This window comes from Lissotriton vulgaris, chromosome 6, assembly GCF_964263255.1.
Source record: "Lissotriton vulgaris chromosome 6, aLisVul1.2, whole genome shotgun sequence".
Classification (NCBI taxonomy): domain Eukaryota; kingdom Metazoa; phylum Chordata; class Amphibia; order Caudata; family Salamandridae; genus Lissotriton; species Lissotriton vulgaris.
Window position 1 is genome coordinate 1,878,784,441 of NC_141694.1, and position 72,089 is coordinate 1,878,856,529.

Here is a 72,089-nt window from a genome sequence, read left to right on the forward strand (position 1 = left end):
TACTCCGACTCCCCCCAAAAATACATTATTAATGCCAAAATAGCTGAGACCCTCAAGCTTCTACGTACAGAGAAAGCCTATGTCTAGGACTGCTTTGCCATCAATTTTTCAAGATAATGGCCTGCAAGTCATTTCTCTGCCAGGGAAGGTCTTCAAACAAATGCTAAATACCCAGTAAGCATGCCCAGAATTCAATAGAGCCCTACGTATGCTTATCCAGAAGCCAGGCAGGGGCCTACTTCTCTGCTCCAACTACAGACCAAATTTACATCTAAACAATGACATTACAATCCTTCCAAAGATCCTTTCTCAAAATCTTAAGAGGGTTAAAACCACCTTGAAATCCAACATTATCTGTTAGAAATAGGGGGTCTCTAGTTGGCAATGGTTTGCACCTTTGTCTAAGTATGGACCCTTTTCCCCGGTCAGGATGAGGGGGATACACTCATAAAATAACCCATGCTTACCGCCATGGTAGTGTGGCACAGCAGTCCAGCCTATCTCAGTAAGACAGTGAAAACCCTACGAAAGGACACCACACTAGTTTCAGAAAAATAATCAGTATTTATTTGTGTAAACAAGACCAAAAACCATAAAAGACCACCATACAATATTTACAAATATGCACTTTAAACAAATTACTTTAAAATGCAGTTCTTGGGAGTCGAGAGCTCTGTCCAGGGCTACTGCTGTCCTGAAAAATAACAGAATCCAACAGTTCCAACCAACCGCATTGGTATGGATTAGCTGTAGTGGTATGGTGTGCGGTAACTTCAAGTTTTGTTGCAGGCAGCAACTCGTTGACGTTCATCCAGTGGCTCAGTGAGACCAGGGATGCAGTGTGTTTGCTTTGTTTGCTTTGTTCGCCATGAGTATGCAGGGTATGCCCAGACGTGGATCCCTTGCTCGCTTTGCCACTGGTTTTAAGCTAGCCTGGCTGATGAAGGGATTTACCCAGGAACCGGTCCCAAGATGATCGTTTTTGGTTCAGGGAAGACCAGGCTTGGCAGTTCAGGCTGGACTGTTCCCATGAGGCACAGGGTCAAGACTGATTTGCATATAACTGGGTCTGAATTGAGGTGGCGAAGTGAGCTAAAGAATGATGATGGATTCAACCCAGATCTGTGACTGGGGCTGAGTGTCTCAAAGTTTCGGCGCTCCATAAATCATCTCCTTGTGTTTGCTTTGTTCGCCCTAAGTGGGCAGGGAATGCCCAGATGTGGGTTTCTTGCTAGCTTTGCCACTGGATTCAAGCTAGCCTCATTGATGAAGGGATATACCCAGTAACCGCTCCCAGGATGCTTGTTTCTGGTTCAGGGAAGACCTGGCTTGGTAGTACGGTCTGGACTGTTCCCATGAGGCACAAGGTCAAGACTGATATGCATATAGCTGGGTCTGAACTGAGGAGGCAAAGTGAGCCGAAGAATGATGATGGATTCATCCCAGATCTGTGATGGTGGGTGAGTGTCTGAAAAGTTTCAACCCTCTGTTCATCATCTCCTTGTGTTGGCTTTGTTCGCCCTAAGTGGGCAGGGTATGACCAGATGTTGGTTCCTTGATTGCTTTGCCAATGGATTCAAACTAGCCTCGCTGATGAAGGGATATACCCAGAAACCTGTCCCAGGATGCTTGTTTCTGGTTCAGGGAAAACCTGGCTTGGTTGTTCGGTCTGGACTGTTCCCATGAGGCACAGGGTCAAGACTGATTTGCATATAACTGGGTCTAAATTGAGGTGATGAAGTGAGCTAAAGAAGGATGATGTTTCAACCCAGATCTGTTACTGGGGCTGAGTGTCTCAAAAGTGTCAGTGCTCCATCAATCATCTCATTGTGTTTGCTTTGTTCACCTTAAGATGGCAGTGTATGGCCAGACATGGGTCCCTTGCTCGCTTTGTCACTAGTTTCAAGCTAGCCTGGCTGATGAAGGGTGTTACCTAGAAACTTTTCCCAGGATGCTTGTTTCCGCCTCAGGGAATACCAGGCTTGGCAGTTCTGGCTGGACTGTTCCCATGAGACACAGGGTCAAGACTTATTTGGATATAGCTGGGTCTGAACTGAGGTGGTGATTTCAGCTAAAGAATGAGGATGGATTCAACCCAGATTTGTTACTGGGGGCGAGTGTCTGAAAAGTTTCAGCGCTCCAGCAATCAATCTATGTGGAGTGGTGTGGCTCACTGGTTAGAGGCGGCAGACCCGTAAGCAGAGAATGGCCCGGGACCAGGGTTCAATTCCCGGCACGGCAGGGTCGTGGACCAGGGTCAAACAGATTTGATAATTCTCGCCTCGGTGCCTACTCTAACCAGGGAACACACTTTGCAACTCTGGGAATTAAGCTTGCCTCATCTCTACAACAGCCCCCCACAGACGCCAGGGATGCCTGGTTTCACCTTGGAGATACCCAGAAAGGGACCATCTCACAGGGAAAACCAGGACGGGTTCCCCAGCGGTCTTCAGCGCCCGGATACTCCTTGGAGTCACAGTGCGCTTTTACAAGTACACCCACATTTACATTTACATCTCCTTGTGTTTGCGTTGTTCACCCTAAGTTGTCAGTGGATGCCCAACGTGGGTCCCTTGCTTCCTTTGCGACTGGATTCAAGATTGTCTGGCTGATGTAGGGATTTACCCAGAAACTGGTCCCAGGATGCTTCTTTACGGTTCAGGGAAGACCTGCCTTATCAGTTCGGGCTAAACTGTTCCCATGAGGCACAGGGTCAAGACGGATTTGCATATAGCTGGGTCTGAACTGAGGTGCCAAAGTGAGCTAAAGAATGATGATGGATTCAACCCAGATCTGTGTCCATCATCTCCTTGTGTTTGCTTTGGCGGTGTGGAGTGAGGCAATGCTTGTTGCAGTGTTTACAGTTCACAGTGCAATCAACTGAGCTGTTTGATGGGAGCTGGTGTTGGATCGGCTCAGCTTGTGGTGTGGGATGGGGCAGGGTATCGTTAGACTTATGAGTGGTACCTCCAAGCCACTGTGCTGTCACAGGTGTCACGGACAGCGGACAGCGGACAGCAACGTCGTTGGTGCAACCAGGGCAGCAGAGTGGAGAGCTGCAATGCAGATTGCAGTGCCTGCAGGTCATGGTGTAATTAGCGGCTTGGTAGCAATGTTGGTCATCGTTGTCAGTTAGCACAGAATTGCAGTGCAAAGTATGGCAGTGCCTTCAGATTCGGTGACAGAGTCTGCAGCTCTGCTCCTCTGTGGCAACTGAAAACCACGCTTCCCGAGGTGGTACACAGAAGTAAGTGAAGTCTTTGCTGTCCGTAAGACTTAGTGAACGGAAGGCAAGCTTTATTTCGATCCCTTGGGGATACTCAACACAACTGGAGAAAGTTCAGTCCAGTCCTATCGCTTCCCAAGGCAGAAGCAGCAACTGCAGGCCAACCTGACAAAGCAAAACAACTAAAAAAGGGCAGTACTTGTCCTGGAAGCTCCTCCAGCTCTTCTTTTTTGCAGGCTCCTTTATTCCAGCGAGTTCTAAGGTTCTGAGTTCTGGGCCCCAATTTTTACACTGCATTTCTCTTTGTTCTCTTTAGCAGAGAGTGTCTGTGCATAGTTCAAACTTGTTCAGTCATCTCTGGCCCAGCTTATTGGCAGGAGTTACATATACCATTGTCCAAAGAAGACTAGGCCCATTTAGATGCAAAGAAATCTCCTCCCACTACTCTAAACGCAGCCCGGGTCTTTTCAGCCCATCCCTGACTCATGCAGGAAAGGCAGGACACACCTCGACCCGCCCAGGCTGTCTGAAGAGAATGCCCATCTGAGCCCCTGTCACTCCAAAGCCAGACAGTCCACAACCCAGCAGAGGCACACAGGATGGTAAAACAAGAAAATACCTACTTTCTAAAAGTGGTATTTATAAACCCATAATATAAAAATCATCTTCACTAAAAGATACATCTTTACATTCTGAGTTCAGGCATTATAAACACCATTTCCCTGTCTTCTCCACATGGATAGATATACTCATACAATTTTGCAGAGTATCCCCTATTATATCCTATGGGACAGATAGCTTTTCAACAGTGAAAAACTAATTTAAGTGCAGTTCAATTTCAGGACATGCCACAAACACCAGGACATGCCTTACCTCTCACATATACTTCTCTCTGCCAGAGGAGTTCCTTGGGCTTACCTTTGGAGTGACTTACATGTAATAAAAAGGTATGTTAAGGCTTAACAAGTGAGTGCACTTGCCAAGTCGATATGGCAGCAAAAACTGCACACAGACAGTGCAGTGGCAGGTCTGAGAACCTTTTAAAAGTCTGCTCGTGTGGGTGGCACAATCAGGGGTAAAGGCCAACTTGCAGCATTTGATTTACAGGCCCTGGGCACACACAGTACACTATACTAGGGACTTATCAGTGAATCAAATATGACAATCATCAAAACATCAATCCATAATACCATTTACAATAGGAGCACTTGCACTTTAACAATGAACAGAAGTAAAAAACGGAGGGCAGAAGGAAAAAAGGCAGGAGAAGTATGCCAAAAGATGCAAATCTCACAGTATCTATTCTAGCTGTTGGAGATCAATGAAAAGAAAGAGTGGCCCTCTCCCTGGACGCTGAGAAGGCTTTCTAGAGGGTATATTGGGACTACCTATTCTGCCTGATGGAGCGGATGAGCATTTGGCAGATGCCTGTATAGTAGCCCTACAGCAGGCAGTAGTGAGGCGTAACAGTTTTCTCCCAGATATAATCCATTATTTACAGTGAAACTATGCGAGGATGCCAGCTTTCCAATTACTGTCTTTGCTGGAGCTATAGCTGCTAGTGATTGTAAACAGTGAAGCCCCTGGCATTTCTGGCCTCAAAATATTGTCATGCAAAAGATCCTTCTGTAATCAGACAACATTATTCTTACCCTTTCAATACCACCCTGCTCAGTACATCTTATAATTGACACTATCACAGCCTTCTCAAATTTCTGTAGCTATAAAAGCAAATGGTCAAGGCTATGTTCAATAGTGCCTCAACCACCATACATTTGATCAGTGAATCCCATTCAAATGGGTCCCTCACAAGGTAAACACTCATCTCATTACAGACAACCTTACGTTCCTGATTGAATAAATGAATAATGCCTTCCAATGTTGGGAGCAGCTCCAGCTTGGCATCTGGGGCAGATTGCAAATGCTTAAGTTTGTGGTTGTACCCAGGTTTAACTATGCCTTTGGCATGATTTCCCTGACAAAATCCTCTGATAAATGGGTCATGTGCTGATGCTATCTATTTGAGAATGAAAGCACACATCTATACCAGTAGCCAAGCTTCATGCTACAACACCTTGAGGAAAGTAGCTTCCAAAGAAAGAACTTTTTTGTACAGCACACTGCAGATCACAATTGCCCACTCCTTTGCAAGGGTCCTAAGTTAAAACTCCTCATTGGCTGACAATAGAGTGGCATTCACACAATGTTTCAGTCAGAGCATGTATATTATATAGAAAACAAAAGGATGTCTGTGACCTGCACAACTTTATCCTTCACAGCTCTATAAGTAGATGGAGGTGAATTTATAGTAAACTTAGCCTGAATGACTTTCTGCATTCACAAGATCCTATTTTGAATATGTTTGCTAAAGAAAAAGTGTTCAGAGGGTTGGTGGATGTCAGAGGAGGAGCCTTTGATGAATGCCGGTCGGAGTCGCATTGGAGCAGCATTTGCGACCGTGCCAGCAGTACCCACGTTCAATGAGGAGCTAACCCCGTGGGGGTCTGCACTTACTTCTGAGGTCCTGAGAGGTTGGTCTGCTCCCTCCAATGCCCGCATTCATTTGGGGAATTGAGCTTGGTCAGTTGACCTCCACCTATCAGCCTTCCACAGGCCCTGCCCCCCTCTCTACAGTAAATGAGTGCAGGAGCTGTAGTCAGCCCCAACGGAGTGTGAGCAGCAGGTGGCCAGAGGAGGTGGCCTGACTAGGCCCTGGTGCAGCCTGTGGCCTACCTGGTGGGCCCCACTCGTGCAGAGGGCATGAGAGGAAGGGAGACAGGACTTGTAGAAGAGATCTAGAGCGGCAATCATCTGCACTTGATGTTAAATGGTGCCCCCCACCCACGGGTCTGCTGGTCCTCTGTCACCCTGTAGCATCGTTTATTAGGCTGATTGCTGTTGTTTTTGGTTCAACCAGGATCGGAGAACCCAGATTTTCCAGTATTTTAATGGCTTAGTGGGGCCGGGAGGAGAGTTGGATGATTCCTCCCCCTTTGTCATTCATAAGTCAGTATAGGCAAATGAGATGGGGGAAGAGTGAACTTGTGCTGGTACAGACCAGCGCAGTAGGATGTGTGCAACAAGTTGTATTGCAGTGGAAGTATGGAACGAAGGTAAGGCCCCTGGTGGGTCACAAATTATGGCTGTAGGAGGCTGGCTTAGTATATGGTGACCACTTTGGTAAGTGTAGCACTCTGCACTAATCCAGACAAGCCTTATGGTGATTGTAGTGGTCTTAGACCACCTTAGAAAGCTATCTAAGTGGTAGCTTTTGAGAGCAGCCTTCAGGCTTAGTCCAGAAAGAATGAAAAGCAGCTTGGTTTAACAGATTTTAATCTTATTGGTGAAAAAGAGCCACACATTGTATTCATTATCATTTATTAGAAGGCACCCTCTGACACACAACAACCTCCTACCCGGAGATATGGCACAATGCACACAATACTTTGCAATAAAACCAGGGAAGTAGAACTAATACACAGTGGTCGCCAGAGGGGAGACCAAACCATATCTTGAAATAGAGTGATGCGAATCTCGACTTGAGTGAAGACTGTACCCAGAAGATGTAGAAATTATGGGGACCCAAGGAACAACCCGAGGTAACTACCCAGGAATCCCACGGAGGTCATTTGCAGAGTGCGAACACAACAGCATCCTCAATTCAAGTCAATGGGTAAGTTGTGGTTGGAGTTTTAAAGAAGAAGGACACTTTCCATTAGACCCTGAAGATATCCCATGAAAGACAGAAGGTTGGAGAGCCACCCTACCCGTGGTTACGCTAGGAACCAGGATACCTACACCAGGGAAGCCGGGTGCATAGGTGTGAATGGGCATCAGAAACCGCTGTTGAACGCAGTGGAGAAGTTCAGGAAGATGCCACTGCTGGAGAAGGTGAAAGAGTCTGGTGGAACCCAAAGGTGGATTCAAGTTGAGAAGTAACTGCAAGCATAGGGGACAAAGTCTATGCCACTCAGGAGTGGCCAAGAGGCATGGAAGACGAATGCCCACCGATGTTTGGAGATGCAGGAGAGTTGACGATGACGTTGAACCTGCAGCTGTGTGGACTAGGTGATGCTGTGGAAGACCAGGAGCTGTTCACAAACTTTTCCACAGCGGATGAATAGTGCTGGGGGGTCGTTGTCTGTCAGGAGCACCAACAAGCCTTGACAACCACAAACAACGTGGCAAGCAAAAATGATGCAGAGTTAGGACAAGTAAGGTCCGAGGGACTCACCACAAGCACAAGTTGGAGCAGGCCTGAGCAATCAGGGGACCTCACTGGAGTTGAAGAAGACCCTCAAGAGGACCCACAGGCCATAGGCACAGGAGTCACAAGAGGGTATTGAGAAGCTCACCAAAGATGCAAGTATATGGTGCAAGGGATGCAGTGAGGATACATATATTGGCTGTAAGAGATGATTTACGCTGGACCTTGTTGGAGCCTAAAGATCTCAAGTGAAGAGAACAAACAAGCCTTGGCAACAGCAAGTGGATGCGGTGCACACAGATTTAGTTCCTGCTGTTCCAACAAGGGATACTGACCTCAAACTCGGTGAGAAGACAGTGCAGGCCTCACAGAAGTTGCAGAATTTCAGCCTGTGGATCCAAGCATTTAGGAGTCCATGGGAGCCCAGGAGCAGGAGACCAGTCATCTTGGTTGCGGTGCCTACAGATGCAGGGAAGTAACTCATTCACTTCAAGAGACAAGCGAGAAGAAGAGTATGTAAACAGTTAACAGGAGAAGATGAAGGAGAGACAGGTGTTGGAAATTGAGCATAATCAGTGTAAATAGCATGTTGCTGGACTATACATTTGGATTGAAAATAGGAAAAAAGTCAAAAAGATGACTGGCTTGTTAGAAAGGTATAATGTCAAATGGAGTGGAGAGAGGGGGCAGATCTGACAGACACCTCTACCCAAACTAAAATATGGAGAGGTAAGATCATTTCTACAAATAGCTGCATGAGGATGTGAATAAAGAATAAAAGATATTATTTTGGGGCCAAATCAAACCATTTAAGTGTTTGAAAGAGATAAGGCCAATAAACTTAATCAAACACATTTTCCGCATCTAGGTCCACTGCTGCAAGAGAAGTAGGCAAGTGGGAAGATTTTGATAAAATGTCAAAAAGAAAGCCAGTATTGTCCGAAATAAGATGCCCTTTGACAAAGTCTGATTGTTCTTTGCCTAGTAATTTAGGGACATATGATTTCAAACGTTCGGCTATGGCCGTAGAACAAAAATCTTATAGTTGACATTAACTAAAGACTAAGCATGGGTGAAATTTGAGAATTCGCGTTCCGCGAATTCGCGGATTTTCCTGCGAAATCACAAAAAAAATCCGCAAATTCATGAATTTTTCTGCGAAATCGCAGATTTTTTTGCGATTTGTCCTGGAGTACTTACTACTGGCTAATCCAGTAAGTGCTCCCTCATTGGGTAAATGTATAGTGCTTTTACTACACTGCAGCTGCGTAAAGGGCCAGAAGATGTGTCTCCAGTGACCATGTGTGCCTGTAACAAAGGCACAGGCACACATGGTCACTGGAGACACATCTTCTGGCCCTTTATGCAGCTACAGTGTAGTAAAAGCACTATGGGACAGGTTTAAAAGCCGCTTGCGCCTCTTTTGCGCCGCAGTTATGTCACTTTTGACAAAGATGCGCCATGGTGCTGGGTATTAAATGGACACATCTCTCAGATGCGTCACGTTGTAAAGCCCTGCTCCATCAGGAGGCGTTCCGGCGGAGGGGAGGGCGTTCCTGCGTAGGAACGCCTCCTAAAAGTGGCTGAGTGAAATCTACAAGATTTCACTCCGTCATTTTTAGGCCAATGCTGCGTCAAAACCCTGCGCCTGCTTGAAGCAGGCGCAAGGCTTGACGCAGCATTAGGGAGATAGGGCCCCCCAGAGCATTGCTGGAGCTGCGTCGCGCTTCCGATGCAGCTCCAGGAATCTAATGCTTTTACGGCACAGATACGTGACGAATCTGTGCCTTTTTTGCCACATGGTGCGCCGCAGTGTAAATGGGGCGCACCATGGGTGGCGGAGATGCGGCGCACAATAACTGGCGCATCCCTGTGGATGCGCCAGTTATTGTAACTCTGCCCCAATACATTTAGCCAACGAGAGAGCACTTACTGATTAGACAGTAGAAAGTACTCCAGTTGAGTAGAGGTATTGCACAAAAAGGTGGCATCTTCGTGAACAAATACGCAGGGCGGGATTCATTCTGCCCCCTGTTAGACTCGTTTTTTGTGCCCTTCTGCCCTCTGTTACACTTGTTAGACTTGTTTTTCCCTTGTTTTTCTGCCCTTCTGCCCTCTGTTAGACTCGTTTTTCCCTTGTTTTTCTGCCCTTCTGCCCCCTGTTATACTCGTTTTTTGTGCCCTTCTGCCCTCTGTTAGACTCATGTTTCCCTTGTTTTTCTGCCCTTCTGCCCTCTGTTAGACTTGTTTTTGTGCCCTTCTGCCCTCTGTTATTCCCTTGTTTTTGTGCCCTTCTGCCCTCTGTTAGACTCGTTTTTGTGCCCTTCTGCTCTCTGTTAGACTCATTTTTGTGCATTTCTACCCCCTGTTAGACTGGTTTTTTGTGCCCTTCTGCCCTCTGTTAGACTCAGTTTTCCCTTGTTTTTCTGCCCTTCTGCCTTTTGTTAGACTGCTTTTTGTGCCTTTCTGCCCTCTGCATCACCACATCATCACTCAGCGCTACCCCAGCATCACTCAGCACCCCACATTATCACTCAGCACCACCACAGCACCACTCAGCGCCACCACAGCATCACTCAGCACCACCACAGCATCACTCAGCACCACCACATTACCACTAAGCACCACCACAGCACCACTCAGCACCACCACAGCATCACTCAGCACCACCACAGCATCACTCAGCACCACCACAGCACCACTCAGCACCACCACTGCATCACTCAGCACCACCACAGCAACACTCAGCACCACCACAGCACCGCTCAGAGCCACCACAACACCACCACAGCATCACTCAGCACCAACACAGCACCACCACAGCACCACTCAGCACCACCACAGCATCACTCAGCACCACCACAGCATCACTCAGCACCACCACATTATCACTCGCATCACCACAGCACCACTCAGCACCACCGCAGCATCTCTCAGCACTACCACAGCATCACTCAGCACCACCACAGCATCACTCAGCACCACCACAGCACCACTCAGCACCACCCCAACATCACTCAGCACCATTCCAGTATCACTCAGCACCACCACAGAACCACTCAGCATCACCACAGCACCACTCAGCACCACCACAGCACCACTCAGCGCCACCCCATCATCAATCTGCGCAACCATTCAACAACAACTGGTTCAAATATGTTCTCTCAATGTTTCAAGCTTAATTACAAATGTCACAAAAAGATGTTAATATTTCACTTCTGTTCTTGGATTTTCGTCAAAATAAAATACACTGAACATAATCTTCAAAAAAGTTATTTACAAAAGTTTAAGCTATTGCCATTATAAATTAAAATCAGTTTTATTTAAGTATTAATTATTAAAAAAAATTAAAAGCCATTGTAATTTGTAATATCAATACATCTAAGTCAGGTAAATACAAAACATGTTGATTTACAAATGCTATAGGTGTCACATTTGCAAAAGTTATAACTGTTGGCATTGTAAATGGTATTAATTTAGCTATTTTCAAAACCAAAACATAAATAAAAAAAATTGTCATTTACAAGACCAATAGCTCAAACTTTCCTAATGCGAGACCTATTGCATTGCAAATGCTTGTTTTTATAACTGTCAGTGCTTCCTGTTGAGGTTAATTTTCGTGACAGGCGCCTCATTGCCTACTTGTAACTATTCTCTGACCCTGCTTCAAGGGTCAGAGCAGGGTCAGAGTACAGTTGCAAGTAGGCAACAAGGCGCCAGGAAGCACTTACAGGCTTACAGCAGCAAGTTGAAGTTAATTTCTTTGTAACCCTTTTGTAAAAGGTTACAAAAAACTAGCTTCAGTTTTTGCACCTGCTGCTGTAACCCTGTAAGTGCTTTGCTGAAAATTCACCCCCGCTGATTCGCGGAATTTACCGCGATTTCGCGAGATTCCCGTATCGCGAAATCGCTTAAAAAACGCAAATTCCGCAAGCGGAACGAATTTTCAGCCCATGCTGACTAAAGACATGGGTCTGTAATTTGCACAGTAATTTAAATAGTTCGAGTTTTAGGGATGAGTAAATTTAAGACATCTAAAAAAGAACCAGAAGAGTTACCTGAGCATAAAAAGGAATCCAAAATGTTGTGTAATTTAAGGATACGTAACTGTGCAAAATGTAGGAAAAATTAAACTGTAAAGCCATCCGGACCTAGATCTTTTTTTAGTGTATGCAAAGCAGTATGGAGGTCTTTTAGTGATATATCGGATTATCGTAATGAGAGATCAGTTTGGGTATCATCGGATTGGTGAATGTCTGCGAGGTACTGAGAGATATGGGACTCCAAAGGAAAGTCTTGTGGTGTATATAATGATTCATAAAAATTCTATATATAAAGTTTATAATGTTTGACCGTATGGTAATTTGCTAATAATTTACTAGCTTTATTTTGACCACCATAAAATGTTTCACTAGACATTATTAGATAGAGTGGGTCATTATCCGTTGATTCCTTGTGAATTGAAACTTAGTATTAGTAATCTCAGATAGGCAATATTTCAATGTAGATGAATAATAGGAATGCTCCAATTTCGTTATCCTTGCTAAAAGTGCTTGGGCCTGCTTGTGTGAAGTATTATGCTTTTTAGAGACATAACCAATAATAAAATTACGAGCAGCCGCTATAAATGCAATCCAAATGACAAAAAAAGTTAAGGGGTCAGTTTGATTAAAGGAAAAATATTCATTAAAAAGGACACAAAAGAGATTGTAAATATAGAGTCCAAAATAAAAGTGTTAGTAAAACTCCATAATTTAGGCATGTTAGACCTTTGTAAAATATTGAACTAAATAGAAATGGGAGCATGGGCGGTTATTGAAATAGAGCCTATATCTGTAGCTCTTAAAGATTGTTAGATATTGTGTGATGTAAAAACATAATTTATTTGTGATTGGGTCTTGTGAACTAGAGAATAATAAATATATTCCCTCAAAGTAGGATTGCAAAGTCTCCAAGCATCAATATGTGTATGTTGTTGAATGGTTTGAACAAAAAATGTATGTGCTTTATGTGATGCAAAGGGGACAGATGATACATTGTGTTAAAAGGGTGCCATGAGTTGATTGCAGTCACCTGCTAAGATGAAGTTATCATCTATGTCTTGTGTAATTTGCTGAGAAAGACCGGACCAAACAGATGGATCACCTACAGTGGGAGCGTAGATATTGAACCAAGAAACTAAAGCATCTCCAATCAACAGTTTATTATATTAACATTGTCCATCATCATCTGAAATTTGGAAAGCAATTTGACAATGAGTTAAAACCTCATTTCGCTGGTGAGAAAAAATACCTCACCTACCCAACCCCTTTTCAACTTATGGATTTGTCTGCTGTAAGGTGAGATTCTTATATACGAGCTATATCTCCCTCAAGCTTTGACAAATATGATAAGACAAGTGGTCTCTTTATGGGAGAGTTCAAACCTCTGACATTCAAGGAAATACTTTACAAGACATAGAATTATAACAGAAAAAAGAACGACCATAATATAGGTAAACCAAATAGACAGCAAGATACAAACCATATAATAGCCCAACCGTTCAAAGGTATATTAAACAGTACGCACAGAACAATGAATAGGAATAAATAAATAAATAAGGGAATATAGAAAGGCAAAGAAAAGGTATGCAGCAAAAAGAAAGGGGAGAGAAAGGACAGATATGGAAGAGAAAGGACAGATATAGAAAAAGGGAGAAAGGAGAAGAGAGAGAAAACAAGAGTAATATAACATACCTAAAAGTTTTAGGAATAGACAGGGGATGAGAACACATGGAACAGATGAGACATCCAAGTCCTACTGAGAAGAGTACGAATAGAGACCTCATCACATAGGAGGAAGAAAAAAAGCAGGCAGAGACATTAATGAACAAGCCATGAACTATTGTGAAAATCCAAAGGAACTAAGTGGTGCGAGATGTAGAGGCTCCGAAAGTATCAATAGATTCTAATTTGTAGGAAATAATGACATTCTTCAACCTGATTGGGTCCTAATAAGATGTAGTTTTGTTTTTGTATGTGACTTTAAATATGCAAGGGTGAAAAAGACCATAACAGGCTCTAATACTGCGAATATCAGATCTCATTCTACAGAATTCCTTAGGTCTGTCATCCGTGGTTTTAGCATTGTATTGAGCAAAATATAAGGAGGTGCCCGACCATGAGACATGTTGAATTGATTTGACCACTGCAAGAAATTTAAGCAAGTCAGTGTATTCTAAAACATTCAAGATGTTACCTGTCAGCCTCTGTGAGTTAGAAGTAACAGTAGGCTGACATCCCAATCTGTGAGTTCACCAACTATTAAGTACTGTTCCTTCTGAGAGAAAACAAGAGTAATATAACATACCTAAAAGTTTTAGGAATAGACAGGGGATGAGAACACATGGAACAGATGAGACATCCAAGTCCTACTGAGAAGAGTACGAATAGAGACCTCATCACATAGGAGGAAGAAAAAAAGCAGGCAGAGACATTAATGAACAAGCCATGAACTATTGTGAAAATCCAAAGGAACTAAGTGGTGCGAGATGTAGAGGCTCCGAAAGTATCAATAGATTCTAATTTGTAAGAAATAATGACATTCTTCAACCTGATTGGGTCCTAATAAGATGTAGTTTTGTTTTTGTATGTGACTTTAAGTATGCAAGGGTGAAAAAGACCATAACAGGCTCTTATACAGCGAATATCAGATCTCATTCTACGGAATTCCTTAGGTCTGTCATCCGTGGTTTTAGCATTGTATTGAGCAAAATATAAGGAGGTGCCCGACCATGAGACATGTTGAATTGATTTGACCACTGCAAGAAATTTAAGCAAGTCAGTGTATTCTAAAACATTCAAGATGTTACCTGTCAGCCTCTGTGAGTTAGAAGTAACAGTAGGCTGACATCCCAATCTGTGAGTACACCAACTATTAAGTACTGTTCCTTCTGGTAGATTTAGCAGCTTACAGAGGGAGGATTTGAAGGAACCGAGGGACTAAGAGCCCTCCGTGCCCTTTAGTAGACCATAAATGCAAACATTATTTCTTCTGTTCCTATTTTCCAGGTCTTCATCTTGTTTTTGAACTCAGGAGACCTGAGATTGAAGTGCATTAACTTTGAGATCAGTAAGCCTAAAGATGACACAGGGGTGTAGAGCACGAATCTCCTCTAACGATAGTTCCAAGGAAGCAGGAGAGGAGGACTTAGGTGGAGAAGGCAGATCATTTTTTAGCCTCTTTGTGGAGGTCTTTCCAGTAGCAAGAGAGATGGGTCCAAATGGGAAAAAAACCCTAAAAAAGATGCCAAAGAATCTTCCATTTTAGAAAATAAATTTTGTGTAGAGATTGATGAAGGATTGCGTGGAGCATGCTGTAGGAAGAGCTGTTCTTTTTTCAATCAACCCATATAAATTAGAGGCGAGCTGAAGTGAACTCTTGTGGGCTTCACAGAACACAGATGCACACCGGACAAGACAGCCTCCAGATTGGTGACCGGCAATGATACAAAATGAAATTACATTAACTTCAGTAGCCATAAATAAAATGAGATATCCACCAATCAAGAGAAATCAAAACTGCAACTTATGTCAATGGAAAATGCCATTAGGAGAGAGAGGCAGTGAATTTCATCGGTGTCACATAACTGCAGAGAACCAATGCATTGTTAAAAGGTGGCCACGTCCATGACCCCACTGAGGTGATACACGTAGCTGATATCAAACCAGTTGAAGAGCCAGAAAAAAGCAAAAGTGCCTTCTCCTGTGTCAGTAGGACATCAGCCGGTGAAAGCAGCACACCAAAACAGGAAAAAAAATTGTTTTATGGCAGTCATCCCATGCAGTGGAGTGTCACTCGGACATCTCCATGTTCAGCAGGCATCAAGGCTGGCCCCCACAAACCCCCATATTAATCATAAACTTTGCGTTTGGTCAGGACTTCCTTTCTTACTGTTCTTTATTTTGCACACTCAAAATTATTACAAGACAGCTGTGTGAGGTGTTCTGCATTCACTGATGGAATTCTGGGTCTACTCTCTTGTTTACACACACACTTCCAAAATTGCCTCTGTGATCACATTTTCCACAATCCTTGTTAATTGCACTACATTTCTTGGAGTCAGCATAAGGAAACTTGCTCTCACACCAGTTACAACATCGATGATGGATGAAATACTGAAGTGTGTCAACAATTCTCCAAAGTCACAGATCAAGGCCTAAATCCATTGGTTTTTTGCCTGACATGCTATTCCAGTTTAGACCCAGACTAATGTATGTATGTATGTATGTATGTATGTGTGTTCTTATATAGCGCTCGACGTATCCTAGGGCATCTTGGCGCTTGCATTGGGAACCCGTCCTGGCTTTTTCCCTGTGAGATAACCCGTACTGGGCATCCCCAAGGTGAAAGCCAGGCATCCCGCCGCGGGGGAGCCGTTGTGGAGATTAAGCAAGCTTAATGCCCAGAGATGCATAGTGTGAACCCATGCTTAGAGTGGGCACCGAAGCGAGAATTATCGAGTCCGTGGACAATTGGGCTCAAGACCCTGCTGCGTCGGGAATTGAACCCTGGTCCCGGGTCTGATCTCTACTTTCGGGTATGCCTCCTCTAACCAGTGAGCCACACTTCTCCACTGTAAACCAGCCTTGCCCTGCTTCCTATGGGAACAGCCCAGACTGAACTGCCAGTCCAGGTCCTCCCTGGATTAGAAAACAAGTATCCTGGGACCGATTTCAGGGTATCACCCCTCATCAGTCAGGCTAGCTTGAATCCAGTAGCGTAGTGAATGTGGGACCCACATTTAGGCATACCCACCCCACTTAGGGAGAAAATTGCAACACAAAAATATGATTGACAGAATGCTGAGCATTGTCAAACATTTACCCCAGTCACAGGCCTGGTCTGAATCCATCATTTATTTGCTTGCCACGTCATTCCGGTTTGGACCCACACATATGAAAATCAGTCTTGACCCAGCTCCCCTTGGGAGCAATCCAGCCAGAGTAATTACCAGTAGCTGGCATTAATTCATGCCATTCTATCCATCACTTTTCGCATACTTCATATGTTGCCCTAAGCCGGACAGGTAAACCCAGATATAGGTCCCTTGCACACTGTATCGCTTGAACCAAGCTATATCCATCTGATGAGCTTGTAACAAGAGTAAAACCGGTTCTGTATTGCTTGTGTTCTGGTTCAGGGTGGCTATACACAACAAATTACCCCTCTGTGCTTCAATTTATTAAAGTAGTGTCAATCAAATAGTATTCACTGAACCAAAACCTTCACTCAAAATAACTAAGTAACAAAATGTAATATGTTGAAATCAATGTATTACATTAAATACATATTAAAACATGTAACCCATTTCCTAAAAATAATTTTTGTTAAAATCTAATGGAGATGGATTCACCTCAACAATCATCTTTTATCTTATAATTCAAAATCTCATCAATATTCACATCTGAATATCCACTTTCACATATATGTTCTGCCTGTCAAACAGTATGACTTTAAAAAAAATCTACAATTGTGCATAACTGTAAACAAAGATTCCAAATAAATAAAACAAGTGTTGATGCAGCGTTTCGGCGATTTTATCTCCACCTTCTTCAGGACTTGTAAATAACACATTTCTTTGTTGCTTTAAAAAACAAATAAATCAATCAAATGCCTATGTTGGTCAGGTTAGCTTCCGCATGCGTACACTCCAAATTATGGTGCACGTGCTCTAATATAAGGATATACTCTACAAATTATATTATGTAAAATTTCTCAGGAAATGTAAGCTTTATTCAAAATATCACAGGGCTTCACTGATAGCCATTCATTTTGTTGGTTAGCTGCTCTGATCGAATTTGACTTTCAATTCAATAAATGCAATCTTTAAAATATTTGGTGTGTTCTCCGTCCCGAGATACAACTGGTAATGAACTTTAAATATTTTTGATCCCCAGTCTCTCTGTTTGCCGGTATCGCATTTATCTTGGGCCTGAGAATTACATTGATTTCAATATATTACATGTTGTTACTCAGTTATTTTGAGTGAAGGTTTTGGTTCAGTGGATACTATTTGATTGGCACTAGTTTAATAAATTGAAGCACAGAGAGGTAATTTCTTCTGTATATATTTCCTACCCAGTCCCTTCTGGCCTAACTAGGGTAACTCTCTTACTTTGTAATGCTGGTTCAGAGTGAGCCTGGCATGGCAGTTTTAGCAGGACAGCTCCCAGTGAAGCTGGGTCAAGACTGATTTGCATATAGCTGGGTCCATACTGAGGTGGTATGGTGTGCAAAATAACGATGGACTGGGATGCAGTCCGAGCAATTGCCAAAGGCTGAGATTAATTCAAGCATTCCATCCATCACCTATGTATACTTTCATATGTTGCCGTACCTGGGACTGACACGTCCACACGTGGGTCCCATACACACTATGTCACTGGATCAAAGCTATATACGGCTGATGAGTCCACAACAAATGCTAAACCAGTTCTAGATTGCTTGTGTTCTGGTTCAAAGTAAGCCTGGCAACCATTGGCAACTCGAATGTTCCCATTGGAGCACAGTCAAGACTGATTTGCAAATAGCTGGATCAAAACTGAGTTGTACTGGGATACAATACCTTTAATATACTTTCATTAGATTTCAGTACAGCACCCACATCAATGCTGACCATATTTCATAGAACATTGTAAGACATCTTTAGAACATGTATTTTTTAATCATTTTTTTCATGTAAAACTCTGATCTCTAAACCACCAACGTTCATTTTCCTTAGGTAATTTATTTATTTTATTTATTTATTTATTTATTTATTTATTGACATTTGTAGAGCGCGGCGAATACCCGTGGGCGTCTCGGCGCTAGTTAAGTGATGGATCAGCAACTGGGGTAATGTCATTAACATCTGTGCAAAGTTGCTCCTGCATTTTTTTTTACTTCTACTTCAAATTAATTGGTCATGTACCAGTTGTTCAGTCATCATACAACATTTGCACTTTACACACAATTCTCTGACAATTATCTGAGTCTGGAAACAAATTCATCAACTCTCTCATTATCATTATGTGGTTGGATATAAAATGTATACCGGGCCATAATTAAATTCACTTCTTTAGCAAATCAACTCTCCAGTCTCCTTTCAAGTACTTTCAAGTCTCCTAGTAAATACTTAAACACATGTTGTCTACTTTACCTAAGGTATTCAAAACTTACATTTCTTCCTTGAAAAACACAAATTCTGTCCATTCAGTGCCTTAATATCATTCTCTAGTCATTCCTATCCAAGATACACATTCCTTTCATTTGGACTCGGTTTTGATAAGATTAAAGGAGTTGTAACAATAGATCTCTGCAATTCCATTCTAGCACTAAGGGCTTCATTTATGGTAAACTGACAAAGGGCAGTGCAACCGTCTTCTAGTGACACCAATTTAAGAGGGTATGAATGCAATGTTTTTATGACATACAGTGCATTCCTGCCCTTTTCCCGTACTATGCCAATGCACTCAATGGAGCAAGGATGCCTCTGTTGAATGCATGTTTGTTTTTCTGAATGCAGTACCCAGCGAAAAAGGAAAAAAAAACATGAGGGGAATATGTACAAGGAAATGTCGGATTGTGGATCTGTGTCATATTTGGCAGAGCTGCAATCTGACATTTCAAAAATGCATGGATGCGCTGTATTTACAGCACTATACTGTACCCATGTGTTTTCCCTAGAGCTGATGCTAAATATACCAGCTTTTTTAAGCAAATATACAATAAGAATAGTAGACTCCCTGGTGGTAATGCAAACAATAAGACAAGGAATCCATTTTTTGATATAGACTACCTCTGTCCCTTGATGGGAAAGTCACTGTCACTAAAATGATCATCTTCTCAAGAGTCCTGTACCATTGGATAGCAATACCCTTAATATTTGAAAGGATCTTCTTCAAAGCACTGAATTCCAATCTATCTGGCTTGATATTGGAAGGTGGCAGCAAGAGACTCACACTTGAAAAGGCAAGAAACCACGTACAAGCGAAGAACTGAGAGTCCTTTACTTTAATACCTACTACCTGGCCTCCCAGTTTCAGTGGCCAATAAGATAGATTGAGCTCTAGCCAAGATCGCCTCCTTGCTACGGTGGGCCCTATTACCAACATTTTTGAAATGGCGGAATCTGCCTACCTGGAGGATCGCCAAGTAGACCCCAAGGAACTCAGAGAATGGGTTCAGAGGGCCATTTGTTTAATTGGTAATGCCAATACTGCATTGTCTATTGAAAGGAAAAAAGGGATCCTCTTTAAAATAGATCCAAAATTAATTGAATTGGCAAAAAGCAATGGAGGGGAAAATACACAAGGTTTCCTTTTTGGAGACGAATTCATTAAAGATATGGCCAGATATGTTGGAGACTTCAGATCTATTCAAAAATCACAAAAAGACATCAAGAAAGTCTTTCAAGAACGTGTTTTTACACGGGCCGGGAGGATGCGGGGTCGTTTCCCCGGCCGTGGAAATTCAAACACAAGACCCTTCATATCCCGCTGAGGAGGAAGATACAATAATAATTCAAACTTCAGTCAATTCTACCCGCAGAGACAAAGAAGCCGCGGATGCAACTTTAGGGGAGAACGAAGACAACGTTCATTTTCCTTAGGTAAGGACTTTACCAGACCCTTTAGATACCCCTCCAAAAGTAGGGGGGAGACTATGCCAATTTGCTGGGAATTGGAATTTAATAACAAAAGACCCTTGGGTTCTCAATACTGTCAGAGGCTACACAATAGATTTTATATCTACCCCATATCAACCCAAACCTCCACGGGAAATAGTTTTCTCGGGAAAGGACAAGGCTTTGGTGTCTCAAGAAGTTCAGGAACTTTTAAAAAAAGGTGCAATTATAGAGGCTACTCAAACTGGCTTCTTAAGCAATATATTCCTTGTAGAAAAGAAAAACAAGGAACAAAGACCTATCATAAATCTGAAGGAGTTATACCAATGGGTAGTTTATCAGCATTTCAAAATGGAGGGAATTCACCTCCTACGAGACATCCTAAGAAAAGGAGACTGGCTGACAAGACTAGACCGGAAAAACGCTTATTTAACAATACCAATATGGATACACCACCAAAAGTTTCTCCAATTCACATGGCAAGGCCATTTATATCAATTTTCAAGCCTCCCCTTCGGTCTGTCTTCCTCGCCATGGTGCTTCACCAAGGTTCTCCGTCCCATTGCCTCGTGGCTGAGATAAAAGGGAGTAAGACTGATAATATATCTCGACTACATACTCATAAAGGGTCAGTCGATAAACACTATTGTTCTTCACACAGACCTTACGATCAACCTATTACAACATCTAGGCTTAGTGATAAACTTAAAAAAGTCATGCACAGTTCCGTCCCAACAAACTCAATTCTTGGGTTTTCTAGTAGACACTGTAAAGGCAGAACTTTCCCTACCAAGCGACAAAGTGAGAAAAGTAAGAAAGGAAATCAGGAAAGTCCTGAAACTAAAAGAATATCCCCTAATATTATCCCTCCTCTTGCTTTGGTATGCCACCCTACTCTATATACAATTTTATAATATTGTTCTTTTCTTTCAGAGTAAATTGTTTCTTCTCTTCTGGAAGTTGATATTGGAATTCTTGGTTCTCCAGTTATTTTGAATTCTACGCATATGTTCTTCATGATGATCTTTCTTTGCAGTTTTTGGACAAAGAAGGATGAGAGATAGTCTACATGGGACTTTATACTACTTTAGAATGTTCATTGAAGTTCCATGTTCTTCAATTTTTGCTGCTGAGCTGTGGTAATAAAGGAGATTTGCATAATATTAGCCTTCGTGTCCTTAATAAAATCCAGATTTTCTGCCCAGCAGACTGTGAAAAATCTACATTTTCCTTGCTAAGGCTCCGAGTGGGATATGCAGCAGGAGATACCGTACACCTGTGTAACTGGTGTACACTGCAAGAGGCCAAAATGGGTGAGCTTAAATCGACTATCTCACAAACAAGATGTCTAAGTATGTCCAGACACTAATGAGAGAGATGTATAAAATAATTGAACACAAAAATACTTCACTGGCCAGAAACTTCACTAAGTTGTCTTCATTGTTTAAGGACGTGGCCAAAAAGAAACAACACATCGTCCTTGAGAGATGCTGGGATAATGAAGGTCTGAGACCTATATTTGAACTAAACAATACAAATGTTTGAAACCAGAAGAGACATGTGGTCTATACTTTGAATAGATCACACAATATCTGTGCAATGTTGTGACTTTTATAACTGAAATAACAGGCTCTCACTGTTGGATATTCAGATCAAATACATTAAAAAAAGTAAAAGCCACATTTAAATTTTCAGCTTGGCCTTGATGCTAAGTAAATGGAATATTGATATGCCCAAAAATATTGACATCAAAAATATTGTGATGCACAAATATAAAACTGTTTCTTCCAGAAAGTGACTTCAGAACTGCTGTTCAATCAATCCTACTGCATCTGGATGATAGGATTGTCCTCCTCCATGACTCCCAGTCTCCCCACTGGCAGCTCTTATGGACACCCTAAATGCAAAGCACATCTCATCAAGGGCTTGAAAAAACATGATCTCTTCACCCCTGTCCTGCTCACTCTCCATTGGCTTCCCTTGAGACCCCACACAGTATTCCAAACCAACTGCATCATTTACTAATACTTCAAAACCAGCACCCCAACTTTTCATGCATAAGAGCTTACCATCTCTGCTAGTTTTGGCATAACAACATCAGACTGCAAATTGAGATGTATAAAGCAGAAAAAATCAAGACAGCAGACATGGTCCAAGAAAATAGGATTATATGCGGATGATATAATCATTTATACCCCAAATCTGCAACAAGCAATGCAAGGTCTGTTAGAAATAACTAAAGAGTAAGGACATGTCTCACGTTATGAGATAAATTAAGATAAAACTGAGATTATGGTGTGGAATCTGGATACAGGTCCATTAACCTGTAAACCTGAGAGGAGATATTTGGGGGTAAGGATTACACAGAATCTGGGCGACTTAACGAAAACAAACTTTCTAAGGATAAAAAGAGAAATAGGAGCCATGTTGCAAGGTTTGGGTCATTTATCGCTTAACTTGTATGGCCGCACAAATTTGGTAAAGATGATGGTTCTGCCAAAACTGACTTTTTTGTTTGAAACTATCCCCCTAGCATTTAAAAAGGATTGGTTTAAGAGGCTGCAGAGTGAGGTTTGTTCATTCATATGGACCTCGAAAGGATCCCAGCTATCCTGGAACAAGATAAGACAAAAATTAGTTAAAGGGGGATTGGTGGCCCCTGATTTTCAGTTGTACTTTTGTGCTTTTCAGTTAAAAAACTTTAGAACACTGTTGAACATTCCGACGGTCACAACTATTAGATCTCTCTTTGCTGCAATGCTGAAGACTTGCAAATATAATGAATAAAGCTTCTTGTGTAAATTCTCTGATCCAAGGTATTTCAAAAAAGTGAGGCTCAAGGTATTGCATGATGCAGCGGAGCTTTGATATATGATAAGGAGAGTATTAAAGATTCCCTACTATGGGCACATGGCCCCAATATGGGATAGCCCGGGGGCACCTCTTTGGACTAAGGATGCTTTGGCTATTCTCTTGAGAACATCAGGTTTGGAGCGATGGGGTGATACTTTTCCAGGCGGAAAGTTGATTGGTTGGGGTCAAGGTGGGGCCATATGGGGTCGGGACTTTTCAAAATGTAAGTAGTTGCAAATTCACAGCTGGGCATGCAAAGTGGAAAATACTGTCGTACTTCAGAACGAGCTAGAAGAAAAGATCCACTCAACTCAAATTTACAAAAAGGAAGTAGCTCTATGGTATTGGTCGATACTCGAGATGGACGACGGCGTGTTGTTACTTCCTGAGGCTCTCTGGGTGACTGCTTGCCGGATGTCGCAACAGATACTCAATGGCAAGTAACTATGGCTATGCTATATAAAATAGTCAAACCTGCCAATTTAAGGCGAAACCATTTGTTTACAATTCACAGGGCATACTGGTATCCTCGTAGACTTTAGAAATGTAAGCCCGGCGGGCTGGTGGAATGCCCTAAATGCAGGAGCCCCAACGAGGACGACTTGCACATGTTTGTAGACTGTCCGAACATCAGGGAGTTCTGGGAGGCCGTAAGTAACTGTTTATCACAAGCTGTGGATCAAAGGATTGAGGTAAGCCCTGAGCTAATTATAACTGGAAGATATAACTTGCAGAGTAAAGATATGGATGATAGAGCTAAACTGTTTTTTTATGGGATTCTCCTGGCCCGGAGTGAGATTTATAAACTATGGGTGTCTCCCTTATCTCCAGTGATTTTGGATTGGTTACGAGCCATGAGGTATACTGCTAAAATGGATATACTGGATCAGATAAAGAAGAAGCGTACATTTTGGACACTATTTTTGATACACTTTGGGTGAGGGAGGGAGTCTAGGTTAGGGAGAAGGCGACTTATCAATAATAATCCAATGATTAAGGTCTTGGCCTATCTCGCCGGCGGTCTCTTTTTCCTCACTGTCAGGAAAATGAACTGACAAGGCAGTGGTGTCTACTCGTGAACATGGGCCGGTACGCACAAAAGAAGTGGAGTTCGAAGTAGCATTGCATGTGCCATTGTTTACAAAGCTGGTATATGAGATAAAAGCCCATGGGCGGCATCGTTTGGTTAGCAATGGGTGGCGAAAAGGCTAATGAGGATTAAAAAAAAAAATAGAAAAAAAGACAGCAGACATGTTTCATCCACATGCTTGGGATCTGGAACACCATCCCAATATCCATCAATACCACTATAAGTCTGCTCCATTTTTAGAAAATGTTGCAAACTTACCACTTTAGAGAACACTGCATAACAATGCATTAACCACCCACACCCCAGCTTCCTCTCCAAATATTATTGACTGTATAATTGTCTTTGATTTGTCCAGTTCTTTGGAGGAGGGGTTCTGTGCATGATGGGGGTATGGGGGTGTCGCTGGGTAACAGCAGTGCTGGATTCTAGCTTCTGGTGGACACGGCGATGGTGTGGCTGGGATGGAAGTGGGCCAGGCTAGCTGAAAGGACTGGGGACAGTGGTACATACCTCCACCTCGGCCACCCTTAATGCCACTAGCCTACGATATTCGACATTGATAGCCTCCATATTGTGGGCCCACATGCAGAAATAACTATATCAAGAAATAACTAAAATGAGAAAACACAAATTGTAATGCTTAGTGCAATGACTTGTTTATATAGTGGCACCGTTGCAAAACATTGCTGGACCCGTAAGACCTTTGGAACAGACGTTATATGTAAAAAGAAAAATGACCTCTCATTAATAAGTAAGCCATATTACAGCACAGCAGCACAATTGTGATACATAAATTGAGGTATACTAGCATCGAGTCTGCTGTGTTCTGCAGTCTGCGTCATGTTTCTGGGCAGCTGTAATTGCCTTTCAATTCTGCACTGACTCCAAAGAGGCAGCTGAATAATAATAATGATAATAATAATAATAATAATAATAATAATAATAATAAACATGCTACGTCACACATGTCACGTATAAAGAGGATATCCTGTCTGCCATAAGTAGAAAGTAGAAAAAACTAAGCATTTGGGCACAGGGAAGGGAACAGGATAAGTTTTATTTGGCATGCTAGTCACATTGTATTAATTCTACCAAACTCTAAATCAGGCGCCCTCTACCACAAATTATTTTCAATAAATTCCTTTACTTGTCAGTAAGGAAAGTTATTCAAGGGGAACGTCGTTTACGATGCAACTTTTAGCACGCAGTGCTATTACAACGCGGTTTTTAAATCGCATTCTATTACAACGCATGACTCTGGGGGGCGCTCAAGGATAGGGAATTCTTTTAATTTACTATCCAACACCTTCCCTTGTGTCAACGGAGACTGGTGTTGGAATAGTAAATTAAAATATTCACTATCCAACACCCCTTTGTATTATGCATTGTAAAAGAATGCGTTATAAAAACCGCGTTGTTACAGCATGCGTGCTAAAAGCATGCGTTGTAACAACGTACATCCGTTATTCAATTGCACAAGAGGGATTAACTTAGGTAGAGGTTTTGCTATAGAATAGTTGGGTGTCATTGATCATCATGTTGTTTTCTTAGTCAGCTACTGTAGTGGATAAATGAGGAAAGGTGAAAATTATAACAGGCAAAAATCCGTCATGGAAGCCATGAAATATATATGCATAAATCACTTGGGCAAAAAAATGTAGCACATGCAAAGAATGGATTTTTCACTTTTTTGGCCAGCTGGGACAGAACCTAGGAAAGAAAAGTTTAGTGAAGTACTAGAAGGAGGTGACTGAGAGGGCACTTGGAAACTTTTTTCTGGTTTGAAATACATTACAAACTCAGTAATGATCCATAAACTGAAGCAAACACATATGGCACAGCTAACATGCAGTGCCGAATTGAACCATGCTGCAGTTAGGTCACAGCTGGCGGAATGCCTTGACCAGTGGGTTGATGATGATGGGTGGGATATCTGCCTCTCTTAATAATACAGTATACATCATTTGTCAATAAGAAAGCAATGTACCTTACTACCAGTCATCCCATGGGACTCCTACTCCTCCACCCTCCGGGCCACCTCCATGAAATCCCATAGCTGGGGTTTTGGTCCGGCAGTGGTGGTCTTTGTGGGTAACAAACAAATTTACCTATTTCTAATACCAGATTTGTCTTCTAAGTAATGAATGTGTTTTTGAGCAAAGTACAACAGCAATACCTTACTACAGTTCAATTATCAGTATCATCTATCAAAACAATCACTTTGGGAGGCTTGTCGTTTGACATTTTAGAAATGGCAGAAAGTCAAGTAAAGCAAAAACATTTTTCTTGTATAGAGGTACAGATCTCTGATGAGTTATTGAAGTGCAATGATGGGATGGAATGGTCATGGGCAATGAAGGATATATGGTCTTGGTTGGCAAATGAAATGGGATCTCTTTACTTTCCTGCCATGCTATACTGTAATGGAAACTGCTGGTATACCATAGAAACGAATGATAACACAACATTGGGGGTTCATTACCATGGTCACTCTCCCATTTTTACTAATTGAGCATGAGCAAGAAAGCCTTCTAAACAAACGTGTGAATTCAATAATAGTATACTTGGGCTGCAGTCTTCAAAGCACCAACATATTGATCTCTTAATCTTAAAGCATCACAAGACTTATGTGACTAGAGGGAAAGCTTATTAAAAGAGCAGAAGAAAGGTACTGACAGGAGGAGGTCAGCTACAGAAATAGGAAATATAGAAAACAATGACAATGCAAGGATACCAATAATCTAACACACATTAGATATATTAGTGGGAGAGGTAAAAGTTAGGAAAATATTAATAAAGGACTTACTGGGACCAGCAGAACCATCTGTCACAGAAGGTAAAAAAAGATTAGTGGTACAGTTCATCTCTAGAAAAGTATTTTTAAAGGTAGATTCAGTAGCAATGTGCTTTTCTAAATCAGAATGCCTATTGACCTATTCCTGATTTCCTAAACCTAAACTATATTTTGAACTACTACTGCATTTTAACAAATGATCTTTGCTTCTCCTCCTCCATTGATGGGCCAACGTGGACTTCTTTTTCAATGCATACTACACATCACTGGGGGATTGGGAATGTATGAGTTACCGAAAGAAAGGCACAGAGAACGTTATTCCCTGATATACTATTATCTTATTGACTGGACAGAAGAGTCTGCATCACTGTCTAAATAATAAGCCCATGCTAGCACACCGAGTAGGGAGTGCTGAGCTCCTGACTAGCTGAAGATGGATCAGTTAATATTCATAACATAAACTTAACTTACAAGTGGCTGTGAGCAGCATTACATTTGGACTTTTTTTTTGTATTTTTAGAAAGTAAAAAAAAATGTATTTCTCACCGAGCCCAGCAACCTTGACACCGAGCTGGACAAGCAGGCTGCGCAGATCCTGTTCTTGATCCATATTGTCCATCCAGTGGTGCGTCATCTGCCTTAGTAAAAAGGGGGAGGGGTATTTCCATGAATATTGACAGCACACACAACTTTGGCATCTGGCACTGGTGTCAGCACTGCTGTCTGCTTCTGCCATGTGGCTGGGTGGAAGAAGAAGTAGGACAAATAGTAAGAAAGGAAGATAGAAGTACAACTGGAGGAGGAAAGTCACACAAGGAACAAAATGTAAGGTGAACTCACAGAAAGATACCCTGCTAAAAAATAAGTAAATGAGGTGTGGATGAGTAGGATAAAGATCGTATGGGGAGTATTGAAATGGATTCAGAAAGTCCCAGAAGCACACATAGAAGAACAGAAAGCAATTTAAGCAAAATTGACATGTCCATTCGCACCGCGTGGTGGCGTCTGCGCTGATTTTCATTGAGAAATGTACTGCTGGCATGAAAAAGAAACAGCACAAAGAGGAGGCGAGTATTTCATTTCACTTTTTCACAGAGTTGTAGAGAATTGTGTTACTCCTTGGTATTCCAAGGACTACAATTCCACGAGTCCCATCCAGACCTAATGTTTGTGAAAAATGAGTTCTGACTCATGTAACCGCCCTGGAATTTGGCTTTTTTTTGACCACTTGGCTTTCGAACTTCTGCTAAGAGTGTATTTCACTTACTGGGTCTCGCTCACTCTATTCAAATTTAATGGGAGTGCTAACCATTAATTTTAACTATTTAATGTAACGTTTCCGGCTATACTGCTAGGGTAAGAGGACCAAGGCTGGTTGCACTTGAAAACATGTGCATATGTGTGCTGGATTAGCCTGTGAGACTATCCTGTAACTCAGCCTGGTATCTGTGCAAGGTAGCTTGTTGCAAATGAGAACCTTCATGGTTTGGCTCTGACCTGTGCAGACCATATATAATGGGGCGTTCATAGTGTGAGTATGTACATGTGTAGTTTTTTAATGAACAGTGTTTGCACTCTACTCTTTTGTACATTGTGGGAGAAATATGCTCAAAACACTAGTTTTCCCTTAATTAAGCTTAGAGACTAGGTTGCTACACCAATATTACACTAAATAAGGAGCCCACATGCAGATCTGACAGTAATTTCTTCATATCTGAACTCCTACAGGCATTTGGAGATGTATCACCTTGCTATAGCTAACTTCCGATGTAGATTCTGGGATTTCTCACTGCTGGGCTAAGTTAATTCCTTGGCTGTCCAGACAGAGAAATAAATGCATCCCACAAAATAGGGGTATTTAACAGTGATGAAACGTGTCCCTTGAAGTTGAAGGTGTGGGGATGAAATGTGCACACAGTAATAACTTTGTACACTGCACCTGGCCTGGGAAGGCTCACCGCATTGAAACAAAAAAGAGCATCCAAGGTTTCTGCAGCAGGTCTGCGCCTAGCCTGGGTAGATTCAACCACTCAGAAAGAAAGAGGGGGATCCATACCTCTGGAGTCAGTCACAAGAGGGGCTCTCTTTTGACTTTTTTTGAGGGAGGAGACTGGTCAGCTGTGGCCTTTAGAGGCAGGGTATCAGGCCCATCTTAGAAAACCCTAAATGATATGCAGGAGGATTAGGTCAAGGGTGGAGGGATGGCTTGGGAATATATGTTTAAAAACAGAATCTGCCAGGGCATTTTATTTACTAAGGTATTGCTTTCCAATTTCACAACCTGTTTCCAGTTTTCACAGGTGTCAACTTCTTCCGTATTGAAGGCTAATTTTTCTGTTAAATAGATAGACAACCCACCCCTAGGATGCCCATATTTGTAAAATTATTCTGCTAAAACATGAAATTCCACATATCCATTAATGGATTTAGAAGTCAGATTCCAGGTTTCCTGTAAGAATATAATGTCAAAGCTTTGTAGACAGGCTTGCGTCTCAGGGTCTTGCCCCATTTCCTTTAACCCATGGATGAGCAGATTCTTATTTTGTTATCCTTAGGCGTGCCTGGGTATATCATTGGTAGCTTTAACCTGTTAGAATTGTTAGATTTATCAGGATCGTTTATAATTCAAGAAATGGGGTATCCATAACCTATCGTGAAATTCTTCTTATGTTCGGCAGAGGTGCCTACCTTCTAGAACCTTCCACTCCACATAAGTGAGAGAGTTTTAAGAAAAGCCCGGATCCTGGAGATAAGACACCAGAGGAACGCCAGCTCGAGGACAGGGAGGCATGACCCCTATTGTGAATATACACACACAGAGTTTCAGATATTTATTTGCACCAATGTATTTGTTTCTGTAGTGCCAGTGGTGCTAGCCCCCCTCCACTCTCTGGGGGATGATAGAGGAATGGACCAGGTGAGGAAACTGTGAAAGGGTCCTCTGGAACATTGTAGGTGTAATCCTGCAGGAGTGTGGCCTCCAAATGTAGGGGTCCCCTGATTTACATTGACACAGGTTCCCTGCAAGTGGCCAAATGAGGCAGTGGTATCCAGGGGATGCAGGCAGAAAGGCACTCATTTTCGGGTACTAAGGGTACTAAGGGTGCTGTTGAGGAAGATCCCATGCCCAAACGCTAAGACCAGAGACTGGTACAATGTAAGGAGTAAAATAGCATGCTGTGAGCTGTTCCTGCTCAGAGAGAGAGTCATACATATCAAGCTCCCCCAAACTTATAACTATTAGAGATGCGCAGGCCCAAAATAAAAATACCTGGTGGCTGGAGCACTTCACCTCAGCATCCAGAGAAAATATCTTTGTTTGGGCCATTTATGTTGGGGGTGACAAATAATGTTGCTGTTCTGCAGGTATTGCCCAATATTCCATGGAATTGCTTCCTGGAGGGGATTTGTATAGAGCCTCCTTCCTTTTGACTTTATTTTCCACAGAGACTCAGGGCAGATGCAGTATGTCTAAGGGCATGGAATTTTGTATTGTAAGCATAAGCCACTGTGGGGGCAGGAAAATCCAGTATGGTGTCACATGGTGCATTCTGTAAATGACTCGAGATGCTGCTGGGGGGTCTGTAGTCTGGGGCAATTCATAGGGTGAGGAAACTGTGGTTAGAATGAGTATCCACAAGAAAGAGTTACTAAAGGTAAGTAACTTATTCCTCTTGTCTAATGTTCCTTTAATTTGATAAACTCTAGAGCAATACGCCAAAGGTGTCATCAACACATTCTAACACTATTGCAATGTCAAGATTATGTTTTACTTGATGTAACTCATCCCTGAAGACAGGTCTGGGGAGGAAAATGTGTTGAGCCTGTTTGTATTCAGTTTATACATGATGTTCGACATTAATTGTTAGTTTGTCATTTGGGAATAATTTAATCTTTAGAGCCAGAAAAAGCTTCTGGGACCTGAGAGTTCCTTTGGGTCTGTGTCAGATTTGGCTTTCGGTGCAGATTCTGAACATAGAGTTCTATAAATTGGTGATTGCCTTTACTTTGTACAGATGCAGTATAGCTCTGTACGATTATCACACTATGCAAAGCCGATGTGGAGTGGAACAAAATATCTACCTCCTGTCACCACTCTCTGATACATGACACTGAGAAGAGATAGGTATGGATCCTGTTTTTGAGAATTTAGATGTGTTCAGTTCACAGTTGAATAATCTGCATTAAATTATCTTTCAAAGAGTATGGATATTTGATTTGAGGTAAGTCAGAAATAGGGCTTTGTTGTGTGGGCAGTATTAGTGTAGCATTTGACTAGAGAGTATGTGGGTTCATTTTGTAGAGGAATAAGGCCAGAGTCCTAATTGGAAAAATTGGACAAGAATCCTTTCAGCTACTGCTCCAGGTAAGTGCATTTGATCTATTTTAAGAATACCCATGACATCATATTCCTTCTTAGAATATCTCTTTCCACTCATGTCCATAAAATCTCCCACGATATGCTTCATACTCACTGGCCACTGGCTGTAATATCGAGCCTTACCTTCATTCCACATGTTCTTTAAATTACTGCTTTTATGTTCACAATTTATTTATGCTGACCTTTGAACTGATAGACCAGGAGTCTGGATAATATTTTTTTAATGAAATACTACATCAGCTATGAAGCTACTGCTGATGATTTTGCCAACCTGTTAAACAATATTTGTAATTCCCAACAGAGAGGAGATAACTGTCCTACGCCCCCTTGACTTCAGAAACTTGGAAAGCTCAGGAAATTGCAGTGTATGTTGGTCCCACAGCTGTGTTATCTGAGGACCGGGATAACTCTGCATTTATGTGGTAGGCAATGGATCTTTGCTGGTGAATGGGCAGATACACTGGTTGGGCCTGAATTAGTTGAAAGCAGTATAATCGCTGTTCATGGAGACGTCCAAAGACTGTGCAAGGGCACCTTTGTGAAGGTTTAAAAGCTGTTGTCTATCTACCCAGGGGAATAACGGGTGGGGTTAAACTGATGATTCATATAGTGAAGAAGGCCACAGAGGGCAACAGAGAAAAATATTAGGGACTTTCAACACCTCCTATAAGGACAGGTCAGACTCCAATCATCATTGCTTTGAGATGATTCAGCTTTCAAAGAACTTCACACGTTCAATGGCACTGCCTACATTCATACATACCTTGCAGATCACCCTTTATTGGATACCAGTCAAATTCTTTTTAAACTTGGATAATGAGCTGAGATTGCTTCTCTGTAGATGCAAGCCTTCATGCATATCACTTCAGAGGCTAACAAGGGGGAAAATGACAGAAGAATTGCAGTGCTAGACAATAAGTAATGCTACTGGGCTGCACAAATAGGAATAGTCAATGCCTGGCCATTGATGGCTCAAGACGAACTATCAATCCGGACAGACAGATTCACCAAGCGTGCTAAAGGGTATCCCATATTAATGTACATGAGCTAGCTCCCAGGGAAGCTGCCATTTCACACAAACACAGGTGTCTCCATACAGAGAGAAGCAACAGCAGCATTGAGATACAAAGATGTCCTCTTGGAGCAAACCCCCCTTTAGGGAAGGAACACCCTAAAGGCAGTGGGTAACTTTCAGGAATTTATGAAGTGGAATACAATCAGAATCTCAAAGCTGGGCAACCGGTGGGCACATAGAGAGATGATCTCCTATGAAACCCTCAGTAGAGATTTGCAATGAACAGTCACAGAACAGTAGAGATACCCTCAAATGAGGCATGCCGTGCACTCACTTATCTTACATGGTACACATGTGAAGGAGTCCAGTCCCATTGAAGACAGGCTACTGCTGGGCACCCGAAATAAAAAAGCAGTGTCTATAGCAAACATAAAATAAGTGACAATGCTCCGAACGTCCTCCAGAAATTTAAAACAAGAGGTGAGTATGAAGGAGAGGATTTGAAGGGGACATTGGATGGCTCGCCTGGAATCGCCATCAGAAAGGGTTTCCATATGGTGAAATGTTGTGTCCTAGACATGTCATACTACTCACGGTCTCACCTATACAAAATTGGAAAACACTCCTCATGAAGGTGTGTTAGTGCCTGTGGCCTAGAATACTCTTTTTTTCTATATCCTTTGGGAGTGCCCAATGATCCATAGCTACTGGTGGGCAATATAAAAAGAAATGGCGCAAGTGATGGGACTTATGATACAGTGACCTGCTAAATGGGTTACGATCAACATATGAGGAGTAGAAACGATGCACAAATGCTTAAAGCTATGGTTTCACTGGACCTGGCAGTGACAAAGCAAAACATTGCCATGCAATGGGGGGTGAGAACATTATCATCTGACACAGAATGGACTCCAGACATGGACAGGTGCATGGTGGCAGAAAAAGTGGCCTTCAAAGGGAAAGAATGCCCCCAAAAATGGGAAAATATATGGGGAGCTTGGAGGGCTCATTCTGGCTTACAGAGACATGCCCAACAACTATCCAGAGCCGGCTGGTACACTGCCCAGAGTTATGGTGGATGGAGGGAAGAGAAGTGGGAAATCCCAGCTGTGTCCCCTCAGTAGGACGATATGATACATCATCATGGTGACTGTTGTATGGTTATTTCTCCATTCTCTTTCTTCCCCTGCTCTCTAGTCTGTCTGTGTGGAATGTTGTACATGGCTTAGAATGTTGGATGGGTGAACAGATTCATTTGGTGACTGAAGGCTGAGCTGCCAGGAGGACAGCTCCTGGTGGGGCGTATTTACAGAGATACTTACTGGCCTACTTTCTATCTTGGCTTCAACATCATACCTCTGTAAATCTGTATTACAATAAATACGTACTTGAAACCTACCACCTCTGGACACTCATATCATTGTAACATTGGCGACGATTTGGATTACAAAACCTGTGTGGATTCTATTTCAAAGGACGTACTTCTACAGCAAATTATATATTTTTAAAAGATTTCAACTAGTTCAAAGAACCCAAGCTTATACCTACTCAGCAAAATCTGTTGGCAGCCCCAGCCCCACCAGTGACAAAGACACCGTCGGCCTCAACCCGGGCATGCCAATTTTCTACACAAGCTTGGTGAGTTTATTTAGATATTCTTAATTGGCTGTATTTTTAAATTACCAACAGCTGCACATGATTTATAAGCCTGCTGATTTAAAAGCCTACGGTGCTTATCCCACACAGTTTCAGATTAAGAAGCCTACTCATTAAGAAGCCTGCAATGTTTGATAAATTAACCTACTGATCTAGAAGCCAGCAACCTTCTGTTTTAAAAGCCTGCTGTGTTTGGTGAATAAACTTACTGTTTTGAAAGCCTGCTGCCTATTGAGTTACAAGCCTGCAGTGTTATTCCAGACTCCTGTTGTTGAGTGAAGCCTGCAACTGATTATTGGCTTGCTGATTTTTATATCTATTGATTAAAAAGCCTCCAGTGTGAGTGAAGACTGACCCTCCTGTCATGAATCAAGCTTCATTTTCCTTCCACATGCTATTCAACATCAGGATGCCCGATTTCATATATGCGGAGCTTTATTTGACAGTGTCAACTCATGTCTTAAATGGGCGTATGGGTTTTTAATTGTTTGGGGTTGATGTATAAAAAATGTATATTTATTCTCCACTTGCCTCTCCTTCACGGCAGTTGAACCGCCAGCAGTCAGTTCATAATTGGCTCGCGTTAATCCAGCGCGTGCAGCAACAGATAAGCCCCACGTTTCTCCATCGTTCGTTCCTATACAATGACGCGCTTACAACATCAGCAAGCCTGCGCTTTGCTGTTTTGGTGCATAGACGTGCCACTAACCACCCTGCACAAACGCATAAAACATGACGCCATTTTGAGGAATTATACAAGATTGCCATCCAACTTAAGCGAACCACGTTTGTGCAGTGTCAATAGAGTTTCAACATAACGCAGTTGGCACGTTTCTTCAAGTCTGCTTGTTATTTCACGGCGCGCCATACAGTTGCAAGATATTTCAAGGTTTCAGCACACATTTTGGGACGCGCCTTCATCAATTTCAGCACCGTTTCCCACAAGGTGGTGTTCATGGTCTTCATTCAGTAAATAAGGGAGTACCTCATATTATTACTTCAATGCAGGTACTGTTCGTTATTTAAACTTTGTCTTTCAAAACTTTCGGTGGCATGCACACCATTTATTTATGTATATTAAACAAGTGCATGGTAAAATTCCGTCTTTGATAAGTTGTAATGCGAATTTTCTGCACTGATTCACACAGCCTGTACTATCTTTTAATTCAAGTTAGCTTTGACAACGGTGACAACTTTTTTTATTTTAGTTCTTTATTTTCCTACATTTGACAGTGGTGACTACTTTACTTATTTTAGTTAATTGTTTTATTATTGCTTATAATTGTTGATGATGTACATTACATGTATGCCTTTTACAATTTTAATGCAATTTGATTTTAGAATGCAGCAGGTATTATTATTATTATTAATATTGTTTAATAACTGAGTACTATTTCATTTATAATACAGCACTGATTATTATCCACAGGAGTACTATGTGTTCTAGGGATAAATGGTACCAGTTCTTATGTTATGCTAGCTAAATTTTAATGACACATTCTTAGTGCAATTTTCATTTGACGAAGCATGACGCAGTTATGATTGATAGTGTTTATTTAAGTAAATCAAATTTATGCATGCTTTATGAGAGCACAATAATGGTCTTCGGTTACAGGTTCAAAATTATACAAATGATATTTAAGTATTTCAGATTTATGCATGCTTTATGAGTGGACATTATTTGTCTACGGTTACCGGTTTAAAGTGATACAAATGGTATTTAAGTAATTCAGATTTATGCATGCTTTATGAGTGGACCTTATTTGTCTACGCTTACCGGTTTCTAATGATATTTTCCGACGTCATTCTTTAAATTCAGTACTGTTTTCTGATAGTTATTCTAGAGTTCTATTGATATTATTCTCTTCCTTTTGCGCAAAAGGTTTATTATTCCTGTAAATTTCCTGTGCGTAGACGTACGTCACATGGAATTCAGTTGTCATTCTATTAGTGATACATACGTTTTAATGCTTTACATGTATTGTTGCATTTGGGTCTATGGATTTCACGTGTTCCTTTTTGGGGAGTGATGGGTGAGTGTATCCCTTCATATTTGTATTTAAAGTTGATGCCAGATTTTCATTCTTTATGCGCTTGATTTCCTATTACTAGCAAATGTAATTCATGATTTTGTTTTTCTTGGTAGTACTCCTGTTCAACGTACATATTCTCTCCTCTTTTCTCACTTTGTAATGGAGTTTTCTCTTGAATTCTCCTGTTGGGAGAACTTTTTTTTTCTTCTCTTCTTAGTGCTCTTGTTCGTTGGTTACTCTCCACCCTGGTCCGGCCAACTGGTGTGTGTTGATGTGTCCGAGAACTCTTCTTTAACTTTGTATCTTTTCTTATTTTCTCTATTTCATGTGAGTGTTTTACTCGTTCTTTTACTATCAAAGGGAGAAGATGTGTGCTCTCTTATGTTCTAGCTTCATATTTCTTTCATTCGATGTTCTTCTTATTCTTCTATTCTATTCTGTTTTCATTTCTGCTTTCATTAATGTACTGTTTATTACGTTTAGTATGTTTTATTCATTCTTTGAGCATGTTTTATTAATTCTTTGATTCTTCTTTTGTTTTTGATTCAAGTGTAAAGAAGGGGGATATGTTGTATGGCTATTTCTCTATTCTCTATCTTCCCCTGCTCTCTAGTCTGTCTGTGTGGAATGTTGTACATGTCTTAGAATATTGGATGGGTGAACAGATTCAGTTGGTGACTGAAGGCTGAGCTGCCAGGAGGACAGCTCCTGGTGGGGTGTATTTACAGTGAGATACTTACTGGCCTATTTTCTATCTTGGCTTCAACATCATACCTCTGTAACTCTGTATTACAATAAATACTTGCTTGAAACCTACCACTTCTGAACCCTCATATCATCGTAACAGTGACAATTGTTATTGTTCAGATTTCTAAAATAAAAATAAACAAAATATATTTTAATGCATAATCTGCTCCGGCTCCACCGCATAACTTCAGTGCCCCTGCGTCAGAGTTTGCTGAGCATACAGCTCAAACCTAATGCCAGGATTGCTGCTGATGCACAGTGCTCTTCTGTCCTGTGCTTCAGTGCCACGAATAAGGCAAAGAGAAAGTAGCAGTGCTTGGTATTGTGCCTTAGTCGGAGAATCATTGTGTTGCTTGAGTCTGTGAGGAAGCTGCTTAGTTGTTTGAATATATTACACTTACAATCAGTACATTTCTAGACTGAACCAATATTTAATTTTTTTGGAATGACATGTATTATTCCTTGAGAGTTGTTCCTGGGAAGTTACTCAATTCCCCATACTTTCCGAATAAATCTAATAATGGAACATTCAGGTCATCCCAGTACATTTTATAGAACTATGCAATCAGCCATCTGAGACTGGAACCGTTTTCTTCTTTAAGCTCTTTGATATATTTCTTCCATAGTAATATCTTTTATTAGGGAATGCTCAATGCTCTTGGCCATTATTTATAAAATGTAGCCCTTCTTCTGTTTCAACACATTTTTATTAGAATAGAGATATTAATAGAAATAAAAAGATCGGATCGATTTATTGGGGGTCAGAGTGGGTCTTGCTTACTTTGCTTTTGGTTTTAGGAACCTGCTTCTTTTTTTGTGTGCACTTAAATAAAATGTGTCAATTTTTTAACCACTTTTTTGCCTTTGCAAATCTTGATAAACTTTTTTGACACCCCTTGTCCCACTCTTTTACTTAGAATGTTGTTGTATTCATGTTTTTACTGTTCAGCAGTTGTACAGTTTCATTTCCTTTTCCGATCTAAAATGTACTTCTATTTTTTAATATTTAGTTGAAACTGTCTCAATTTTCTTTTTGCTTCTTTATTCATTTTGTGCGCCCAACTTTATCAGAGATCCTCTAATCGTTGTTTAAAGGCATCAAATCATAAGTATTTTTATTAGTTTTCCAACATGGTTCAGTGTACATTTATCAATTGCACAACACTTCATAAGAGAAGCGTCTAAGTGGAGTCAATAATATTCAGTGTAAATAACAATCTCCCTGCCTCCAAACAGTTCAGGTAGAGTGTAGATAAAATGTAATTGATCTAAATGAGTACAGTGATGTGGCAGTGAACGGGTTATTTTGAATACCAGACAGACATCAAATGATGTTGAGATAGTCTTCATCATGTCCACAGCAGCCCTACTCATACATTGTGACAAGTATATAACAAAATGATGCAGCATGTTTCATGCATTTCAAGTTGGCAAAAGGTAGATAGTTTTACCAGTTTTTTATTCCACCAGGCTGCACTGCCACACTTATGGTTTGAGTCCAATGTATCAATTTCTTGAAATTTACTCTTAATTTAATCCTCATTTCATCATGTTTTTTAATCCATTTACTCTTTATTCATTGTCAATTCATTTTACTCAATCTTGTAAGCGTAGTTATTTCATTATTTATTTATTTTTATTTATTTTAAGAATTTGTAGAGCGCAAACTGTCGCCATTGCAGGCATCCTGGCGCTGACAGAGTCTGAGGGGGAAGTTGAGGGGTGGAACAGAGGTGGGCGTGGGCTAGCCCGGGAAAAACCAAGTTTTAACCTTTTTTCTGAAAGGTAGGAGTTCCTCGGTGTGTCTGATCTCAGTGGGGAGGGTGTTCCAGAGTCTGGCGGCGGTGACCTCAAAAGATCTGCCTCCAGATCTGACCTTCTTGAATCTGGGGGTAACTACCAATTTGGCATCAGAGGAGCGGAGATGTCTAGTGGGGACATACCACACAAACTTGGATTGTAAGGGTGCTGGGCCGGAGCCATGGAGGGCCCTAAAAACAATACAGAGGGCCTTAAATTGCACTCTCTGTCTGCACATTCAGGACCGTTTTCAAGCTCTATTTCATTTCGTCATTAATACTTAACTCAATATGTAGTGAGCGCTCTAGCGTTGCACGTCACGTAGCTACGTGACGTGCGGTGACGTAGGGAGGAGCGCGGCGAGCGTAGGCATAAGCGCGCGAGCTGGCTGGGTAGCGGACGTGCTCGGCGCTCCTTGTAAGAACCTATCTTAAATAAATATTGAGTATACAGCAACCCGACTCCGAGAGTTATTGTGGGGACAAGGAAGCACATCATTACAGTGGCGACGAGGGTGGGATGCGAGGCCCACGACCCCCCACAACACCGATCACACGACGGAGCGGAGTCACGGAGCGGGACGCGGAGAAGGCCCAAGGGGACACACAGTGACCACACCCTATCGGGGCACCACAAGGAGCGCAGCAGAGCATACAGACGCACGAAAGAGCGCACGGCAGACGCGCAGTGAGTACCTACCTGGAGCTACGACGCACACCGCGCCAAAAGCTACCACGACCACGGCCCGCAGGGAACCGCACTGGCTACCCCACCAAAGCAGGAAGGGGCTGAGAGGAACAGCCCCCCACCCCTAAGCAGCGGGGAAGAACAAAACAGCGCGCCAGGGAGACCGAGAGGCCTGGAAAGTGTACCGCCTACTTACAAGGGCGAGAAGATGAGTGCACAGGCGGGGTTCGCGACTGCGCCGGTCCAGTTCCTTCCCAGACCAGGGGAACCCCTTATGAAATGGGAGGACTGGAAGGAGTACATAGACAATTTCATAGAAGTACTAGAAGATGAAAGTGAAGAGAAATTCAAGCCACCGAGAAAGAAACGCATCTTACTATTGAACCTGGGCCCGGAAGGCCTGAGTATCTACAAAAGCCTGGTTCCAAAAAAGAGAGAATCAACAGACGACGATGTGTACGCACACGCAATGGAAGACCTGGATGAACACTTCAAACCATCCATATGTGTCTCAGTGGACAGGTTTAACTTCCAGCAAAGGAAACAACAACCAGGAGAGACAGTGGAAGAGTACGTGGCGGCACTGAGGAAGCTAGCGGCCTCATGCAGGTACGCCAACTGGGAAAGCGAATTCATAAAAGACCAAGTGGTGATGCACACCACGTGCACAAATGTGCAGGACAAGCTATGGGCTGCAGGCGACACCTCACTCAAGGATGTACTGGTTATAGTCAAGAGAGCCGAACTAGCGCGAAGGTGCGCGGCAGCCACGAAGAAAGAAACCGCTCCCAGCGGTGTGGTGAACAAAGTCGACAACGAAGGGCACAGCGGAGACCACCAGACACGGAAACCATCGGAGAAGGGTCCGAGCAGATGGCCTACCAATCCTAGCCCCGCGGGTAAATCGGCGGGAAGCAACAAAAAGGCATGCTACAGGTGCGGAAGCTGGTCGCACGAGGCGCACGACCGGAAGTGCCCCGCGTTTCGCGCCAAATGTCTGTTTTGCGGAATTGTCGGCCATTACGAGAAAGTGTGTAGGAAGAAGGCATCCAAGAATGCAGTGAAGTATGTTGGCCAGGAAGGGGAGGAACCAGAAGAAGCAGCTGAAGAAGAAGTGGTGACAGTGCTCTGCATCTATGACGAAATCCTGAGTGTGGATGGGCAAGTCCTAGGGGTCGACGGAAGAAGAACGATGAAACCAATCCTGGAGATGACGATAGGAGGAGTCGAGATCCAAGTGGTAGCAGATACTGGGTCGCCCTACACCATCATCAAGAGGACGGTGTGGGAAGAGAAGTTCGCCCCCCGACTGGGCCCTGACTTGGAAAGACTGGACATCCGTCCCGTCACCTACAATGGAGATCGGATACCCATGGCCGGATACAGAAAGCTGAACTTCGAGTTCAGAGGGAGATCAGCATGGTGCAAACTATACGTCTCAGAGAAGGGTCCTTCAGTCCTAGGGTGGCTCGACCAAGGAGATTTAGGCATTAAATTGGACCCGGGAGGTAAGGAGCAAATCCTGTTAACGGAACAAGATGGTGGATCGGACATGGACAAATGGAGAAAGGACTTTCCAACTGTCTTCGGGGGCACAGTAGGGAAACTAGAAGGATTCGCGCACAGGATCATCCTCAAAGAGGGAGCAGTACCAGTGGCCCATAAGGTGAGAAACATCCCGCTGGCCGTGAGAGAGGACGTGAAAGTGGAACTGCAAGAACTAGAGAAAAGAGGGATCATCGAGCCCATCACGTGCTCTGAATGGCTGGCACCGTTGGTGGTGGTGAAGAAGCCCAGCGGCAAGGTCCGTCTGTGTGTGGACCTGCGCGAGTTGAATAAAAACATTGTGGTAGAGAGATTCCCCCTACCCCGCATAGAGGAGATGTTGGCCTGCACGAGGGGAATCCAGTGGTATTCCACCATAGACCTAACATCGGCATATCACCAAATTGCATTACACCCAGAGAGTCGAAAATTGACCTCGTTCATTACCCCCTTCGGGTGCTACCAATTCCGCCGCATGCCGTTTGGGCTAGCCTCAGCGGCAGCGGTGTTCTAGAAACTCATGCACCAGTTGTTCAAAGATAGACCTGGGATCCAGTACTTCCAGGATGACATCTTAGTGATGGGGCATGACAGATTCGACCATGAAAAGAAACTAGGCGACGTATTGGAAATCCTGGAAAAGAAGGGCCTCACGGCCGAATGGTCCAAGTGCCGAATAGGAATGGAGAAGGTGACATACTTGGGGCACGAAATAAGTGCGCGAGGGGTAACCCCGAAGGCGGAAAACGTGAGAGCCATCTGCGATGCACCCCCACCGTCCAGCAAAGAGGAAGTCCGATCGTTCTTAGGGATGGCAGAATACTATGGGAAGTTTATGCAACATTTTGCTTCAAAGACCCATCACATGAGGCTTCTCACAAGGGAAAACAGCGAATTCCGGTGGTCGGAGGAGGCTCAGCAAGAATTCGAAAGAGTGAAAAAGGAAGTGGCGGGTGCCGTTCCACTGCAAGGATTTGACCCCCAAGGAAGAACTGTACTCACAAAGGACGCCAGCGACAAGGGACTGGGAGCAGTCCTTATGCAAGACCGCGGTCAGGGAAGGCTAGAAATGATAAGCTTCGCATCCCGCACCCTAAGCGACACCGAGAAGAAATACAGCGTGATCGAGAAAGAAATGCTAGCAGTAGTATGGGCCATGTCTCGATTCAGACAATTCCTGTGGGGCACCAGATTCAGGTTGAGGACCGACCACAAGCCCCTGCTCAAGGTTCTCACATCGAGTGGACATGCGGACGCAACGCCAAGGATCTCCAAGATGTCACTCAAACTAATGGAGTTCCGATATGATGTGGAACACATTCCTGGAAATAAGAACAAGGTGGCGGACTACCTAAGCCGGGCAGCAGCAATGGAACCCAGCACTGAACGCAGTGAGGGAACGGAAGAGTGGGTTGCGCTCACTGAAGACCAAGAAACAACCATAAGCAGACAAGAATGGAAACAAGCATATGAAGAAGACCTAGCTCTGGAAGAAGTAAAGTCCAATATTGTAAGGGGTTGGCCAGACAAAAGCAAAACAGGGCGAGAACTTATCCCGTATTTCGAAGTCAGAGAGGAATTATCGACTGACGACCAGGGCATATTCATATTCAGAGGGGAGAGAGTCATACCACCCACAAAAATGATCCCCAAGCTGATGGACATGTTACACGAGGGGCACCTAGGTGCTGGAAAGCTTAAACTAAGGGCCAAACAGAACTACTGGTGGCCGGGAATGGATATAAGGGCGGAGAGACACGTCAGAGAGTGCCCGAGGTGCCAAGGTGCGGACAAGACACTCAAACCTTTGCGCCCAGCCTTAGGGAAATTTGATCCTCCAAGGAATCCGTGGGAGGAACTGTCTATTGACATTTTGGGTCCTGTCTTAAACACACAAGGGATACAGAAATACATTTGTGTCATGATAGACCGGTATTCCAAATGGCCGGAGTTGAGGATCGAAGAGACAATGGACACAGAAACAATAGTGAGTTTCATGGCTGAGACCTTTGTCAGGGAGGGCATCCCAAAGAATGTCCTCAGTGACAATGGCCCCCAATTCCGATCTGAAAAATGGACCCAATTCCTAGAGAGGAATGGCATCACAGCAAAACATACGTCCATATACCACCCAGCCGGAAATGGGTTGGTGGAACGTTTTAACAGAGTAATCATGGGTTCGATACAAGCGGCCATCTCAGACAATAAAGACTGGGAAGCAGAAATCTGGCACATGGTGTGGGCATATAGGATAACACCCACGAACACTGGATATAGTCCATTCCAGATTCTAAGAGGCCGCGAGCCTTTCACCAAGGACAACCGAGTGTGGAAGGAAAGGATAGTCAAGAGTGAGTGGTCACCGGCTGTGGTGCAGGCCAACCTAGAAAGGGCCCAATCAGTGTACACCAGACACTACAATGAGCGGAGAAATGTGAAGAACACTGCATTAGAGAAAGGAGAATGGGTGAGAGTAAAACTGGCCACGTTGCAGAAAAAGGGAGAAAGCAAGTACAGCAAGCCCATGCAGGTGGTGGATGTGAGAGGTAGAGCAGCCCTGCTGAGCGATGGCAACATGTGGTTGCAAGATCGCATGGCTAGATGCAATAAAATACTCTGCTGGGGTGACAAGGGAACAAATGGAGGAAGCAAGGACAGGAGTGAGACCCCCCGTGAGTATGGAGGAGAAGACCTGGGTGTCGCTGAGGCACAACAGGAAGGCGATGGTGAGAGCGGGGAACAGCAGGACGAAGAGGACAGGAGCAGGGAGGAGCCTAGCGCGGCTGCGCTAGGAAGTGGCAACAGAAGTGAAGCAACAGCTGCCACAACCCCGGTAAGACTGACGAGAAGGGGAAGGGCGGTGGTCCCGCCGGCGAGGTTCAGAGACTACGACATGAGCCAGGACTTATATACATAATGCATTGGAAAAAGGGGAGATATGTAGTGAGCGCTCTAGCGTTGCACGTCACGTAGCTACGTGACGTGCGGTGACGTAGGGAGGGGCGCGGCGAGCGTAGGCATAAGCGCGCGAGCTGGCTGGGTAGCGGACGTGCTCGGCGCTCCTTGTAAGAACCGATCTTAAATAAATATTGAGTATACAGCAACCCGACTCCGAGAGTTATTGTGGGGACAAGGAAGCACATCATTACACAATACTGCTACAAAGCATTGTGGAAATTGCAGGAACAAATGTGCGGGAACAACTGTATTTTGAATAGTCCTTCGTTAATGTCAGTGGTCGAGTTTTTTAGGCACACACAAGTTGTGAATTAGAGGCTGGATTACGGGCGGGAACATAAAAGTGAAACTGCGTTCAGTTAAAAAAAGGTTTTGTTATGCATTAGCGGTGCTCCGGTACATGGGGAAGGAAAGTTTTTTTTAAAGCGCTGGACTCATATGTCATGGTAAGCGCACAATGATTCACGTTTGCATTTATGTTTTTGTTAAACGAAAATTCGCATTGAGCATGATACACAGGGGAGGGAAACCTGGCTCCTTAGGGAAGCCAGGTCAAATTGTGCATGCCGTGAATGATATTTTGTTATTCTATAATTATTGGCCATGACCCAGCACAAATGAGTCCGTTGCGTTTTCTTTTGTGGTACATTTCCCCCTAAGTAATTTGTATCAGGTGCATAGGGGCTCGAGCAGGACCCTCATATCAACCCACTCTCAAATGAGACCCACCTCTCTAGTTAAGAATATGTATTTCTTCTAGATTGGTGCACCAAGCATGAGGAGCTCAGGAAGCGCATCACCCCCACTGGGGTCACCTAACTATCTTGTATCCCAGTTCTAATTCTCGTTGAAACAGTGTACGGTATGCCGGAAGTAGAGGTGGTATAACTCCAGCTTGGGGAGTTCAATACCCCCTTGGTCCCAGGTCTGTTTCAGCATGATCAGAGCTGAAAGCTTTTGTTTCGCTGCCGCAATAAGTCTACTATGAGACTGTCCAGTTCCCTGAAATACCTACAGGGGATGTCATAAAGTGCCCCCTGCAAAACATTTAGTTTTTGTAGTTTTATATTCCGCAAACTTGACCCATAGGTATCAGAGCGCTTTACATGAGCACTAGTTGTGTTACATAAGGACAACTTCATTTTTGTTAGGCACGGGGTGATTAAGTGATTTGCCCAGAATCACAGGATGTTGTTGCTGAGACTCGAAACCAGTTCCCTAGATGTGAGGTTGACCACCCTAGCCGTTAGGCTACATCCTCTCCCCGTAAGGAAGCGAAGCAGCATTATCATGTTTACTAGGGCTGCATGTACCATCACTGTCAGGGGTAGATCTTTCCAGAATCAGACTGGGGCTCGCAGACCAATAATCACCCTGCCAATATTCATGTCCAAAAACGATTGTCTCTGATTAGCTATTCTAATCCCCAGGTTACATATGCCCTCTCGACACCATGGCAAGGAGAATGGAGTGAGCGATGTCGGTCCACCACCCCAGACCACCCCAGGACAATAGCTGACATTTCTGGGTGTTAACAAACAGACCCAACACTGCAGAAAACTCCAACAAGGCTGCCAACAATGCCAGTGCTGCCTCTGCTGGGTCCCGCAGATATGCTAGTGCATCAAATGCGTATTGTGTATGGTGTCACCCACAGGGATACCCCAGGGTACCGAGCTCCGATGCAACATGGCCGCCAGGGGGTCCATTGCCAATGCAAATAAAGACAGAAACTGCTGACAGCCCTGCAACATCATGCCCCAATATAAGGAAGAGGCCACTGATACGATGCTACCCATCTGAACCCTGGCACTCAGGTTGCTGTAGAGCAACCTGAGCCAGAGAATATACTTAGGTCCAAAGCACATTATAATTAGAACTTGCCAGATGTAGCACATAGGGACCAGCCTGGGTATCATGGGCACAAAGGACATAAGACAGACTAGGCAGGTTCTCCATGGTGCTCCTTATAGTGATAAACCCACAATGATCCTCCTGAACAAGGGTGGCGAGGTAAGGGAGCAGTCTGGAGACTAGGAGGCTTCTCAGTATTTTTAAATCTACATTTAACATTGAGAGTGGTCTATATGATGTCAGCTCCTCCTCTGCCTTACGGGCGGTTGTGGGAGCAGCACCATGAGTGCCTCATATATAGTAGCTAAGAGGTGCTGAAGCTGGTACGTTTCAAGGTACACCTCGAGCAGTTTGTACACCATGAGATCAGTGTATCTGAGGTAGAATTCTGCCAGAGAGGCCGTCACCCCCTTGCGTCTTTACTGGTTTTTTGTGCCTCAAAGATGCAAGGATCGCCTCCCTGGTCAGGTCTGCCTTAAGTGCTCTCTCCTTGTCCCAGTTTGGGGAAGTCCAGTCCCGGCAGGATGGTTTTCATAGCATCATGTCAGAATGTGTCATTTTCTGTATTTAACTGTTCAAGGTGAGATCGGAACACACTGGGCCTTATCTATGAAAGCCTTGCGCCGCCGGTGCGTCACTGTTTTCCATTTTAAAAGTGACGCACCCGCGGAGCAAGGCCTTCATAAATAAGGCCCACTGTTTATAGCCACTTGTGAGTAGACCAGCTTATTCTCATAGTCATGCAAGGTCAATACAGGTTCCTGAGGGTCCAGTTGTCTAGACAGCCTTGCTAGAATTTCACCCTTTTGTACCCCCAGCATGTAATCTCTAGCTGTAAGCTGTGTATTTATCTAAATGTAAATGTACATGTATTTATATAGCGCAAATCACCGACCCGGTATCTAAGCGCTTGCTTAGGGAACCCGTCCTGGTATTCCCCTGTGAGATAACCCCGGCAGGGTATCCACAAGGTGAAAGCCAGGCATCCCACCGCGAGGGGCCGTTATGGAGATTAAGCAGTCGCAGAGTGAACCCGTGAATCGAGTCGGCACCGGAGCGAGAATTGTCGAGTCCATGGACATTTTAGGACTCAAGACCCCGCCGAGCCGGGAATTGAACCCTGGTCCTGGGCTGACCTCTGCTTCCAGGTCTGCCTCCTCTAACCAGTGAGCCACACTTCTACACTTGTATGCATGTATGCATTCTAATCTGTGCCGGTCATCAAGCACCACACTGTGGGTACACGTCCATTCCGCTCGTGTCAGGTGCTAAGGTGCAAGAATCTTGTCTACAGAAAGAGCTTAGACTTGTTCTTTTCAATGTAAAGCACCAGCTTCTGTTTCACCCCTTAGGTGGTGTGCAAACACACCCCTCGAAGCAGCACCTTCACGCGTCCCAGTCATGGGCCCTGCTCCCTGAACTACCCCAGTGTTCCTGAATATAATGATCAAGGACCTCCCTGACCAATGTCCACAAATGAGGGGTCCATCAGTGCCTCACTCTGCAAACACCAAATTGGCACTGCAAGTCATATATGTCCCAGTGCCAGATTTAATAACAAAGGAGAGGGGCTTGAGAAACAATAGTCTAATAAGCTATAGGTACCGTCAGCAGGTGTAAGGCAAGGGAATATCCAAATACAATAATATCTTTCTCTCCACAAATCTAATAGACCAAAACTCTGTGTCAGTATTTATAGCTGGGCAGTCATATGGGGTTTCGTATGGAACTTTGGGGGTTCACAATCCAAAGTTCCATCCATTAAACAGTTACAATCACCAGCGAACACCATGTCAGTAGTAGGACATGGGGCAGCAGCTGATGCCCCATCTGTGAAAAAGCACATACAGTCAACATTAAGAGCATTTAGATTGACCAAACACACCTCACTTTCATTCAAGACTCCATACAACACCAAACAATGGTCCTCAGGGTCAACCACACGCCCCTGATGCTGAAATGGCATACTGGGTGCCTCCCAAAGCAGGACCCAATGTGCAAAGCCAGAGTATGATGCGGCATAGAGCTGTCCTCTCCAGCGCGTATGTAAACTGGGAACACAATGCCCCCATACATGTTTTTCTTGCAGTCAAGAAGTGATCTCGTCTGAGGTAGTTATAGACATTAACCAAGCTCCCTCATCCTTGAAATCACCCTGCCCCATTGGCAGTGTCGCAAACTGGTCTCACCTTAAAAAAAGCAGGATACAAACCTGCAGATCCCACTCAATATTCAATGCAGTCAACCAAACAACAAAATGAGGAAAAAAAAGAATATTACAAAGATATTAATTAAAATGCAATGCTAGGGGTCTGTATTGCACAGAAGACACAGGTAGCAGATATACTACTACACTATTATTATTATTATTATTATTGCATTTATTGAGCGCACAGCTACCCGGAGGTTTCCCGGCGCTTGCCTTGGGAACCCGTCCTGGCTTTTCCCTGTGAGATAGCCCCTACAGGGCATCCCCAAGGTGAAAGCAAGGCATCCCGCCGCAGGGGGGCCGTTGTGGAGATTAAGCAAGCTTAATGCCCAGAGTTGCAGAGTGTGAACCCATGATTAGGTCAGGCACCAAAGCGAGAATTATCGAGTCCGTGGACATTTGAGCTCAAGACCCTGCCGCGTCGGGAATTGAACCCTGGTCCCGGGTCTGACCTCAGCTTCCGGGTCTGCCTGCTCTACACCGTGAGCCACACTTCTCCACACTGTTCAACTGTCTAGCCAAATACATCTTATCTGGAAAGAGAATGAGAAAACATTTTTAAAAAATCAGCAATAACCTGTATATCAATCTTTATATAAATATCAGGGTTGGCATCTGTAGGAATGAAGGCAACACTCCCCAAGGCCTGCATTAGGAAAGTCCAAAGTGTATGTTCTCAATACAGCCACGTGGCTGGTAGTGAAGTTTATGTGTGAGAAAACAATCAGACATACCATTAAGGTTTTTGAAGAAGTTTTCAGGACAGAAGGCTATGCAGTTAGGCTTATTACAGACAATGGGGCTCAATTGATGTCAGCAGAGATGAATGTTTTTTTAGTTCAATGTGGAATTTGTCATGCTTGTACATAATTATACAATTCTCAAGCAAATGGCATAGTTCAGAGGGCTGACCACAAGGTGTAAGGAATGATTCAGATGGCCTTAGTAGGAAGGGGAGATGTCAGAAGGATGGTGAGTGATCTAGTGTAGGCTTACCGGACCACTGAAAATTGAGTTTTGTAAAAAAAAAACATTTAGTGAAATGAGGGGATGGGAAGCAAACACTAAGCTGTTTAATAAACAACGCTGCGCCGTTGAAGTCCTGCGCATACACAGGCTACAAGACACTGCTGAGTGAGTGCACAACACAAGGACATTCAAACCTGTGTCTGCTTTCTTCAGCTCAAAGGTAAGAGTGTGCAGCAAGACAATGCAATGCGCGTACTGCACTCACACCTAATAATTTCCACTGCATAAGGGAAAAGCTCGAGCAGCACAACGAATGCATAAGCGCGAGGGACAAGCTCGATCAGAGCAACATATTCAGACTGATGAGTCTAGGTACTCACCACACTGTATCCTCCACCACAGGTTTCTGCCATTTCGGTGATGCTTGTAACATTGAGTCCTTCCTTTTTAGATCCATTATACTCCTGCCGTCGCCATTATTTTACCAGTGTTTTCCTTACGGCGGTGTCCTCGCGCTGCACAAGGGTTTGCGCACCAACCTCCTGCACAGTGGTTATAGTTGTTTTGAATGGATAGAAATCGTAGCCACATTTTGTAATGATGCCTCCATGGGTATTGAAGGGTTGATAGTTGTTTATTTATTATGACAGTGACTGCAGATGTTGCTCCCTCTCTAGCCAGCAAACCACTGACTTTAGCGAGAGTTCCCTGCATCACACTACACAGCAACACTATAACATGAACATGGAATTAACACTAGGATATCTAAGTTTAAAGCTACAGGTAGCGGGGGAATTATCTTGTCAGGATACAACTGCAGACTACCGATCAGCTCAACAGGGGAGACCCCAGATCACCAGGCAGGTAGCACATTAGCAGGACACCAGGTGTGTCTTCCCTTTCCTGCCTCACTGCCACCTCCATGCGGGTGCCACAATCTCAGCCCCCAGGGACTTGGCCACTCTGCATGTCCTTTGGTCGGAATGGGGACTAGCTCGCATCTCTAGTCCTTGCTGACCAAGGCAGCCCCAGGCAGAGCCAAAACAGGCTCCATTCTTCCTCAGCTAGTTTTGGTGTGGACTGGGGGCAGAAAACGCACACCCAACACACCGCAGTGTTGGGCCGGTGGCCTGGGGGTGTCCAATGGCTGTAGATGTGCAGCCAACTGAAGGATAATGTACCGAATAATGGAGTGTTTGGCGGAAGCTCGCTTTAACAGATCCTCCATCATGGCTGTTCTAGTATGCTTTGGGATTTTCTTTGAAGTAATCACTGATACCTTCCTGTATTGTTTTGCAGTGGGTTGGGTCCTTCAAAAGTAAAGGATTTGAACCCCAGCTCTTGTCCTCTTTTGTAGGTACATTCCAATCAAGCGCCCGAGAGATAGCAGAGTATTCAGAAAAGACCCTAGGTTTAGCTGTTGAGTTGATCAGGATCCTAATCGTGTTATCATCATCATCATCATCATCAAAAACCACATTAGTTTGGTCACAGACCTTAAACGCAAAAACCATCATAGATTTTTACAATACTACACATTTAAAAGTAGTTCAGACATATGTGCCGATACAATGATATAAGAAGATTAAATTCATTAATGTGACTCACCCTAGAGTGCATTTATTTAACAACGTTGAAAAAGATGAATTAGAAAAGTTACACAATAGTAATAATAGTAGGGACAAGTAGATAAAACAAGAAAAACTTGGACTAAAATCCTTAAAAATAATCCATACTATTTAGGCAAAGAAGCAACATTCATCCCTAAAGCCACAACCAAAACAAAAGAGATGGAATAGCTTCAATCTGATAGGCTAGATGTTTTTGAGGAAGTAAGCAACAGAGAAAGTTATATAAGATGAAGTCAAATTTATAAATTCTCAATGCAACTTTCCACTGTCAGAACTCTAAATTCCTATATAAAAAGATGCCCATCAGTTTCCTCTGCACTATGACAAGATTGGCAGATTTTACACCCATCAGCTTGTCTCCTCCACTTGAGAGTGAAACTGCCAAGTGGAAGGGCACTGTAGGAAAGTAGGATCTGCTTCTTATGGTTATCCTGCACTTTTTGCTTGATGTTACACTGTTTTTGACTATTCTGACTGGGATCCTGGTAATCAGGACCCCAGACTTTCTGCTTTCTCCCTCAAATGTAATGACATGTACTTAGGTACACTCCAGATTGTATACTGGAGTACCCTAAAAAGGCCCTAGTATATGGTACAAATGTACTCAGGGCATAGGTGTACCAGAGGCTTCCCATTGGCTGAAGCATGTATTATGCCACCCATGAGAGGTCATGCAAAACGGAACTATCGGTCTGCCATTGCAGCCAGTGTAAGGTGGTGCTTGCACCACTTACTTTAGATATAGGTTTACTATATCTATAGGTCACTGCACTTAAAACGTCACCCCATAGCATACCTTGACAATCCTGAAGGCAGGGTGATGAGTTTTACGTGAGAGGGTGTCCCTGCATGAGCAGAGACTCTCTGCAACCTTTGGAGACCATTCTCCCGGGTTGTCTGTGACACAGCCTGACATATAGGGTAGAGGTGCATTATATCCTCGCAGTAAATGCTATCTCAAAATGGCTGAAATAAAACATGTTGTGTTTGGTATCAAATACCTTGGAATCATACCTCCATATCTCTAATCATTACGCTAGGTATGAGTCCACCCTTCTGAAGCGAGATTTGTGGGGTCACTGGTCTTTCCGGTACCATCCCTCTAGACCCGGGCAGCCCAAAATGGTTGCTGCCAACCTGAGACAAATGTCTGCCCTCCTGCTGCTGAACCAAGCTTGAGCAGGGAACCTCAGGACAATGGGCATTCTGTCACAGGGATAGGGATGGGGTAACCACCTCCCAGACAGGATTTAGTGTATAAGGGCTGGGTGGGTGCACTTCTAAAGTGGCTGAAATTCTGCGCAATGGGCACATTTGGTGTCTCTGTGCATAGTCCATCGTAAACGAGTTCTGGGAGCCATTGGCTCTAGCTCTGGTGCAAAACTGGACAAAGGACATTGGAGTATCCTCCCCACTGTCCTGATCCTCCCCTGGAAGGGTTCCCTGAATCTGTCCAACCCTCTCCCGTGGATACAAAAGGGCTTACCTGGCTTTAGGACCATTGATTGAACGTGGAAAAGATTCTGATCAAGTAACCACTGAATTTCGACCGTCTGGACACCCTTGAACTAGCTGGACTTTGACTGGGCAAGACTTCATCTCCCTCTCCTATCCAAAGCATTGTCTGTGCCCATGCACCGTACAGGTTTCATGGAGGACCTGTGGATCATAAAGGACATCTGAAGTATCGCTCTTGGGGTGAAAGAGTCACTCCTCTGCATTTGCAGACACCATAATGCAACTGACTGGTGTGCTGACCCTAAGCTCCTGCGGACTCCGAAGGCTCCAGCAATACAGGATGTAAATTCCTAAGTCCTTTGAAGTAAGGATGGGTGGAAAATTCATTCCGCTCGCGGAATTTGCGGAATTTTAGCAATTTCACGATCAGCGAATTTAGCGAAATTGCAAAGGAATCTGCGAATCCGTGAGCGGACTTGATTTTCCAAAACTGTACAAGAAGCACTTACCAGGTTACTGCAGGTGCCCAAGTTGAAACTAATTTCTTTGTAACCATGGGGGAAAGTGGTAAACCAGAGGGTGGCAGTGATGAACCATAGGGGGGCACTGATGAACCAGAGGGTGACAGTGGTGAACCAGAGGGTGGCAGTGGTGAACCAGAGGGTGCTGTGATGAACCAGAGGGTGTTGTGATGAACCAGAGGATGCTGTGATGAACCAGAGGGTGGCAGTGATGAACCAGAGGGTGACAGTGGTGAACCAGAGGGTGGCAATGGGGAACAAGAGGGTGGCAGTGATGAACCAGAGGGTGGCAATGATGAACTAGAGGGTGACAGTGGTGAATCAGAGGGTGGCAGTGATGAACCAGAGGGTGGTAGTGGTAAACCAGAGGTTCCTGTGATGAACCAGAGGGTGCTGTGATGAACCAGATGGTGCTGTGATGAACCAGAGGATGGCAGTTATAAACCAGAGGGTGACAGCGGTGAACCGGAGAGTGGCCGTGATGAACCACAGGGTTGCGAACAGGCTGGACACGTGGAAACAACATGGTTGCGACCGTTGCGACCACACAAGTAAGTTTGCGTTCCCGAACTTGGAAAAAACCATGGCGAACTGGCAAAAAAAAAATCTGCGAGTTCGTGGAGTTTGTGAAATTAGCGAATCGTGGTTACGATTTCAAGTGAATTCGCGTAGCGCGAATTCGCTAATTTCGCCCATACTTACTTTGAAGTTTAGCTGCCCTCCCACCAAGTTTGAGGCCAGTATCCCTTGTGGGGACTGCATAAACTGAACCTGTGTGCGCTGCATACTTTTGCAAGTACACATGCTTGATGGTGTGCACATTTCGTACAAAGGACTCTGGCCTTCTCACATTCTGTGCCCTTCAAGCTGATAGTTTGTGAAACTGTTAGAAGTCCCCTTGCGATTCCTGTGCCTTTGGCTTGTGGGTCCTTGCGGGACAAAATTGATTTTCCTGGGCTCTCCTGGATGCTCTGGGCCTGCCCTGACTCCCCTTGCTGTTGGTCCTTGCTGGGCCAGACCGCAACCTTCTTTGGCCTTCTTCATGGATTGCTTGTTACCAAGGCTTGGTGGTGTTCCCGCTGGACATCGACTCCTCAGCACTCAACATGCTTCATGAGACAGCTTGTATCTGGTTCCTGGTTGTCTTCGACATCTCCTGGTCCCCGTGGCTGCAGAGTCAAGGTCTCTTTCTTTGCACCTGAAGCACCAGACATCGGTGGGCATTTGTCTTCTGAGCCACTGGTCACTCCTGAGTGACCTAAACTCTGTCCCCTCTGATTTCAGGCTTCAAGAATCCACCAGTGGATTTCACCGGACACTTTTCTTCTTTCCAGCAGTGGCATTTCTTTGAAGACTCCAATGGAGGATGAAAGCAGTTTTTGATGCCACTTCGACCCTGTGCACCTGGCTTCCCTGCGATAGGTAACTCTGGCAGTTTGCATCCACAGGTGGGGTGACTCTCTAACCTTCTATTTTCCAAAGGGTTTCCTCGTAGTCCACTGGGAAGGGTCCTTAAACACTACAAATGCAACCGCAACTCTCCCATTGAATTGCACCCGTCCTCCGTGGGGTCCCTACTTACTCACCTTTGGTGGTTCCTTGGGGTCCCCGCGATTCTACAACCACTAGACACTGTCTCGATTTGAGTTGTGGCTCTTATACCACTATTTTAGTATATGGTTTGATCTCCACGTGGAGCCACTGTGTATTGGTGCTACTTACTTTTGTTTCTGTGCTATAGTATTGTGTGCTTAGTATTTGTGGTGTTTAAGTTGTTATAACAATACATTTATATTATTATAACTACTGTGTGGTTCTCTTTTCATTTAACCAACAGCTACGACTTGGATACCTTTCTAAGGTTATCTTTGACCTCTTAAATCACCATAAGGGTTGTTTGGACTGTTGCAAGGTGCCCACTTTAATTAGTGGACAGCATATACCAGGCCAACTTCTCAAAGGCACCCAGTCTGAATCAGACGTAAAGAGCTTCAGTAAATGGTGTCTCAAACAAATCGATAAAGAGCTCAAATCCTGGCACTAGTTTAATCTACAGGAATCTGTCTTTAAGGGCACTGAGATTTAAAAGTATGTGTCACGTCTCTTTCTTCACTCTCACAAAAAGGAGACATAACCATTCTGGAAGAGCTACAAGCAATGTAGGCCATATTGGCCCAAAAATCATTCATCATTCAGGCCCCGGGTGGAAAAGATATGTTACACATACTTAAACCATAGGAGTGTTGTTTGTTGCAATGTTTGTTTTGCCAGGATATCTCTCAGGCCATTCCTGTAATGGAGTAGCTCTAGAGTAATCGAAATCCTTAACCAATATATAACTGGTTTCAGTCTAACCTTAGAAGAAATAGATTGCATGTCCAGGTCAGGTTTAAAAATCAAGGGAGTGCTTTGGAGTACTTTTTAGGGCACCTCTCTAGAATTTACTTTCAGCAACTCATAAGGCATCAATATTACAATTGCCCCATATGTCCGCACCCACCAGCCAACTCTTGGACTCTCTATATTTTATAAAGGGACAAATAGGGTGTATGGAGGTGTTACTTGTACATTTCAATGTAGCTGTCAACATGAGGGTTAGCAGGAATGTAAATCTGAGATCTGGCTTAGATAAAAAATACTACTGGATAGGTGAATGCTCAGATTATTAAAGTCCTACACTCTTTCAATGTCCACATCGTCTATCCTTATAACCCCTAAAAAGTGCCTATGACAGAGGTCTTCAAACGTTTGGATGCCGAGACCCCCCTGTCAACATTTTGAGGCGTGAGGACCCCCTCCTGACAAAAAGTTCTAAACCTGTAGGCAGGGCTACTAGAATTATGAGGCAGGTGAGGACCAAATTATGCGACAGGATTGACTAAATTGTGTGGGAAGAAAATGTAAGTGATATTATGTGATGCTGTGTATTTTGGGATAGCATTGCTTCATTATTTTGACATTTTTTACACACAGTAACACTGAGGAAAGATTTCACCCCATCAGTACCTGTTTATAACCAAAATACAGCAATTAACATCAGAAAGATTTCTAGTCAACCTTTGAGAAGGGCCTTCCACTCTGCAGGAATATGTGCTGCCACCTTAGAAGCTCAACTGGCTCTGGCCAGGAGAAGCCGGGGTCCCGTAAAAGCTGACGGTTTTGTGCAGAGTTAAGCAGTTTACCCATGCAGCTTTCCTCTCACCCCCTCCCTTCCATCCCTCTCTCCTCTCCTAACCCCGGACCCCTCTCTCACATTGCAGGCCATTTTCTTTCACCCCTTTTTACAACTTCTGAACTCTCCCCATTCAACCTCTCACTTCACCTTTAATCACCTCTTGACATTCTCTCTTTTCACTGCCCGCATCTCTAACAGTCTCTCACATTTATCACCTCTAGTGCCCCTCAGCACTTCTCATTCACTCGTCTCTCCATTCAAATTTTTGTCTATTTGTATCCTACACCTCTCCAGTCCACCCATTCATCTTTCACATCTCCCCTTTGTTCTAACAGAATCCCTCACCTTTGGCTCACACGCACTTCTTGCGTGTCTACACTTCTCTTCGGCTATACACACTTATCCTCATCCCTGACCTCTTCAATCAAATTCTCTCACTCCCTTGCTGTCCTCTCTCATCTCTCCTCACCAAGCATACGGGTCAGACCAGTATGCTCCTCTCGGCCTGTGCCACTCTGCTTATTGTTCCCTAATTCAAGAAGGCATGAGTTGTCTGTCTCACTGTTTTGGTGCAGGCCGCGCAGTCATGGAACTTACACCCTCCTTTGCTTCGCTCCACCAAGAATCTATTATCCTTTAGGAAGATATAAAAACCTTTCTCTATGCTCTGTAGGTTACCCCATTTGGCTGGTTCTCCACTCCTTCTGTGTGTTTCTCATTTGCCTACAGGCAGCAGATGGTTATTAGCCCCAGGACATCTTTTGGTAACAGTAGCACCCTACAAATGTAAATAATAAAATTGCCAGAAGCAGGGTAGTCACTAGAGAGGACTAACACTCCCAGCCAGGGCTGGTCCTAACACTGGTTGCACACAGTGCAACAGTCTTTTTTGGTGCCCACCCCGATTTCCTCCTTCTCCATGAATTCCTTCACTGCCACTCACCAACAATGCAACTCATCTCTCTATAGCACCTTTCTGTCAAACATTTCATTTTTTTATAGCACTACTCATAGTTTACTCGCACTCAGTTCTGTGATTTGCATAGTATACGTTCTTTGTAGCAGGCATATTAACCCTCTGCACACTGTGTGGGTGACAAGAGTGCCCATGTGATTGCACGGTGAGCGATGCAACAGTGCGAGAGTAGGGTAAGAGGAGTGTGCAGGGTGAGTGAGGTGGCGTATGAATTTATGAATTTGGGTGCGAATGCCTGTTCAGAATGGGACGAATGAATGTATGATTACTGATGGGCTTGTTTGAGTAAGTTGCATATTGAGCAGTGAGGGGGACAGGTGAGTGAAGTGTCACCTGAGTGCAGGATGAGTAGTGTACTCCTGTGACTGCAGGGTGAGGTATAGGGTGAACAGCGCAAGTGCATTGTAAGTGCAGAGTGATCACTGTCATTAATCGGGGAACGAGGGTGGAGGAAATAAATAATGTGCTTATCCTGGAACAAACTTACAGTCCTATGGTTAGGGTGGCCAGCAGATTATTTTGATGGCCCAGTCGGTACAAAAATAAGCAGTCACCTAAAGCTGTATTTTCAGCATTTATCTGTGCATACTTCGAACAGCAAATATAAATAGAAAGTACTTTTAATTGTGCTCTAGGGCTGCCTCAATGATCCATGACTGATGAAGAGAAAAAAGAAAGAAAAGTCACATAAGGAATGCATACATACTTTTGTATTTAAAAGTTTATTTAGTGTCAAGAGGAGGTCTTTACAGGCTCTTTAAACAAAACAGGCAGGCTTTTTTCCTTTGGCAACCCTACTTTATATTCCTTTTCAGTTAGGTTTCTAAACAATTTAGGGTTTTTGACACCATCAGGGTGTCATCAGAAAATAATAAAGCTGTGAGTTTGACACCCCCAGAACAGGTTAGTCGTTAACACAGTTTGACACCCTTGACACACTAAACCTCTCACTTCTTTCCCCATTTGGACCCATCTCACCTGTACAAAGGTATCTTTGTGTAAGTAAATTATAATGTCCAGTAGAGGGGGTGGGGGAGTCAAATACTCTTAAGGTCGCCAAAGATTTTCTCTTAGGACCATATCAAAAGTCGACCTTAGTTCGGCGAAGGCCACAGAGAGGCTGCCCCAGCTTAGATCCACTAACTTCCACTTCAGAAGCAAAAGTCTAAAAACTTGATCAACCATACTTATCTTTGTATGAAATCCAGCCTGAAAATGGGACATGATATTCTTTTCTTCGATTCAGTTAAGGAGACACGCAAGAATTTGTTTGCAGAAGATTTTTTGACAGGTGACTTATGGGGTGGATCTGATTTACAGCCTTTTTCTTTTATAAATAGATATTATCTCTGTTCCTTTCAAGAAAAAAAGGCATTTTGCCAACAGTCATGACAGCATTAGCTACACGATTTAAGTATGGACTAATCAAATGCAAGAACGCTGTCTGGTCCCTCATAAGAGCAGCATTCAAGATATATTCCCATAGAAAGGTATTCCAGGCTATTTGGCCTGTTTTTTGGGCAGCTTTATACTCATTTCTGGCAGATTGGATTAAACAACCAGTGCCTCTTTTTATAGCTAACAAAATATTTTCTTAGTGTTCCTGCAAGGCTTGGTATACCAAGAGTGGAGGGTAAATCATTTAGTTAATAAAGAGTTTTTTAGCTCTAAAAAGCTCTTATCATGAAGGCACATAGTCGCCTGGGAGGAGGAGCCAGGATCTGCAAAATCAGGCAACATTTTACTCAGGTATAAATATAACTTCCATCTTACGCTCCTCCTCCTAGTTACAGAGCTAAGTGAAGAGTTGACATGTCACACCGCCCTTATGCAATGGTCACATACACTTAATGAGATATAGGTAACTCATCACTGCTGCAGGCCTTACACCCCTAAGGTAGGGTGCACTATATCTCGTGTGTGGACAAATGCAAAAGCAGGTATGACCCTGCAATATCTAAGCCAATCTTGGAAATTGTAAGTGCAGAGGGAAGCCATAGAGAGTACATGGGCTGGATACTTTACATTAAAAGATTCCTAGCTCATTGATGGTAACACTTGAGCTATTTGGTACCAAACATATTTTCTTAATAAATCATTACTGATATCAAAGTGTGATGTATCAATAAATGCACACTGGAGACACTTTAGAGGGTCCCCTGAAAACCTACCAAGCACTTGGGTGATCTCTGACTAGTCATATCCAGTCTGCCTCCACCAGACATATTTATGGCCTCATGCGGCTAGAGCATGCAATCTCAGAGGCCAGAAACAAAGCCTGCCCTGGGAGGAGGTTCTATTCACCTACTGCCTATGAAGTTCAGCCCAGGCTTCCCAGATAGTGAGGAATGCCAACCCCTGTGGTGCTCCACATTTAATGGGAGGACAGGTGAGAAAATTAGTTAGATGAGGAGGAGTGCACACATTTATCCAGCATCACCCCTAATGTGTGGCAGTTTATGTGCTCCCCTCTCCTGAGATCCACCATCTTGGGATTGTGGGCAACCAACCTATCAGGGCCAGGGTAGTTCCCCTTCCCACAGCAAGTGGTCACTTAGAGGGTATAGACGCCCAAAGGTAGATAGTCTATTGGTCTATTGGCTACTACCTGTCTCCCCTCTAGTGCCCCTAAATGTAATATTTAGGTGGGATCCTTGTACCTTGAAGCTAGTTCAACAGACCAGAAGAATAAAAGGACAGAGAAGACCCGCTTCCCAAGATCTGAAGCCCTGCAGCAGAAGAAATTGGCACCAAACTGTGCCTTTTGCCTCTCGGACTTGAAATGGTGCGCTGTGTTATCCTGGGACTCAAAGAACATCAGAGGTCCTCCAACCTCCCTTGGAGTGAACGTATCTCTCCCTTTCACACCACAGACACCTAGCCCCCTAAGTCTGGTTTGTTGACATACTGCTCCCCGATGACTCCGATGCAGCACCACACCAAAAGTTGCATACTAGCTCTGGAGGGTCAGCTCCATCTCCTCACCAAGATTGGAAACACCATGAGCTTCTGGATACACCCAGTACCAATGCACAGGTTACTGGATCCCCTACAGTAAACAGCAAGAAGAAGAGACCATTCTGGACTCCAACAATTTCTGAACCAAGCATCCATCGGGGGACATCGGTATCTCTGAGACCCACATTATGAGTGGCCCGACTGTCCCAAGATTGCCCATCCAAGTTGCCTGCTCCTAATCATGAGGACATCTCGATGAATGTTGCCCTGCTGACCAAATCGGTCTGTATCTGCCCAAACCAGCTCCGGTAATGGTGATCCATCTCTGCTTCTGTGGTCCTGAGACCATTGCGACCTCCTCCACCCAGTGGGACCCACTAAACTTACCTTTAACTCCTCCGGTGCAGTGTCTGTCCATGTGGCCCCCTTTGTCGTAGCACACCAGCTACCCTCACCCTCAGCACCCAGTTCCCAGCCAAATCTGAAACGTCCCTGATCTTCTGTGGGTGAAACTTCGGACCTGGTCCTGCTATCGACCTGAAACAAGAAGGTGAACTTTCTGAAAGCATTGTCTGATTTTGTATGCATTTTATTTGCTTTTCCCCATTGACTCCAATGGTGCGTATTTGCACAGAAAAGTGACATATTTTCAGAACTCTTAAAAATTGTAGGTCTGAAAGTCCATGGTGTGGATTAAAGGTCTTGGTCATAATAATTATCTTTAAATCTAGACTACTTTTTTCAAATTGGACTCAGATTTAGTCTTGAGTGTCTGTGCCATTTATTGCCTCTGTGAGTACACCAATCTCATCAGTTCTTTCTGATAAACATAACTGCTCCCCCACACTACCACAGATAGATATAGGATATAGCGGCATAGATTAGCAAATTTAGCGGCACAAATTAGGAAATTTATTGGCACAGATATGGAAATTTAGCTGCATTTTTGTGGCACGTTATTTTACTCATAATCATTTATTTTCAGCCTGAACTCGCGAAATCCTTGAGGGTCTGTATAGGGAAGTAAGATAAGGACTATTATCTCATATTAAAAAATAAATTACTCTCCTTTGACTTAGGAACTGAGTACATTTATGTTAGTTCATTACTGAATAATATTTGTTTATCGCATATTCTATTATATTTTGACCTCCCCCGTCTTAATATAATTGTATGCATCGTTCATTTGGAATTGAAATCTAACTCCCTTTTTGATTTAACATTTACAATGTTCTAGTTTGTTCAAGGGCCTCTGTCTTTTGGGACTTACATAACCCTGATCCTGCACATCAGCCCTTTACATTTATTAACGAAAGCATAGACAATTGCAAGTCTGCTAGTGTATCATAATGCTTATACTGGGGGTACATTCTCACTACCCTTTCCAGCCGAGCTGCTGGAGAAAGTGTAAATTGTTCAAATGCACATTGCGTGAAATACATCTTGGACTATCTGTACAAACAGAGGAACACAAGCCATGCCTCGGTCTAATTACCTTGCACCCAGTCAGTGTCACAAACTTGAAGATGAAGGTCACGGTGCTATGCTGGGTGTACTAAAACAATCACAGGATTGTCAATCTAATCACGCTCTGAGCCAGTCCCAGTGAATGACACTCGCAGGAAACGTGACACAACAAAATTACTATTAAAACTAGAGCTGTAAGCTGTCCTTAAATCCAGCTGTCCCACTTGAGTTTGTGCTTAATATGCACTTTTGAATCAGCAGCTTTCCAAACATAAAATGTCATTTCTTCAAAAGGAGTTCTCAGGAGCCGCAGGTAATTGGTGAATTTAGCCCTCGACCCACCTGGCATCTTACAAGTATGTTATATGCTCAGGGTGGTATTATCCACTACCAGCCCAAAACGTTAATAGTATCGGAAGCAGAGCTGGCTGTGACTGAGCCTCTAGGGAATTAGATAACCCTGGTCGAAGGACGCCCAAAAGGGAATTACAGTAAATAAAGAAAGTAAACAAAGGAATGTGAGTTCATTGCTTCTAATAGCACGCTCAACAAGGCTGTAAGCCAAACCCGGCAATAGAAAACAGGGAAACTGGACCCTGTAACATTGCAACTCAAAATCGTGAACCAAGGGTCGCAGCGCATCACAGAGCAGGGATCAGCATATTTCATAAATCATTGCACCAACAATCACGAAATACGGGAGGGTCTGTGTAATGCACAGTACATGTTAATCTTTACAAGCTGAAGGAAAATGTCAATGCTTCCCTATCAAGGGTGAGTATGTGTCAATGACTGTTAATTGATTAGAAAACGTATCATCCAGAGCCAAGCTTTCAGCAACTTGTCTAGACTGTGCCAGTGACCAGAAATTAGTTTGGTGAAAAGTTTGCTTTACTTAGTAATTTTTTCTTTCATCCTCCTTTTCACACCTTCCTTCCTTTCTCTTTCTTCTTCTTTTCCTTCTTTTGGCCAGTCCATTTTATTTGATTCTGTGTTTTCTGAATTGTCATACATTGCATGAGGAGGTATTCTGTCTGATGCAGAGCAATGTGGCCATTGCTTTTTTTTTTAGTAAGGTACCTCAATGGGATAATGTGTGTTTAGCAGAGATTCTCATGTCACCTGCAGGTCACGTTTCAACCTTGATAAAAAACACACACCAGAGAACAGGAGAATTTACCACAAACAATCGAAGAACAAACAAGTTGAGAGCGCATTGAGCTATTCAAAAGATCATTATTAGTTTAATTACACAACTAGTCCTACAATCAATCAATCAATCAATCAATCATGACACTTGTATAGCGCGCTACTCACCCTGAAGGGTCTCAAGGCGCTTGGGGAAGGGGTCCGCTATTGCTCGAACAGCCAGGTCTTTAGTTGCTTCCTGAAGGAGAGGTGGTCCTGGGTCAGCCGGAGGTGGATGGGGAGGGAGTTCCATGTCTTGGCCACCAGGTAGGAGAAGGATCTGCCTCCGGTGGTGGCTATTCGGATGCGTGGTACGGCGGCGAGGGCGAAGCTAGCAGACTGTAGCTGGCGGGTGGGTGTGTGGAAGGTCAGGCGGTGGTTGAGGTACTTGGGGCCCAGGTCGTGGAGAGACTTGTGTGCGTGGCTGAGGAACCTGAACGTGATCCTCTTGTTGACGGGGAGCCAAGTCAAGTCAAGTCAAGTCGGAATTTATATAGAGCACTACATACCCAGAGGGTCTCAAGGCGCTTGAGGAACCCAAGACCACACTCAGAGGCACCCTCCTCTACAGGCCACCAGGACCCCGTACAAAATTCAGCGAAGACATCACTGACTTCATCACCCCACATGCCCTCCCCTCGGAAGAATACATTCTACTGGGAGACCTCAATTTCCATCTGGAAAAGAGCAACGACAGTAACATTACCACCCTTCTGGACAATCTCGCCAATCTCGGACTTAAACAACTTGTTAACACCCCCACACACTATGCAGGAAACACACTCGACCCTATCTTCACTTCCAGCAAGCGTATCTCCTTCACTCACACCACTCCCCTCCACTGGACGGACCACAGTTGCATCCACTTCATTTACAATAAGACCACGATCCACAACCACCCTCAACCAACTCTGCGAAGAAATTGGAACAAAATCACCATCGACCAGATCTCCACATCGCTTCTTCAAAAACCCCCTGCCTATTCAACGAACCCTAACCAAGCCGCCATCAACCTCACACAATGGTTAACCCAAACCGCCGACAAACTAGCACCCTTGAAAAAACATCAAATCAAGCAAGGAAGCAAGAACGCCCCCTGGTTCAATGATGACCTTAAGAAATCCAAGAAGCTCTGTCGTTCCCTTGAGAAAACTTGGAAAAAAAACCAAACACTATCACCCAAGCTGCCTTCAAAAACGCCAGCCGCAAACACCACCAACTAATCCGGACAGCCAAGAAATCAGCACTCAAAGACCGACTAGACAACAACGCCCACAACAGCAAGGAACTTTTCAACATCATCAAAGAATTCACCAACCCCACCGCCAGCTCAAACGACATCACGCCCTCTCAAGTCCTCTGCGACTCCCTCGCCTCATTCTTCCATGACAAAATCTCCGACATTCATAATAGCTTTGACAACCAACCCGTAAACCAGTCCACCCCACTCACCTCCGAACCTGTACCTCCTCCGAATAACCTTTTCGACTGGAACCCAATCACTACAGAAGACACCATTCGCCTAATGAACTCCATCCATTCAGGATCCCCTACAGACCCATGCCCCCATCACATCTTCAACAAAGCAGACTCCATTATCGCACCCCATCTCCGAGACGTCATCAACTGCTCCCTCAACTCCGCCACATTCCCAGAAAGCTGGAAACACGCCGAACTCAGCGCCCTTCTGAAGAAACCAACAGCTGACCCCACCGAACTCAAAAACTACCGCCCCATCTCGCTCCTCCCATTCCCTGCCAAAGCCATTGAGAAAGCCATCAACAATCAGCTCGCCGCCTTCCTCGAAACCAACAAATCACTCGACTCCTCACAGTCTGGCTTCCGAGCCAAACACAGCACCGAGACCGCCCTCATCGCAGCAACAGACGACATTCGAACACTACTGGACAACGGAGACACAGTCGCCCTCATCCTCCTTGACCTCTCTGCAGCCTTCGACACAGTTTGACATAGCACCCTGATACAACGCCTCAGAAACATCGGAATTCGAGGAAAAGCATTGGACTGGATCATCTCGTTCCTCGCTGGAAGAACTCAGAGAGTCCGCCTCCCCCCTTTTAAGTCAGAGGCCACCGAAGTCATCTGCGGCGTCCCGCAAGGATCATCACTCAGCCCCACCCTCTTCAACGTCTACATGAGCCCCCTTGCAACCATCGCATGCCAACACAACCTCAACATCATCTCCTACGCTGATGACACTCAGCTGATCCTCTCACTCACCAAAGACCCAATCACCGCCAAAACCAACCTACATGAAGGGATGAAAGAAGTAGCTGAACTTGGACAAAACGGAAGTCCTCATCTTAGGTGCATCCCTTCCGCCTGGGGCAACTCTTGGTGGCCAACGGCCCTAAGAAAAGCCCCCAAACCTCCCCCCCCTTCCTCAAGTCAAGTCAAGTCCGAATTTATATAGCGCACTACATACCCAGAGGGTCTCAAGGCGCTTGAGGAAGGGAAGGGGAGGTTTACTTATCGAATATCCAGGTTTTAAGCTGTTTTCTGAAGGCTAGGTGGTTTTGAGTAAGGCGGAGGTGGGTGGGAAGGGAATTCCAGGTTTTGGCCGCTAAGTAGGAGAAGGATCTTCCCCCATGGTGGCTTTGTGGATGCGCGGAACAGCGGCGAGGGCTTGGTTGGACGAACACAGCTGGCGGTGTAAAAGGAAAGGCGCGTGTTTAGACAGTCAGGTCCAAGTTCGTATAGGGCTTTGTGTGCGTGGGTGAGGAGATGGAACGTTATCCTCTTGTTGACGAGGAGCCAGTGAAGGTCTTTCAGGTGAACGGAAATGTGTTCTGTGCGGGAATGTCTAGTATGAGTCTGGCTGAAGCATTTTGGATGCGTTGGAGTTTTTTCTGCTGTTTTGCGGTGGTACCGGTGTAAAGGGTGTTTCTGTAGTCCAGACGGCTTGTGACCAGTGTGTGGGTGACCGTTTTTCTTGTTTTGGTGAGGATCCAGCTAAATGTTTTTTTGAGCATGCGTAGGATGTTGAAGCATGATGAAGAGATGGCGTTGACTTGTCTGGTCATCGAGAGTGAGGAGTCCAGGATGATGCCCAGGTTCCGTGCGTGGTCCGTCGGTATGGGGGCTTTTCCTAGGGCCGTTGGTACACCAAGAGTCGTCCCAGGCGGAAGGGGATGCACCTAAGATGAGGACTTCCGTTTTGTCTGAGTTCAGTTTCAGACGGCTGTGCTTCATCCACTCGGCTACTTCTTTCATCCCTTCATGTAGTTTGGTTTTGGCGGTGATTGGGTCTTTGGTGAGTGAGAGGATCAGTTGAGTGTCATCAGCGTAGGAGATGATGTTGAGGTTGTGTTGACGTGCGATGGTTGCGAGGGGGCTCATGTAGACGTTGAAGAGGGCGGGGCTGAGTGATGATCCTTGCGGGACGCCGCAGATGACTTCGGTGGCCTCTGACTTAAAAGGGGGGAGGCGGACTCTCTGAGTTCTTCCAGCGAGGAACGAGATGATCCAGTCCAATGCTTTTCCTTGAATTCCGATGTTTCTGAGGCGTTGTATCAGGGTGCTATGGCAGACTGTGTTGAATGCTGCAGAGAGGTCAAGGAGGATGAGGGCGACTGTGTCTCCGTTGTCCAGTAGTGTTCGAATGTCGTCTGTTGCTGCGATGAGGGCGGTCTCAGTGCTGTGTTTGGCTCGGAAGCCAGACTGTGAGGAGTCGAGTGATTTGTTGGTTTCGAGGAAGGCGGCGAGCTGATTGTTGATGGCTTTATCAATGACTTTGGCAGGGAATGGGAGGAGGGAGATGGGGAGGTAGTTTTTGAGTTCGGTGGGGTCAGCTGTGGGTTTCTTCAGAAGGGCGCTGAGTTCGGTGTGTTTCCAGCTTTCTGGGAATGTGGCGGAGTTGAGGGAGCAGTTGATGACGTCTCGGAGATGGGGTGCGATGATGGAGTCTCCTTTGTTGAAGATGTGATGGCGGCATGGGTCTGTAGGGGATCCTGAGTGGATGGAGTTCATCAGGCGAATGGTGTCTTCTGTGGTGATTGGGTTCCAGTCGAAAAGGTTATTCGGAGGAGGTACAGGTTCGGGGGTGAGTGGGGTGGACTGGTTTGCGGGTTAGTTGTCAAAGCTGTTATGAATGTCGGAGATTTTGTCATGGAAAAATGAGGCGAGGGAGTCGCAGAGGACTTGAGAGGGGGTGATGTCGTTTGAGCTGGCGGTGGGGTTGGTGAATTCCATGATGATGTTGAAAAGTTCCTTGCTGTTGTGGGCGTTGTTGTCTAGTGGATCTTTGAGTGCTGATTTCTTGGCTGTCCGGATTAGTTGGTGGTGTTTGCGGGTGGCGTTTTTGAAGGCAGCTTGGGTGATAGTGTTTGTTTTTTTTTCCAAGTTTTCTCTAGGGAACGACAGAGCTTCTTGGATTTCTTAAGGTCATCATTGAACCAGGGGGCGTTCTTGCTTCCTTGCTTGATTTGATGTTTTTTCAAGGGTGCGAGTTTGTCGGCGGTTTGGGTTAACCATTGTGTGAGGTTGATGGCGGCTTGGTTAGGGTTCGTTGAATAGGCAGGGGGTTTTTGAAGAAGCGAGGAGATGTGGTTGCGTCGGGGGATGTCCAGGATGAGTCGGGCGGGGGCGTTCTGGATGCGTTGGAGTCTTTTCTGTAGCTTGGCTGTGGTTCCGGCGTAGAGGGTGTTTCCGTAGTCCAGTCGGCTGGTGACGAGGGCCTGGGTGACCGTCTTCCTGATTTCGGTCGAGATCCATCGGAAGATCTTGCGGAGCATGCGGAGGGTGTGAAAGCATGATGAGGAGACGACGTTGACTTGTCTGGTCATCGAGAGGGAGGAGTCCAGGATGAATCCCAGGTTGCTTGCGTGGTGTCTGGGCTTGGGGGCGGTGCCCAGGATTGGGGGCCACCAGGAGTCCTCCCAGGCGGAGGGTGATGGTCCCAGGATGAGGACTTCCGTCTTGTCTGAGTTTAGTTTCAGGCAGCTGTTCTTCATCCACTCGGCGATGTCTTTCATCCCTTGGTGGAGGCTGGTTCTGGCAGTGTCGGGGTCTCTGGTGAGGGAGAGGATCAGCTGGGTGTCGTCGGAGTAGGAGATGATGTTGAGGTTGTATTGGTGGCGAGAGGTCTCATGTAGACGTTGAAGAGGGTGGGGCTGAGTGATGATCCTTGCGGGACGCCGCAGATGACTTCAGTGGCCTCAGATCGAAACGGGGGGAGGCGGACTCTCTGTGTTCTTCCGGCGAGGAACGAGATGATCCACTTCAGTGCCTTCTCTTGGATGCCGGTGTTGCTGAGGCGTTGGACTAGGGTGCGTTGGCAGACAGTGTTGAACGCTGCGGAGAGGTCCAGGAGGATGAGTGCCGCTGTTTCCCCGTTGTCGAGCAGGGCTCAGATGTCGTCGGTGGCTGCGATGAGGGCGGTCTCGGTGCTGTGGTTGGCTCTGAAACCGAACTGCGAGGGGTCGAGGGATCCATTCGTCTCGAGGAAGGCGGCAAATTGTCTGTTGGCGATCTTCTCTATGACTTTGGCAGGAAAAGGGAGGAGCGAGATGGGGCGGATGTTTTTGAGGTCGGTGGGGTCCGCTGTTGGTTTCTTCAGTAGGGCGCTGAACTCGGCGTGTTTCCAGCTCCCCGGGAAGGTGGCGGTGTCGAAGGTGGTGTTGATGACGTCTCGGAGTTGGGGTGCGATGATGGAGTCGGCCTTGTTGAAGACGTGGTGGGGGCAGGGGTCAGTCAGGGATCCGGAGTGGATGGTGTTCATAGCGCGGGCTGTGTCTTCGGTGGTCACCGTGGTCCAGGTGCGGAGGGTGGCGGTGGGGTGCGTTGGTTCGACGGCTGGGTGTGCGGATGGTGCGCCGAAGCTGTTGTGGATGTCGGCGATCTTGCGGTGAAAGAAGGAGGCAAGAGAGTCGCAGAGATCTTGTGAAGGGGTGATGTTGATGTTGCCGGTACTGGGGTTGGAGAACTCCTTGACGATGCTGAAGAGTTCCTTGCTGTCGTGGGCGTTGTTGTCCAGTCGATCCTTTAGTGATTTCTTCTTGGTGGTGCTGATGAGCTGGTGGTGCTTGCGGGTCGCGTGTTTGAGGGCGGTCATGTTGTCAGTGGTCCGGTCGAGGAGCCAGGCTTTCTCGAGGGTGCGGCAGGTCTTCTTGGAGTCCTTGAGTTCATCGGTGAACCAGGGGGCCTTCTTGCTTCTGGGTTTGCTGGGAGGGTTCTACAGTGGTGCGAGGTCGTCGGCGCAGGCGGTCAGCCACTGCGTGAAGTTGCGGGCTGCTTCGTTGGGGTCTTGTGTGCTGGCCGGTGGGTTTTGGCTGAGGGAGGTGGTGAGCTGGTCGGCGGTGACCTTGCTCCAGCTTCTGTGAGGGATCTGTGGCGGGTGGTGGTTTTTTTGAAGCTTAAATGGACGCAGCTGTGGTCGGTCCAGTGAAGTCCGGTGGAGTGGCTGAAGGCGATGTGCTTGCTGGATGAGAAGACGGGATCAAGTGTGTGGCCGGCGTAGTGAGTGGGGGTGTTGACCAGTTGCTTGAGTCCGAGGTTGGCGAGGTTGTCCAGCAGGGTGACGGTGTTGCGGTCCTTGCTGTTCTCCAGGTGGAAGTTGAGGTCCCCTAGGAGGATGTAGTCGAAGGAGGGGAGGGCGTGTGGGTTGATGAAGTCTGTGATGTCTTCGCTGAATTGTGCGCGAGGTCCCGGGGGTCTGTAGATGAGGGTGCCTCTGAGGGTCGTCTTTGGGTTGGTGTGAATCTGGAAGTGGAGGTGTTCAGCGGCGGTGAAGGTGTCGTCGGCGTTGGTCGTGATGCGGATGGTTTTCTTGTGGACGATGGCGATTCCTCCTCCGGTCTGGTCGACGCGGTCCCTCCTGATGATCTTGTATCCATCCGGGATGGCGATGGCGATGTCGGGGGCTGAGGAGGCGTTCATCCATGTTTCAGTGATGAAGGCGATGTCTGGTGTAGTTGTGTCGAGCAGGTTCCAGAGTTCGACGGCGTGTCTGTGGACGGAGCGGGTGTTGAGCAGGATGCATTTGAGGTTGCTGCTGGAGTTTGGCTTGGCGGGTGCGGTGCCTGTTCCGAGGCAGGTGAACTTGCAGGTTGTGCAGGTGAAGGGTCTTTGGAAGCGTTTCGGGGCGGCCCGGCAGCAGGTGAGTTGTTGAGGGCGGCGGCATCGTAGGTTTGTCGGGTCATCTTGCGTCGGTGGGGGCCAGGGATCCTGGCGCTAGGCGCGGACGGGCGTAGACCGGCTTGCCTTTGGCGCGCCTTCGTCGCACATTCGGCGCTCCCGCTGCTCGTGACCGCTGTGCGTACGCGCGGTCACCTTTTATGGCAAAGTGGGAGGGAGGGAGGAGCAGCTGGGAGGCGGGAGTGGGTAGGGCAGAAAAATAAAAAGGGGTGTGGCCACTTAGACGACGGCGGGGAGCGGGGCGGGCAGGGACAGGGGGACAGATGAACACAAAACAGAGCCAATACTACAACGTGCAAGGGGACAGCAGTGACAACAACAATAATCAGGCAAATGAAACAAAAAGGATACAAAGATTAATCAGGCAAACGCAAATATGGCAGAGGGGCAGGGATCAGCGAGGCAGGCACAACGAGGCTGTGGGCAGCAGCGAGGCGAGGGGCACACACACAGCTGGTGGCCGTTCGGCGCGGGGGTGTCCTGAGAACAGGTCACACGCACCTGCGCCTCGCGGTCGCCATTTATGGTCAAGTGAGAGGGAGGGAGGAGCAGCTGGGAGGGGGGGGGAGGGCACAAAACGAAAAGGGGCGTGGCCGCTTGGATGGCGGCTGGAAGCGGGGAGCGGGGCGGGCAGGCACAGGGGGACAGATGATTACAAAACAGAGCCAATACTACAACGTGCAAGGGGACAGCAGTGACAACAACAATAATCAGGCACATGAAACAAAAAGGAAACAAAGATTAATCAGGCACACGCAAATATGGCGGAGGGGCAGGGATCAGCGAGGCAGGCACAACGAGGCTGCGGGCAGCAGCGAGGCGAGGGGCACACACACAGCTGGTGGCCGTTCGGCGCGGGGGTGTCCTGAGAACAGGTCACACGCACCTGCGCCTCGCGGTCGCCATTTATGGTCAAGTGGGAGGGAGGGAGGAGCAGCTGGGAGGCGGGAGCGGGGAGGGCACAAAACGAAAAGGGGCGTGGCCGCTTGGATGGCGGCTGGAAGCGGGGAGCGGGGCGGGCAGGCACAGGGGGACAGATGATTACAAAACAGAGCCAATACTACAACGTGCAAGGGGACAGCAGTGACAACAACAATAATCAGGCAAATGAAACAAAAAGGAAACAAAGATTAATCAGGCACACGCAAATACGGCGGAGGGGCAGGGATCAGTGAGGCAGGCACAACAAGGCTGCGGGCAGCAGCGAGGCGAGGGGCACACACACAGCTGGTGGCCGTGCAGCACAGGGGTGTCCTGAGCACAGGTCACACTCACCTGCGCCGTGCGGTCGCCATTTATGACCAAGTGGGAGGGAGGGAGGAGCAGCTGGGAGGCAGGAGCGGGGAGGGCACAAAACAAAGAGGGGGCGTGGCCGCTTGGACGGCGGCGGGAAGCGGGGAGCGGGGCGGGCAGGCACAGGGGGACAGATGAACACAAAACAGAGCCAATACTACAACGTGCAAGGGGACAGCAGTGACAACAACAATAATCCGGCAAATGAAACAAAAAGGAAACAAAGATTAATCAGGCACACGCAAATACGGCGGAGGGGCAGGGATCAGTGAGACAGGCACAACAAGGCTGCGGGCAGCAGCGAGGCGAGGGGCACACACACAGCTGGTGGCCGTGCAGCACAGGGGTGTCCTGAGCACAGGTCACACTCACCTGCGCCGTGCGGTCGCCATTTATGGCCAAGTGGGAGGGAGGGAGGAGCAGCTGGGAGGCAGGAGCGGGGAGGGCACAAAACAAAGAGGGGGCGTGGCCGCTTGGACGGCGGCTGGAAGCGGGGAGCGGGGAGCGGGGCGGGCAAGCACAGGGGGACAGATGAACACAAAACAGAGCCAATACTACAACGTGCAAGGGGACAGCAGTGACAACAACAATAATCAGGCAAATGAAACAAAAAGGAAACAAAGATTAATCAGGCACACGCAAATACGGCGGAGGGGCAGGGATCAGCGAGGCAGGCACAACGAGGCTGCGGGCAGCAGCGAGGCGAGGGGCACACACACAGCTGGTGGCCGTGCGGTGCGGGGGTGTCCTGAAAACAGGTCACACTCACCTGCGCTGCGCGGTCGCCATTTATGGCCAAGTGGGAGGGAGGGAGGAGCTGCTGGGAGGCGGGAGCGAGGAGGGAACAAAACGAAAAGGGGGCGTGGCCGCTTGGACGGCGGCGGGAAATCTGAAATTTACAGCTGCAGTCTGTTCATATCTTAACTGACAAAGTTCTACGCAGTGAAAGTCTTTGTTGACACCCATGAGCAAAGCCCCTGGAAAAAAACGTTGGCCATATTTAGCTGGACATCTTGGATTACTGGCTAAAACACAACATACATAATAATGAAAGTCTTGAAATGAGGCCCTTGGACTAAGGCGCTCTGGTGGGCAAGAAAGAGCCTCCCATTACCAAAGGTCGACACAACACTGCATGTGTGTTGTTGCCCTTGCATAGGTTACACGTTGCCAGCACACTAGGCCTGAGCAGAATTGCATGGATTATTTTTTTTTACAAAATTGCCGATTTTGCAGGCATTTTTGCAAAAATCGCGGCATTTTTGCAAAAGTGCCGATTTCGTGGCAAACATCAAAAATCGCGAAATCCTGGAGGGTCTGGATAGAGCCTCAGCAATAGCTCCTTTTGCCTCTGTCAACCAATAAGGGACTCACTGGGCTCTCTGAACAGTATACTTCATTTTAGTACACTATTTAGAGAGCTAGCTTCTTACACTAGGCATCTCTCAGGGCTTATTTATTGCAAATTCCTGAAATTACTTTGTGTGATGGCATTGTTTTGAGATGGATAGCCAATCCAGACTCATATTCATTGAGAGGAAAAATTCCTGACCAAACAGAATGGTGTTTTATTTAGGTTGCTCCAAAATATTGTATT